Here is a 72,089-nt window from a genome sequence, read left to right on the forward strand (position 1 = left end):
ACGTAATTACAGTTCTTCATCTAATACTTAACAGCAGGGCCCATTCATGTGCCCACCAAGAGTAACTGTGAGGACTTACAGTGTTGTGGCACCAGCGTCAGCACCAAAGGCCCAATTTGTCTACCACTGTTCAACAATGGCATGTAATTACAATTCTTGATATAATAGTTCAAAACAGGGTGTTCCAGCGCCCACCAAGACTAACTGTGAGGGCTTACAGTGTTTTGGCAACACTAACACCTAGGGCCCAAATTTATGCAGAGAATATACGGCAGGCCCCTACTTTCAAACATCCAACTTATAAACGACTCCTACTTGCAAACGGAAGGAGACAACAGGAAGTGAGAGGAAATCTACCCCTAGGAAGGGAAATTCTCTTCTGCAAGAGGTGGCTCCTGTCCACTGATGCTTTATCACCAATCCTTGTTTCACAAAAAGAAACAAATTTTCAAAAAAAAATTGTCATTGGGACAGAAAGTGAATTGCAATCTTCTGAACAGATGTGCACAGACAGCAAAACAAATGTTACAGGGGTGATAACCTTTAAAAAAGTACCAAATTACAAACAGATTCTACTTAACAACAAACCTACAGTCCCTGTCTTGTTTGCACCACCTGTATATTGCTGTTCAAAGTATATAGGGCCAAAGGGGCTGGTAATGACCTGGGGGGAGGGGGGGAAACCCATGCTATTTTTCTCAATGATTTTCATCCATATTGCAGGGACCAGACATTACATTAAAGCTGCAAGCAGTTTTAAATGACTTTTTTCTTATAGTAATGTCATTTTGTCCAGGGACAGTTCTAAACACGTGCCGCTTCACAGGCATACTATAGACACCGAGCAGGTACGATATTTAAATGAATTTTTAAGCATCATTAAAATCACTGCTCCTGAAAAAACGTCAGTTTTTAAAACTTTTTTTTCCATTGATACTTGTTCCCTGGGGCAAGACCCGGGTCCCCAAACCCGTTTTACGTCAATTACTTGCATATTAGCCTTTAAAATTAGCACTTTTGATTTTGAACGTTTGAGTCCCACAGATTTCAATGGGGTTTTAACGTTCGCACGAACAATTGGTCCGTTCGAAGGTTCTGGTGCGAACCGAACGGGGGGGTCTCCGGCTCATCCCTATTCAATACAAATGTTATTACTGGAATATGAAACTGTTATTGGATAGCAATCAATTAAAATTTGCCACCAAGTCATAAAAAGTCATACCACCCTAAAAAGTGAAGCTAAGTCAGAGAGGCACAAACACACAAATCATTTCTGATTGGAAAATCCAGTTACTTCTAGTGGTGTCTGCTATTTGCCATGACTTTTGTTTAAAGGACCTAAAATGGCATGCAGGTCAACTATAAAATACATACCATCCAAATATTGGATGGATGTATAGATAGTCAGATGGATTCGAACTTAGGGTTTTCCCACTAGCATAACCACAGAACAAAAAAGGAACAAGAAGACAAAGTTAGCCTACGTTCACACTATTGTGGGTGCCGGAGCATGTGCAAATTAATTCTTAAAGTTAGACATGTGCACAACAAAAAATTTCGTATTTTTTGTTCCGTTTCGTCTGCACAACAAAAAAATTCGTATTTTTTTGTTTTGTTTCGTCTCGTTCCATTTGTAAAGATTCGTAATTTCGTAAGACTCAAGTTTTCCTATTCAGACCCATTCGTATTTCGTAAAACGCAAGTTTTCCTATTCGGACCCATTTGTATTTTCGTAACAGTTTTATTTTTATTTATACTGAATGATTCGTAATTCTGTCTAATTTATTTTCGTTGATTCGAAATTTGTAATTTTGTTAGATAATAATTTTCGTTTAATGGATTCGTAATTTTGTACTTTCGTAAATACATAGCAACACGCGCGGCTAATCCATATTAAGATATACTTTCTCTTAAGTCCCGTACACACGGTCCGACCGTGTGTACACTTTATCGGACAAACTTTTTCAAAAGTCCGGCCAACTCCCTTCAGACAAAAATCCATGGAAAAGTTTGTTTCAGCACAAAAGAGATAAGCTGATTGGCTAAGATATTAAGTAATCACTCACTAACTACACTGCCCAGTGCCCATTCGAAAGAAAACGATACAAGTAAACAAATTTACGAACAAAGAAACTGATTTACAAAACCCACAAATGAAAATACGAACATACGAATGAAAATACGAACAGACAAAGGATTTAAAATACGGAATGCAAATCGTTCGTTATAGATGTCATTTTCGTTCTTTTGCTTTTTAGGTGTTTCGTATTTTAGTAAGATTGTCCAATCATACGGTCGCATTTTCGCTTGTTCGTTATTTTGCTTATTCGTAATTCCGCAATGTTCGTATTTTGGTTCTTTCAGCTTTTTGGATGTTCGAATTGATACGAATCTACGAAAACTAACAAATTCGTACGAAAATCCATTCGTTACGAACGGGAACGCACATGTCTACTTAAAGTGTTACTAAACCCACAACAGTAAAATCAGCCTGTAAATGCAGTAAATCATGCTTGTTATACTCACTGTGGAACTTAAGGGGTTTATTATCTGCATTGTGTAAAAAGGCTGTTTGATCAAGCCTTCTCTGATCCTCCATTTGTTCCACAGTCCCCGATCCATCTGCTGATAGAACAGAGCCTTGAGGGCACTCCGCACATGCTAAGTTTGATGTGTATTGCTAGAAAGATTTTTTTATTTTCTTGGGAGGGTGCATGTGATTAGCACATGACCAATCAGCACTGTCTAGACAGAGGGTTAGGGGTCCTGCAGCCTTATAGGACAGTCAGAGGAGAATGGAAACTCCTCCTACACACTTTAACCAGACACTGATAGAAGTCACAAGACTGCTAAAAACTGCTGAAGAGAAAAGATATTTAACAGTTTATATTTACTAAAATAATTGCATTTCTATTTTCTGTGTACTGTGGGAGACCAGATATAGTGAATGCAGGGTCCCGGGTTTAGCAACACTAATGACGTCCCAATTCTTTGAAAAACACAGTTTTTTCGGGTGCAGGAAACTGCATTCAGCTGCCGTGCGGCCGTGTTTTTAAAAAAGGGCAAGGGACCTTTTCGCTGTGGGAAATTCAGGCATACAGGACCCGTGATGGTGTGACAACTATGGTGGCAGGTAAAGACGAGTGGCGCATAAAAGAAGAGATAATAGCTGCACTCGTGCTCTAATTTAAATAACAAACGTTCACTCCTGAATAGAATATACCTTTAAAACAGCACACTGTGTAACTGAAAAAAAAAAAAAAAAACTATAAAGAAAGAAAAGATCTATATTCCTGGTAGCAAGCAGACAGCTAATTCTATTCTGACACAGGTTATAGTCTTTTATTTCTTTAGTACATCAGTTCTATTGATGTAGTGTTTTAAATATACGGATCGAGTATATGCAGAGAGGACAAGCTGTTAAATAGGTCCAGCATCTCAGGTTTCTGTTTAGTTACACCAATTGGCCAGGCATTGTTATATTGGGTGGGAAGAACAGTTGATGCATTTATGTAGCAATCTCCTGGGCAGAAATCATTAACATGGATAAAGGGATTTCCTAGGAGTATAAATACCTGCACACGCCAAGCACTTACCAAGCTGCCCATTAATGCATACATGCAAGCTCAGGAAAAGTTTTATTTTAACAATTCATTCTAGGCTCACAGAAGACTCAGAGGGGACTTTTAAAATTCATCTTGCTTTTATCCGTCCTATCTGGGGGAATGAGTTTCCAGGCATTTGTAACGGCGGATACTTTTGTACCTTTAAATTCAGAATCTTCAGCTACGTTTCCCCTTAGGATGCATCACAGCACTGCTGAATACCTGCCTGTCACCAATCACACAACTAATGTGGTCTCCACAGGTACTTTTGTATTATGAGTGATGTATTTCTCTTTTATATGGCTACATAATTATGCAGCAAAAAAAAAAGCTTAGATATTCTACTTTATTCCTTAACCATTAGAAAACTATTTGACTAATTTAGGGAGTCTGTGCAAGTGTAAAATGCGGGAAAGAATAGTAACCAACAACATTTATCATTTAATGTTTACTGAACTTTCTTCTGGGCTTTTGGCCTTTTTAAATAACCTACAAAAGTGACAAGAACATTTTGATATTGACATGAAAATGAAAGTATTTGTAAAAAAAAATGATAATAAGATATAAGGAATATTGTTAACTTTACTATCATGAGGATATAAAATGTAATGTAAAAAGGGAAAAGTGTAGAATACACAAAAATATAATCAATACTGTATGTAAAAATGTATTGTTGAAATGTAAGAATATTTGATTTCAGGTGTACCATTTACGTACTATTCAAAACTAAATTGTGCGTGGATTTATTATCTGTATGTGTAATTTTTTCAATAAATTATTTCGAAAAAAAACAACTAATATTTACTCTTTATATATAAATTAGTTATTTACCATAAATAATAATATAATTAATAACTGTATACAAGTTTATAAAAAAATAAAAAAATATTTATTATTATTAGGATTATTATTTATTTCTTTATTAAAGGTACAGGCATACCCCACTTTTAAGTACACAATGGGGTTTATTTACTAATGCTGGAAAGTGCAAAATCAAGCTCACTTCTGCATAGAAACCAATGAGCTTCTAACCCCATTTAGTTCAATTAAGCCTGGTAATAAAACCTGGAGTCTCATTGGTTTCTGTGCAGAAGTGAGCCTGATTTTGCACTTTCCAGCTATAGTAAATAAACCCCATTGTGTACTTAAAAGTGGGGTATGGCTGTACTTATATAGTGCCGTCAATTTACACAGCTTTTTATTATTGTTGCTACTTTATTACTTTTTAATATGAAATCACTTTTAATCTATGAGATTTTGTGATCTGACATAGCTTCTTATGTATGCAGATGTTTTGTTTTGATGAAAGATGTTCCTAATGTTGTAGGGTTCCCTGTAAGCCTTATACAGGGACAGGTCATACAATATGGGGTCCATATGTTGGGCACAAATGATCGTACTTGGAGACAAGTGCTGATTTCACTAGCATTCTTCCAAGGTGTAATTTTTTTTTTTTATATCTTATTATTATTTCTTTTGGGTTGAACATGCATAACCTCTTGCCCCTTTTACAAGTGTTGATAATGCAGGAAGTTGCATATGAATGAGTTGTTGTATTGTGGCCTTTAGTCACTTTATTTCACAATTTCTATCATGTGGTTTCCTTTCAAATTATTTATTATTTCATTTTTAAATTCATCTTAATTCTGTAAAACACTTGAGAAATAATGAACATATTTGAAGGGCACATGCACATTTTTTTATCCCCATTGACTTGCCTAGGGAAAAGAGTAGTTGTGACATGAGCAAATATTTGCATAAGTCTGTAATAACCATTGTGCACCAAGTGTCTGCCACTGGAGGTTGACCTTAGGGTGAGCTTAGTCTTAGACATACTGTAGATCCCCTAAAGACACATTTTGGAAGACACAGCTCCAGATTCTGTAGCATACTGTTATAAAGTGCAGAAGATGCCATTGTTGGATAAATCATAGTGTAGTCTAATAACTTTACTTCACTCTCAGGCCCCGTACACACGGCCGAGGAACTCGACGTGCCAAACACATCGAGTTCCTCGGCCAGTTCAGTCCTGGAGCCGCCGAGGACCTCGGCGGGCCGAGTTCTCCCATAGAACAACGAGGAAATAGAGAACATGTTCTCTATTTCCTCGCCGAGGTCCTCGTCGGCTTCCTCGGCCGAAAGTGTACACGCGGCCGGGTTTCTCGGCAGAATTCAGCCAGAAACTCGGTCGGAAGCTGAATTCTGCCGAGGAAACTGGTCGTGTGTACGGGGCCTAACTCATAGATGCCTGAAATGTATACTTGCAGATGCTTTCTTATTCCTATATGACATTATGTAGAAGCTCCATTTTACGTTATGTACATACAATCAACAGATGCATAGCCTCCCAACGCTTGAGTTTAATTGCCAACTCTTCTTCTAGAGAATTCTGATGTGAAGATATTGAGGGGGGGATTCAGTAGTTTAGCAAAAGACAATTGGACAGGGCTGACATCATTTTCTGTGACTTTAATCCACAAAACATTGTGTATTGTTGGCCCATAACAGAAAAATTAAGACCTGAATGTATTTCTGGTACAGTAAAACCTTGGTTTGCAAGCATAATTAGTTTCAGAAACATGCTTGTAATCCAAAGCACTTGTATGTAAAGGAGAAGAGAGGCGCCTCTAAGTGTAGCAATATGTTGGTAAATGTTTTACCTTCATTAAATGTAACCATATTGCTACACTTAGAGGCTCCTCTCTTCTCTTTTATACTCAGTTGTGACATGATGCTACTCTTATATCAAGACATCGCTTGTATATCAAGGCAAAATGTATTAAAACATTTTGCTTGTCTTGCAAAACGCTCTCAAACCAAGTTACTCTCAACCAAGGTTTTACTGTATTCAGGATCCATGCAAATAGATACTCCCTGTGATTTCACTAGAGCCCTTTTTTGCCATTTATTGTAAAGATAGGTCTACCTTTGGGTACATTTCAGGTGTGTCCTAGGATGGCTTATTGCAATTTTAATAAGACAACATTGTTCTTTTTATATTGCTTTTGTTGGGATTGGCACATATGTTGGTTGTTTAGCACTTTGGACACTCATGGTTGTTACTGTAAATATTTAGCTAAAATTGTGACTGTTATGAAAAAAAAATACTAATTATAAAAAAGTGATAGATACCCCATCTTCTGTTTTGTTTACAATCCTATGTTTGCACCCGGTAACCCTTACTAAGCCTCGTGCCATATTTAGACTGAAAAAGTCTATCCAAAAGTGTATTATATACGTAGAATAATTGATAACATTAGAAAAAATGAAGTAAAGCTTATTCTACGAATGAATCTTGAATATTTTCTTACCAGTCCCGTCTGTTTTGTCTTTGGTCCAATATCCTAAATTCTCTCATATACACTTCTCTGTGCCTAATGTGGAACATATACCGGCAGGGCTGCATTATCCAAACCCATCATGTCACTATGGAAGCCAACAATCTACTTATGGGGTGATGACAGGTAAGTGTTTTTTTTTATTTGATAAATATTTATTTATTTTGATTTCATGCTTCTGAATGATATGCTTTGTTTAAATAGTACTATCATAATTGAGGAACCCCTGAAGCGTAAAGCCTCGTACACACAACCGAGGAACTTGACGGGCGAAACACATCGTTTTCCTCGTTGAGTTCCTTGTTAGGCTGTCGAGGAGCTCGACAAGGCAAGTTTCTCCATTCCTGTCGAGGAAAAAGAAGACATGCTCTCTTTTTGGCTCGACGGGATCCTCGACAGTTTCCTTGTCGAAAAATGTACACACGACCGGTTTCCAGTTTCTTGCTGGTTTTTGCCGAGAAACTCGGTCGTGTGTACGAGGCCTAAGGCCGGTTTTCTCGGCAAGAACCAGCAAGAAAACTGCTGGCAGAGAAAACCGTTGGTGTGTATGAGGCCCCGTACACACGACAGAGTTTCTCGGCAGAATTCAGCGAGAAACTCGGTCAGAGCCGGATTCTGCCGAGAAACTCTGTCGTGTGTACACTTTCGGCCCGATGGAGCCGCCGAGGAACTCGTCGAGAAAATAGAGAACATGTTCTCTATTTTCTCGTTGTTCTATGGGAGAACTCGGCCCGCCGAGCTCCTCGGCGGCTTCAGGGCTGAACTCGCCGAGGAACTCGATGTGTTTGGCACGTCGAGTTCCTCGGCCATGTGTACGGGGCCTGAGGCTTTCAGGTTTCTCGTCGGGAAATCTAGCCAGAATCTCGACGAGAAAAATAGAGAACCTGCGCTCTATTTTCTTGTCGAGATTCTTGTCGGCCTGTTTCCCGACGAGAAACCCGAGAGTGTGTATACTTACCTGTCGCCGTGGAAATCTCGTCGGGAAAAACAACGTTTTTTTCCTGACGAGATTCTTGCCTGTGTATGAGGCCTAACAGTTTCTGCTCTGTTGACTGCGTGACCTCAAGTCTATAATACATGCTATCTTACAGCTCCAGAGTGTGTTTAACACATAGAAATCAAATATCCCTGTATGTAAGAGAAATGTAAACAATTACAGAACTGAGAAATAATGACATTTTATACTTATATAGACACTCAGGAACTGGGAGGCAGGGTTTGTTCTCAGCAGTCAAGAAGGTTGTGATTTTATTTGACAATACAAGTCATTGTAATGCCATTTATGAATTGGTAATGTATGGCAGTGTTTCTCAACTCCAGTCCTCGAGGCGCCCCAACAGGTCATGTTTTCAGGCTTTCCATCATTTTGCACAGGTGATTTGATCAGTTTCACTGCCTTAGTAATTAACACAGCCATTTCATCTGAGGGAAATCCTGAAAACATGACCTGTTGGGGCGCCTTGAGGACTGGAGTTGAGAAACACTGATGTATGGCAACTGTGACAGATAAAAAAAAAAAACAGTTTGAAAACGTTTTAAAAAGGAATATATAAAAATATGCTATACAGGCAGTCTCCAACTTACAAACATCCAACTTACGAACGACTCCTACTTACGAACGGCCTCAATGCCGGCCGCTTGTGCTCCACGCTGGTCCTGGGTGCCTCCGGGCAGCTATCTTACCACATTCCACACTGCAGTACTACATGTACTGCATGGCAAGAAGAGCCCCAGAAGCGCCCGGAAACATCCCACATCCCTGCACAGGCCGACGCTGGAACATCCCACATCCCTGCGCAGGCGGACGCTGGAACATCCCACATCCCTGCACAGGCCGAAGTTACACTTACAAGTATACTGTATATTTAGAACATATTTTTAGGCTAAACATCATTTAATTTGTCAGTGTGCATTGAACAGTTTAAAACAAACTTACATTTTATATTTTGTAGCGCAGAATGAGCTGACCACGCACTCCTGGCTGGTCTTTTTTTGACTCGATGTCCTTAGATTGCAAAATCTCTTTGTAGCATTCCTGTTTGGTTCGCACCAGAACTCTTGAACAGAAAAAAAGTTCGGACCCGAACGGTCTACACCATTAAAGTCTATAGGACCCAAACTTGAAAAAGTCAAATGCCCCCATTTTGAAAGCTTATATGCAAGTTACTGGCTATAAAAAAAAGGGCATTGGGGTCCGGGTACTGCCCTGGGGGACATGTAGACATTCGGTTGGAGGAAAATCATCGGACCTTCAGAAAAAAATTAAGACCCATCTTTTCTGAAGCTTGGTTGGACGATCATATTGGCTACAGCGCCTTGAGGCGATTTAGTTTGCATTTGTAGCGCTATACAAGTTACTCACTCACTCCCTCACTCACTCATAAATGCAAAACATTTTTTTTTAAAAGATCGTTTTTACAGGAGCAGTGATTTTAATGATGCTTTAAGTGCAACAATAAAAATGAAAAATTCCTTTAAAAATAGTGCCTGCGGTGTCCCCTTAGTCTGCCTGTAAAGTGGCACATCTGAACCTACTGTAGCAAAGCTGAAATTTCGAAAGAAAAAAAAAGTAAAATCACATTTAAATTCCCGGCAATACAATACCATTTCTGGTAATAAACAAATGTTTAAAGAGATGGCGTGGGGTCCCCCCAATCCATACCAGGCCCTTCAGTGGGAAAGCCTATTGTCAGCTGATAACTCATCGGTTGCTAAGGATGCAAAACTATGCCCAATCAAGGCGTAGAATACAATGTGCAGCATGCAACTGTTGATCAACTGTTTGCTAGAGTTGGCTGAACCATTCGCCCAACCTTAATTCCTAACTAGCAGGTTAGCAGGACATAAATGCTCCGATTGGAAGGTATGGAGAGTTGTATGAACACTAAAATAACAGGCACAAATTAGTAACGCTGTATCCAGCGTTAAGCCACGTTTAGCAGCCTCAAACCTTTTTACAGCTGTAACGCTGCTGCTCCAGAATGCATTGGCCCTGGGTATGTTTTGCAGCTTAAAAACTCCTATGCCACTTACCATAGAAAAACATTGACAGGGGTTTTTAAAAGCGGAGTCCCCCCCCCCCCCCCATATTTTTTTTATATTAGGACACCTTCTTGTCCAGGGTTCCCACGATGTCGGCCCCCCAGACGATTTTCGAATCGGCTCTTGGGTGCTGCCACCACCATTCGTGGTAAGGGAAACTGGCAATGAAGCCTTTCGGCCTCACAGCCGGATTCCTAATTGGCCTGGTGGTGGAAGAAGGAGGAGGGGGGCCGAACGTCTGAGGGACGGCGCCGTGGCACAGTCTCTCGGAAGTGGGGAAGGGTACCTGTTGAAATCAGGGACAGTTGGGAGCTATGATTTATATTTGATCACCATGACTGAGATTATATTGTACCAATTCTTTGCAGGGATTAAACCCACATCTCAAGAGATGCTTTCTGCAAGTATTTCTCAAACAAGAATTTTACAAACATGCAGCATGCCTCTATCCAATGTTGTAAATGGAGTAAGTACCTTACAAGGTAAGTTGTTTTATAAATGTACTAAAGTGTATCTCTAGGCAAAACCTTTTTTTAAGTTTTAAATAAAGTGTGGAAGGGTTAGACAATCTATTACAATCTATTACTGTCCCCAGTAGGGAGATTAAAGGGCCATACATAAGGCCAAATATCGGGCGGCATCAGCTGCTTCAATAGAAAACGTTCGGCTTGCTTCTGTTGAAGGGGCATGACCAAAAAAAAATGTGTCGATTGGCACCCAATCAGCACTGTCAGCCAATGGCTGAGAACGCTGACTAGTGTGTTCGGGATTTGGGGGCAGTCCTCCTGTCAAAAATCAATAGCTCAGTGGGGGAGGTCACTGTACTAACATCAGATTGTTAGTACAGTGTCTCTTTCTGAGCTCTTCTGAGTTTTTTTTTCATTCAGCCATCTGGATGGAACAAAAAAACTTATAGTGTGTACTAGGCTTAACTTCTATTTTTTTTTTACTGGTGACCATTGTCAGTAAATGAAAAAAGAAGGGAAATCCTACATTTTACAGTTGTTCCCAAAGCATAAGGGGGGGGGGGGGGGAGATTTCCAATGGGGACACCTCTTCAAAAGACAACTGTATGCAAGAGGAGTTCTTCTAACTTCCTGTTGCATTATTGGGACAGGAATTGAAGAGAAATTTCCCCAATGGTAAACAGACAGCAAAAAATAACCTGGTAAGGATTTTAGCTCTTCCCTACTTTATCCAAAACTAAAAAGTTTTGACTACAGATACACTTTAATTCATGGTTTTATGAGGACTGGGGCCCAGATTCACATAGAACTGCGGCGGCAAAACGTATCGTAGATACGTTACACCGCCGCAAGTTTTCATCGCAAGTGCCTGATTCACCAAGCACTTGCATGAAAACTTACGCTGGCGGCCTCCGGCGTAAGCCCGCGTAATTCAAAGGGGCGTGTGCCATTTAAATTAGGCGCGCTCCCGCGCTGGACCTACTGCGCATGCTCCGTTTTGAAATTCCCGCTGTGCTTTGCGCGAAGTGACGTCATTTTTTCGAACGGCGACGTGCGTAGCGTACTTTCGTATTCCCGGACGTCTTACGCAAGAACAAAACATTTTTAAATTTCGACGCGGGAACGACGGCCATACTTTATACAGCACATACGTGTGCTGTGTAAACTTAGGGCAGCTAAAACGACGACTAACTTTGCGACGGGAAACTAGACTAGCAGCGACGTAGCGAAAAACCGTTGTGGATCGCTGTAACTACTAATTTGCATACCCGACGCTGGTTTACGACGCGAACTCCCCCCAGCCGCGGCCGAGGTATTGCATCCTAAGATCCGACAGTGTAATTCAATTACACCTGTCGGATCTTAGGGCTATCTATGCGTAACTGATTCTATGAATCAGTCGCATAGTTAGGAAGACCCTAAAACAGAGATACGACGGCGTATCAGGAGATATGCCGTTGTATCTCTTTTGTGTATCTGGGCCATTGAACCTAAATTTCACATTATATGCATAGGTTTACACTTGCTTTAAGCCAGGCCATGCTTAATTAGTCCACACACTATGGGCTAGATTCAGAAAGGAGTTACGACGGCGTATCTCCAGATAAGCCGTCGTATCTCTGAGTGTGAGGCGTCGTATCTTGGCGCCTGATTCAAAGAATCAGATACGCCAGAATTTGTCTAAGATACGACCGGCGTAAGTCTCTTACGCCGTCATATCTTAGTTGCATATTTACGCTGGCCGCTAGGGGCGCTTCCGTAGATTTATGCGTCGAATATGCAAATGACCTAGATACGCGCATTCAGAAACGTACGTGCGCCCGGCACATTTATTTACGTCGTTTACGTAAGGCTTTTTCCGGCGTAAAGTTACCCCTGCTCTATGAGGCGTAGCCAATGTTAATTATGGACTTCGGGACAGCGTCAAATTTTGCGTCGTTTACGACATTTGCGTAAGTCGTACGCGAATAGGGCTGTGCGTAAGTTACGTTCACGTCTAAAGCATTGACTATTTGTGGCGTAATTTGGAGCATGCGCACTGTGATACTTTCACAGACGGCGCATGCGCCGTTCATTAGAAGCATCAAATACGTGGGGTCACGAGTAATTAGCATACAATACGCCCCCTACCAGCCTATTTTGAATTAGGCGGGCTTACGCCGGCCCATATACGATACGCCGCCGTAACTTTGGGCGCAAATTCTTTCTGAATACAGGACTTGCCTGTCAAAGTTACGGCGGCGTAGCGTATATGACATACGCTACGCCCGCCTAAAGATAGGCATTTCTCTCTGAATCTAGCCCTATGCCACTAAAACCTTCATTCCAAATCAACAATGATCTGGAATAAAAATGTACAAAAATTTTAATGGACATAGTGTGAGGTCTTCCCCCTTTCTTCAAAAGTGCACATTACTTTATGCAAAATTGCTAAGAATAACATTCACAAGTATGATACCAAGAGACGTATATCTACACAATATTGTGAATCAGTATTTTTTTTTTCAGAGAACCTTTATTTTGCCCATACTATGGGATCAAGTTAAAAGAGGGTCCAAGAGGGTCCATAACGTTAGTACTGTACTAACAATTTCCAAACTCTCCCACTGCCCCAATCTACTGCCAGGCCTCCTGAAACATATCCACTACTTATTACTATGGGAGAACATGTGGCATTCTCCCATCCCCATACCTCTGAAGAACTTATGGTCTCAGGCCCGGTTCACACTGATGCGAGTTCATACCGAATGTGTTGCGTCAAAACCATTCTAAATTCACATGTCATCCATAAAGTCAGTGGCCCAGATTCAAAGAGATCTGCGCTACATTTGCGGAGGCGATGGGCAACGATTTTGCCCTGCGCCCACGCAAATATTTTGCGCTGCCCTCGATTCACGGAGCAGTAGCTCCGTAAATTGCGAGGGCGCGCCGGCAAAATTGCCCGGCGTAAGCGCGCGCAATGTAAATGATCCCGCCGGGGGCAGGAATCATCTAAATTAGGCGCGCTCCCGCGCCGAGCGTAGAGCGCATGCTCCGTCGGGAAACTTTCCCGACGTGCATTGCGGCAAATGACGTCGCAAGGACGTCATTTGCTTCAAAGTGAACGTGAATGGCGTCCAGCGCCATTCACGAATCACTTACGCAAACGACGTGAAATTCAAATTTCACGTCGCGGGAACGGCGGCTATACTTTAGCATTGGCTGCCCCTACTATTAGAAGGGGCAGCCTTACGCTAAAGATGCCGTACGGAAACTCCGTACCTTGCGTACGCAGGGCCCGCGCAACATTGTGAATCGGCGTAAGTATGCAATTTGCATACTATACGCTGACCACAATGGGAGCGCCCCCTAGCGGTCAACGCAAGAATGCAGCCTAAAATCTGCGTGGCATAAGAGCCTTATGCCACGCAGATTTTAGGCTGCAGTCGGCGTAACGAGTTCTCTGAATCAGGAGAACTCGTTACGCCGTCGCAAGTCAGCAATTGCGCTGCGTAACCTATGGTTACGCAGGCGCAATTGCTTACTGAATCTGGGCCAGTGTTTTCAATGACGGTCATTCACATACATGCGTTGCGATTTCTCTACGAATACAATGCGATAAAAAAGGGTCTTGTGCGAGTTTACTGCTAATGCGTTGCGTTGCGAATTTAGTTTCCATAGACATCAATGTAAATCGTTCTGGAATCGCATTGATGGTTCACATATGTGCGAATTTTACCACACTACTCTCCACAAAAACCAGGAAGTACACAGGAAGTTAACAATTTTTTTTTTACATTATGATTTCATTGGCTAGAACATTAATCACAGCTATGTCCAACCCCTTAAATTTGCGGTAATATCGCGGTAAATTCACACCTCACAAAGGACAAAAAAAAAAAGGAACAAATTCACAGAGCAGCAGTGTGAACGGGCCTTAGTGGTCAATAGCCAGGTGTAAGCCCAGAGGTCAGTTATGTAATAGTAGGGGAAGCATGCATAGTCCTCTGCAAGTTTAGATTTTTCCCAACAAGTCAATATGTATACAGGAAGCCTGTGTGGCTTGTAGGCAATCTGCAAAAGCAATGCACAAAAAAGGTAAATGCAACAATCTAAATTTTTTCCTAAAAATCTAACCTACTTTGCTGAGTATGAACAAACTATAGATTCACATTAACCACTTGCTGATCGGCTAACACCAATATATGTCGGCAGAATGGCACGTACTTGTACGTTGCTTTGAATTTGCCACTGTGCGCGCCTGCCGCAAGCTCCGTGACCATGCCCGCGGGACCCGCGGACTCAATGTCCGTTGGTGTCCCGCGATTGTGTCACGGAGCTGCAGAACAGGGGGTGCGTGTGTAAACAAGGCATTTTCCTGTTCTGCCTTGTGACAGGACACTAATCTACTGCTCCCTGTCATCGGGAGCAGTGATCACTGGCGTGTCACTTGTAGCACAGCTCCCCCACAGTTAGAATCATTCCCTAGGACACACTTAGCCCCTTCACCGCCCCCTAGTATTTAATCCCTTCACTGCCAGTGTCATTTACACAGTAATCAGTGCATTTTTATAGCGCAGATCGGTCCCAAAATGGTGTCAAAAGTGTCCAATGTGTCCGCCATAATGTCGCAGTCACGATAAAAATCGCTGATCGTCGCCATTACTAATAAAAAAAAATGAATAATAAAAATGCCATAAAACTATCCCCTATTTTGTAGACGCTATAACTTTTGGGTAAACCAATCAATAAACGCTTATTGCATATTTTTTTTAACAAAAATATGTAGAAGAATACATATCGGCCTAAACTGAGAAAGAAATTCTTTTTTTTATATATATTTATGGGGGATATTTATTATAGCAAAAAATAAAAAATATTGCTTTTTTTTTTTTAAATTGATGCTATATTTTTGTTAATAGCGCAAAAAATAAAAACCGCAGAGGTGATCAAATACCACCAAAAGAAAGCTCTATTTGTGGGGGGAAAAAAGGATGTCAATTTTGTTTGGGTCCAGCGTCGCCGCCATGATACCCGGAATGACTTCCGGGCATCGCTGCTCCGGTGCTGTGACTGGCTGGAGCAGCGATGACGTCACTCCCGCGCATGCGCGCTGGTGCCACCACTAACGCCATGATTGCTGTTAGAAGCAGCACGCTCAGTGTGCCTGCGCCCGATGTCTACGGAGCATGCACCGTAGACATCGGTGCCGCTATTTCTGCAAATATCTCCTAAACCTTTTAGGTTTGGGAGATATTTGTTGCACCTACAGGTAAGCCTTAATCTAGGCTTACCTGTAGGTTAAAGTGGTTGTAATGGGTTTACAACCACTTTAAAGGTCAACTGTACTTTATTGTAATTTTTGTTGGGCTATAATTAGTTCCTCTGACCTACCTGAGTGCTGCACGCATAATCTTGTACTTGAGCTAGATACGCCGATTCACGAACGTACTTGCACCCGCAGTTTACGTAAGGTGTACGACCGGCGTAACTTTACCCCTCATAAAGCAGGGGTAAGTCATGTTAAGGTATGGACGTCGGAAACGTCGGAACAGCGTCGTATTTTACGTCGTTTGCGTAAGTCGTCCGTGAATGGGGATGGGCGTAGGTTACGTTTACGTCGACTAAACATTGAGCCGGCGTAACTTAGGGAGAAAATTCGACGTGATACTGAGCATGCGCGCGCATGCCCCGTTCGTTAGGCGCGTCATTTACGTGGGGTCACGATTAATTTCCATACAACACGCCCCCTACCAGCCTACTTGGAATTACGCGGACTTACGCCGGCCCATTTACGCTACGCCGCCGCAACTTACGGAGCAAGTGCTTTGTGAATACTGCACTTGCCTGTCTAAGTTGCGGCGGTGTAGCGTAAATAGGATACGCTACGCCCGCACAAAGATATGCCCAGATACGTGAATCTGGCCCTAGGTGAGCAGCATTCTGGGGGTTAGGTTAGATGAACAAAAAAAAAAAGATAACCACAATACCGTTGTCCTTTAAATTTGCTATGAGGATAAGTACAGCCAACTGTTCTATTATATAAACCATTTTAGGCAATAGAAGGAACAAAAAAGTCAGTTGCTAAAAGAATTGCTTATAAAAGGAAAACTTCCCCCTGTCTGCGCCCCCATGATAGTCTTAATGAGATAACGAAGACATATGCTTGCTTTTTTGTGGACCTTAAATGAAAATTGATTGTTATTTAAAATATGGCAACGCTATAAGAACCTTGTGTCCTTCCACATTCCACAGGAGTCCATACAGGCAGTTTACCTCCATGTCTCATGAGTGCCAGCTCTTGCACATTGGGTCATGGTTTTGCCCCAGTACATCAGGCTCTCCTGGGAGAGGAGATCACCGCCTCAGATTTCAAGCAGGAGTTCAGAAGAAAGAGTAAACCCATCGAGGAGCCTATTGATATGGATTCCCCGGAGATCCGAGAGCTGGAAAAGTTTGCTAATGAATTCAAAGTGAGAAGAATTAAGCTGGGTATGGATCTTCAGATTTAATATTGTGTTCTTGTTTCTAATATTCCATTCAGTAGGACAGTACAATTATTATATTTATTCTTTTGTGACCACAGGTCATTGATGCCTAGATGTCCAGGCCAAATGTAGTAGCATCTAGGGTGACCACGTGTCCCGGATTGCTTTGCTTTACTCACTGACTGTACTTGTCCTGGCCGGGAATGACAGGAGGAGCACAATCCCCGCCCCCTGTTTGTGATTGGAGAAATCATAAATCCCGCCTCTTGTGTCCAATCACTGTGCTGTGATTCTTTACAGCACAAGCTGATTTTTGGGAAGGGGGGGGTGGATTGGTGGGTGTCCCTGAATTGTAGTTTGGAAATCTGGTCACCCTTATAGCATCATCATCAGGGCTGTGGAGTCCGACTCTGACTCCCCGACTCCGACTCCTCTGTATTAATATGCGAATGTATTTTATACATTCCTTGAGGGAAAGAAACGCAACCTACCACAGGACTACTGGCTGGGAAGCCAACAGTCTACTGTATTGCACAGTTTAAGCAAAAGACAAACACAATGAAAACAAAGTTTTATAAAAAAAAAAAATATTAATCAATCAAGTGGCTGGATAGTAGCAGCAGGCATAAACATCAGGAACAGGATCTTTACCAGTTCAAAAATACAAACCACATTATTTGGTTGTTTTAGAACAAAACAAAGCTTATCTATAATGAACCAAAAACAAAATCTGTAAAACCTAGAAATGGTTTATATTAATCTTGAAATGTAGTTATAGGCTTAGCAAATGCAAATCAATTCAATGTAGAGTTCTAAGGAAGAGAATTGCCTCTGCCAGATCCTCTTTCATAGAGGCTCTTAAGTAAGACTTTATTATTTTATTCATGCATTGGTCTTTATTCTTACAGTAGAGAAGTCATTAATTATAACTTTTTGTGAATTGGGACATTTAAAAACTTGCTTTTTTTTTTAATTCCAATCTAAATTTAGTAGGAGTCGGAGTCGGTGCATTGTTTGCCGACCCCGACTCCGACTCCAGGTACCCAAAATTTCCCCCGACTCCGACTCCTCGACTCCGACTCCACAGCCCTGATCATCATTATCATTAATACGGGCACCTGGCCATATATATACACAACGTCAATGAACGTTAGCTCGTCACCACTGTTTAACAGCTTAGAAAAACCTGCTGGTTGTTTACATTAGAGGGCTGGCAAGCTGCCAAGATTCTGTTCTCATTAATAAATATTACTGTGTCTGTATTGTGAATTGTGGAAATGTATTTCTCCTCAATGCCTATAGATACAGCGATGAATGAGGGAATGTTTTTAAATGCTTGTTCAGAATATGTAAATACTGATCTGGGCAAGTATTATTAATAAAATTTATAAGAAGCCTTGCTGACACATACATCTGTTTATTAATCTCAAGCAGGTTATACTCAGACAAATGTTGGTGAAGCTCTTGCTGCTGTACATGGTTCCGAATTCAGCCAAACAACCATTTGCCGCTTTGAAAACTTACAGCTGAGTTTTAAGAATGCCTGCAAATTAAAATCGATTTTATCAAAATGGCTGGAAGAAGCAGAGCAAGTTGGAGGTATGAACACATTTTCCTGTGAATAGTGATAATGGCTAAAGGAAAGCCACACTGCTATATCCCTCTCCTGTATGGTGCTTGCTTTTCTTATTCATTGTACTGGATTGATAGTATCCCGACCAGATATTAGGCTTCTGTTAGCATGTGTAACCATGGAAAGGGCTGTTACTGCACAGTCAGTGATCACTGAAGAAGCTGTATGACTATGTTATGGATTTTTTAAAGCTTTCTTCCAGCTTTAAATTGAAAACATGTCTTGTAAATGAATACAGCACAGTTATAAGTCTCTTAAACCGATGCCCAGAGTCCAGGGTACTAGACAGATGACTGGAGCAATGATGGATGTAAGCAGCAGTAACAGGCACATAATCAGGTTAACCACAGACAAGTACAGTGCAAATGTGGTTCAAATGATACATAGGAACAGGGATTTCTTCTCAGAGAATAAGTGCAAGATCTCCTCCCCTCCGAGTTACTCCTTGGCTCCGCCTCTACCCACCTCTGAGCACCCTCCCTTGGTTCCGCCCCCTACCCACCTCCCAGTACCGCTCCTTTAAGAGAATACAGAACCAAGTATCATTTTGAAAAAGAAAATAATGGTCTGGTGTGACCTCTCTGAGTATCATTATGTGGTGCTAAATAAGTTGTATGGAATTTGTAAATGATTAATTTTGTTAAGCGCTGCACAAACTGGTGGCGCTATAAAAATCCTGTATAATAATAATAATAACAACAAAAAAAGCAGTAAAATAGATCCCTTGCAGCCAGCAACAATAGATCACCCACACAGCAATAGACTCCACCAGCAACAATGGACTCCACTCCAACAACAATAGATCCCCTACAGCAGCACCCCAGCAACCATAAATGCCCATAATAACAATAGACCCGAGGCAGCAAAAATGGACCACCCATAACAAAATGCCACACCCAGCAACAAAATATCCACCCCAACAACATTAGACCCCCCCATCAACAACAACAGAATTCCCAGCAGTCAGAATCAATGGACCTTCCAGCAGCCAGCAACAATAGACCTCTACCTCAACAGTAGATCCTTACAGGCAAGATAAGACCACTCCCACACAGAGACACACAGCCGACGTCTCTCGGAGGCTTATCGAGGCTTCAGCTGTTGCTGACATACAACGCTCGTGGACTCCTCCATAGAGACATCTTGTGGTTCTCCTGTAATGCTGTATATGGAAGCTCCTATTGTTCACACAAGTTTGAGTGTTTTTAACTGAATATTCTGAATACATTTTATGCTGCTTAAGGACTGGCTTGGCACTTCTCTCTCCTCTCTTTAGTTTTAATTCTTCCCACAGTGATCGGGTCCCCCAGCTTGCGCCTGAAGCAGCCTCGCTCCCCCTGCAGCACCCATTCAGAGACTTTACTTAGAGACTACAATTTTAGGGGTTCATCCCCACAGAACTTTTTATTTCACTTAATATTCATTTATTTACATCGTATTTATTATTTCTTTTATTTATTTTTTTCACATTTTATTTTTAATTTTTAATTTTTATTTTTACTGAAATTTTTTCATGGTGGCACTTTCATGTACTAAATCTTAATCATCAGATGGTTTAGCATTGAACATTCCACCAATCTTGTGTATGTGTTTCTTCTAATGTATAAACTTATATGTTTTCCACACATGTAAACTGTTGATTTAACCCTAACCCATAGTACAAGGTCATAAAGAATGATTGCTTAGCTCCAAACAGCTAACACTAAGTATAATATGTTTGTGTTGTCTTTAAACAGCATTGTACAATGAAAAAATTGGAGGAAATGAGCGTAAAAGAAAACGCAGAACAACTATAAGGTAACATTGACTGCCTTGGTTGGCTCTTGTAAGCATTTTATTAAATCAGTACAGATATGTTCACTGCAAATTGAAATGCATATAATTGAAATATAAAATTATTGTTAACTTTGCACATTTATTTTTAGGTTGTGGTTTATTGAGGTATTTTAGCACAACACCCATCACATTGATTTTCATATGCACTGGTGATCCCACTATTAAGGGGGTTCACACAGTTTGGTGCCAGCAGCTTTGTAATTTGGGAGAAAAACCTCCACTTACGACAAGCACAGGGAGGGTTATCCACAAAAGGGATACGCCGGCGTATCTACTGATACGCCGTCATATCCCTGTTTCTATCTATGGAACTGATCCACAGAATCAGTTTACCATAGATAGGCAGAAGATCTGACATGTGTAATTGAATTACACTGTCGGATCTTAAGGATGCAATTCTAGGCCGGCCGCTAGGTGGCGAGGCCATTGCGGCCAGCCTAGAATATGCAAATGAACACTTACGGCGATCCACGAACGTTCCGACAGGGCCCGTCGCGCTAAATCTACGTCGTTTACGTTGCGTAAAAATAGGGCTGAGTCCTATTTGACTAAGCCCTATTAAGTATGGCCGTCGTTCCCGCGTCAAAATTTTCAACTCTACGTCGTTTGCGTAAGACGTTCGTGAATGGCGCTGGACGCCATTTACGTTAACGTCTAAGCAAATGACGTCGGAGCGACGTCAGTTAGCGCAATGCACGTGGGGTAAGTTACCCGACGGAGCATGCGCAGTACGTCCGGCGCGGAGCACGCCTAATTTAAATGGGAATCGCCCATTTGTATTAGGAACGCCTTGCGCCGGACGGAGTTAAGTTACACCGCCGCAAATTTCCAGGTAAGTGCTTTGTGGATCGGCACCTAACTTGGGAGATTTGCGGCAGTGTAACTTAACTCTGAAAAGTTAACTTGCGCTCGGCGGCTGTGGATCTGGCCCAGGATCTTTATTTTATTTAAAGCAGAGTTCCAGGCTATTTTTAGTTTATTAAAAGTCAGCAGCTACAAAAAGTATAGCTGCTGACTTCAAATAAACAGCCACTCACCTGTCCCACGGTCCAGCCATGGGGCCTGCACGGAGCCTCGCTCCTCTCCCACATCTTTTTGCAGCGCGGACTGTGGGCACCCGGCGGTGACAGCTTGTGGCTTCATGGCCGGGCGCACACTGTGCATGCATGAGTCACGCTGCGCTCTCGGACTGGACAGGCAATCTTCTGGGACCTATCACGTGTCCCAGAAGATCGCCTAGAGGGAGGGGCCGCCTAGGGGTAGAGGAAGAGTTGCCTAGGTGGCCTGAAGACTGAAAGAGGAAGTGGGACAGGAATTCCCTCTCTAAAGTAAGTACCCACCCCCCCCCCCCCCCCTAAAAAATGACATGCCAAATGTGGTATGTAAGGTGGTAAGGAGTATTTAAAGCGGAAGTTCCACGTTTGGGTGGAACTCCGCTTTAAAGCTCACATAAGGCTCTAATGATAATACAGACATTTACCGTATAAAAAAGGCTTTCTTGTGATGTGAGCATGTTTTATTAAGCATTATTATTCATATAATATATTGTGACAAATTAATTACAAACAGAATTATGCCAAATAAAAAATACAGAAAATCATTATTTTACTCAAAGGGTAGTTGATGTTTGGAATTGACGTCCAGCAGAGGTAGTGAGTCGGTCAACAGTAATGCCGCGTACACACGATCATTTTTCAGCATGAAAAAAAACAGTTTTCCCAATTTCATCATTAAAACGACGTTACCTACACACCATCGTTGTTAAAAAATGATCTAGCAAAGCGCGGTGACGTACGACGGCACTATAAAGGGGAAGTTCCATTCGCCTTTGGCCTGCTTTAGCTGATTCCGTGTTAGTAAAAGACGATTTGCGCTTTTCTGTCTGTTACAGCGTGATGAATGTGCTTACTCCATTATGAATGGTAGTTTTACCTGAAAGAGCGCTCCTGTCTCATAACTTGCTTCTGAGCATTCGCGGGTTTTTTACATCGTTTTAGCCCACACACGATCATTTTTTACAACCCGAAAAACGACATCGTTTAAAACGACGTTTAAACGTGCAGCATGTTCGAATTTGTTTTTTGTCGCTTTTCAGAACCTGAAAAATTATGTGTAGCCCACACACGATCATTTTAAATGACGTTTTTGAAAAATAAAGTTTTTTTCATGCCGAAAAATTATTGTGTGTACGTGGCATAAGTGATTTCAAACATGCATGGGACAAACAGATCTATACTCAGACAAAAAATATATTTTACCTTTTGTGCCGGTCTTTTTGCATGTGCATCCTCTGTTTTTCCTTTCTATGAGTACTGGGAGTTGTCCTGGTTCACAAGTCTATCTGAACCTTCAACGGCCTTGAGCAAAAGCTCCTGGTCCCTGCACCCCAGTTAGAACTAATCTTCGTCGGCTTACAAAACAGTTTGGCAATCCAGAACCTATACCTGTTATCTTGCTATGTACAGGATTTCCATTATGGGCCTATCATCAGACTTCCCAGAGCCACTAGATACAGTAAGTCCAGTAGTCTTCTGCTAGCAGTGATACTCTGCACTTGGGATCATCAACAATTATCACCAAATAAGTAGCTCTAGGGCCCGTTTTGCTTGCAGTAACTCAGTTTTCTTAGGTGCAAGAGTAGTCTGGCTGAGGCACATATTGATGGTATGCTACACACCTGAAGGGCTATTTAGCATTGTTTTTTTTTACAGTTTCTGATTGCACATCTTTTGGTTATTGGTTATTTATATGGTTATATATGGTTATTCATATACAAAAACTGGGAAAGAAAGCAGATGTGTTGAATATATCAACCAGTTCAATCACATGTGAGATGTTCTTGTGTTGTTTAGATCATGAAATCAAGTATCTGATTGGTTGCCATTGGCAATACAGGCGATCACCTAGTTACAAACATCCGACTTACAAACGACTCCTACTTACAAACTAAGGGAGACAACAGGAAGTGAGAGGAAATCTACCCCTAGGGAGGGAAATTCACTCCTGTAGGAGTTATTATGTGGAAAGGGTACCTCCACTGATGCTTTATCACAAAGGTTTTTTCCATAACAACCCAAAATATTTAAAATCCAATTGTCACTGGGACAGAAAGTGAGGTGAAATCTTCTGAACAGGGGCACAGACAGCAAAACTAATGTTACAGGGGTGATATCCCTTCCCTATAAAAAGAAATTAAATCAGCGCAAAAACTATAAACCCTTTTACAGCAGCTGAACACCAGGGTCAATAATCACAAAATCCCTATAGTAAAACAAATGCAGATGATGCAGCGCTAAAAAAAAAAAAAAAATGATGACAGACAGGTAGCAGTGTAACTGACTTCACAGGTGCTTGACTCAACCCCACCACCACACAAAATGGCCTCTCACCTAACCAAATGGACCCTTTGATTATGGAGGGTCACATGCGCTTTTCTTATGGATGACAGGAAATCCAGGAGTAATCAGATGCCAAAAAGAGAACGTACAAGGCAATCCCAGGTCATGTAATAAACCAAATACAAGGCATAGTGCTCTCCGTTTGGATTAATAATTTAAATATGCTATCCAAAAAGCTATAACAATGGCCCGGATTCAGAGAGCAATTGCGCCTGCGTAACCATAGTTACGCAGCGCAATTGCTTACTTGCGACTGCGTAACGAATGCTCCTGATTCAGGAACCTCGTTACGCCGACTGCAGCCTAAGATATGCGTGGCATAAGGCTCTTATGCCCGCATATCTTAGGCTGCATTCTTGCGATAGCCGCTAGGTGGCGTTCCCGTTGTGCTCTGCGTATAGTATGCAAAATTGCATACTAACGCCGATTCACAACGTTACATGAGCCCTGCGTACGCAGGGCGTACGCAGTTTACGTTGTTTGCGTACGGCGGTTTTTGCGTAAGACTGCCCCTGCTATTAGCAGGGGCAGCCAATGTTACGTATACCCGTCATTCCCGCGTCGCAAAATTTTAAATTTACGTAGTTTGCAGGACGCCATTCACGTTCACTTTGAAGCAAATGACGTCCTTGCGACGTCATTTACCGCAATGCACGTCGGGAAAGTTTCCCGATGGAGCATGCGCTCTACGCTTGGCGCGGGAACGCTCCTAATTTAAATGATTCCCGCCCCCTACGGGATCATTTAAATTGCGCGCGCTTACACCGGGCATTTTGCCGGAGCGCACATGCAATTTACGGAGCTACTGCTCTGTGAATCGCGGGTAGCGTAGAAAATTTGCGGCAAGAACGTTGCCGTGCGCCTCTGTAAAAAAAGCGCAAAAGGTACCTGAATCTAGCCCATTGTTTTTTTGGCTGGAGCTACACTTAAAAAATTGACCTGTTCCGACTTACAAACAGATTCAATTTAAAGCGGAGCTCCACCCTAAAGTGGAACTCCCACTGATCAGAACCCTCCCCCCCTCCGGTGTCACATTGGACACCTTTCAGGGGGGAGGGGGTTGCAGATACCTGTCTAAAGACAGGTGATTGCACCCACTTCCGGCCACATAGTCTCGGGCAGACTGCGGGCATGACGTCACCTCCCGCCCCCCCCACCCCCCCGTTGTGTTCTGGGAACACTCGGCTCCCAGTACACAGCGGGAGCCAATCGGCAGGAGTAGCGCGACTCGTGCATGCGCCGCAGGGAACCGGGTAGTGAAGCCGGAGTGCTTCACTTCCTGGTTCCCTCACGAGGATGGCGGGGGGGGGCAGCAGAGTGAGGAGGGATCGTTTGTCCTCTGCTGTGGACGGCGCTGGACTCCAGGACAGGTAAGTGTCCTAATATTAAAAGTAGCTGCTGGCTTTTAATATTTTTTTTTTTCAGCGGACATCCGCTTTAAGAAAAAACCTACAAACCCTGTCTTGTTTGTAACCCGGGGACCGCCTGTACCTCAACATTTTCTTTATTACATTATTTGTGTGTGAAGTCTGTTATTACTTACTTTCTGTGGTTTCCCAAAGAGCTCATGCATTGATTTTACCATGAACAGCATAGCTGCGAAAGAGGCCCTGGAATCACATTTTGGTGAACAAAGCAAACCTTCATCCCAAGAGATCATGAGGATGGCTGAAAGTCTCAATCTTGAGAAGGAAGTTGTCCGGGTCTGGTTCTGCAATAGAAGACAGAGAGAAAAGAGAGTGAAAACCAGCCTACACCAGAATAGCTACAGCTCTTTCACAAAAGATCATCATGAATGCAGATGAAGAGGACACCTGTAAAGAAATGCACCTTATAATTATTTCATGTCTACAACTGTGCCACTTTTAAGCTATGATGACTCGATTCGAGAATGGAGATCTCTATTTTAGTGCATTTACTATTCAGTGACTAGCTGAATTGACAGGGTCGATTCACTACACTTTACCGCATGTGATAAGGGTATCATATTACTAATTTGCATAAATGATTGCATGTGGTAAATAAGGTCCAATTCATAAAAATTAAAAATAAATGATTATGCGGTATTTACAGCAAAAAATTAAAAAACCCAATTCACAAACAGACCAGAGAGTAAAAAAGCATGCAATATTTACCACCAGGGTTTTGCTGGCAGCATCACATACTGTATTTGTAAAAAAAAAAAACATTGTGGGGATAAAGGGGACCTCCACTATGTTTTTTGACCAATAGCTGGTTGCTAAGGAGCGGGCCGTGAAGTCGGCCGCCAAGTCCTTAACAACGGATGACTCATAAGCTGTCAGCGGGTTTCCCAGCTGAATGTAAAAAAAAAGCCGATCATGAAAATGATGAAAAAAGAAAAACAACATGTGGTCTCCCCCAGCCCATACCAGGCCCTTTGGGTCAACATTAAAAAAAAAACGGCGTGGGGTCCCCCCAAAATTCATACCAGGCCCTTATTTGAGCATGTAGCTCAGCAAGTCAGGAAAAGGGAGAAGGAAAAAGGGAGAAGGGAGGAGGGGGGGGGGGCGAGCAAGCGGCACTTTAGTCATGATGGAACTTTAATACTTCACCGAGAAGATCACCGATAATGAACTGTTTTGGACGTTTGATTAATTGAAGATATGAGTTTAATAATTTGTTTTCCTTACACATATGCACATCATTTTTAATTGTCTGCATTTTTTTTACATTCAGCTGTCAGCAGGGAACCCGTTGTCAGCTGATGAGTCATCCGTTGTTAAGGACTCGGACGCTCCTTAGCAACCAGCTCAATCTGTGTAAATTACTGCATTTAAAAATGCGGTAAATGCCGCTAAATTGAACAAATATCGCATTCGGTATTTAACGCAAAATGCTTAATGAATTGAACACTTGCACAATTGTTAACGCATGTGGTATTTTACCCCATTTTATTAGCCGGTATTTAACTCTTAGTGAATCGACCCTATTATTACTAAAGACTGTTGATGATAGGTGTAGAGTATGTATGGATAGGACCATTTCTCTCATAGGTGAAGGTGAGTCAAGGCAGAAAGGTGTGCTTAGCTTAGAATATCCCCCCCCCCCCCGCCCCTCCTGAAGACTCCTGGGATGTATGACATAATTTGCCTAGGCATGGAAACCAGAAAGTAATTTAAGATTTAAAAAAAAGTTTAAAACAAGTACAAAAGATATACCTTCCTATCTATTTACTAATGTTAGCAGCATAAGGATTCAAAATAGTCCATGTTGATTGGCAGAGTGAAGTTCCACTTTAAATAAGCACAGCCTATTTAAGTACATGCACCTGAAGCCACTTTTTAATCCATATGAAAACTGCAGACACATTTCTAAGAAATACTGGAATCATGGAAGATCTTTTTAGAATATTCTATAGACCAGTAGTGAACAAATGTAAATTTCATGCTAGTTAGTCCAGTCTAGAAGCTATAATAAAAACTGAAGTTGCAGTCCAGGAAAACAATATAACATACAAATGAAATTACTTATCTACCAAAGGATCTATAATTATGTTCTCCCAGTCTTGTGACCCAGGCTCACCTACCAACCAATAAGGGCAACTATCATAAAGAGCCAAGAAGAAACAGTTAATACCCCAATAGGAAAAAATACCAGTTACACTTACGGTAGCTGTTTTTCTGTAAGTCTTACAGGACGGCACCTTGAGAGTAGACTGGCTCCACCTGACAGGAAACACAATCAGAAAGAGGTTTAAAAGCCCCGCCCCTCCCCGTGCAACTCAGTTAGTGATAAAGTAACCACCATTAGAGCACGGGAACCAGTATATAAAAATACAAACCATATAAATTCCTCAGGGTGGGAAATAGGCCTGCCGTCCTGTAAGACTTACAGAAAAACAGCTACCGTAAGTGTAACTGGTATTTTCTCAAGTCGTCTTCCAGGACGGCACCTTGAGAGATAAGCAAGTAACCCTCAGGCCTACTTTAGGGCGGGACAACTGCCTGCAGGATTCTTCTGCCAAACGTCAAGTCTTGGGGTGACAGAAGTTCCACACGGTAGTGTTTGAGAAAGGTGTTCTGGCTTGACCACGTTGCTGATCTACAGATTTGTTCCACTGAAACTTCTGCTCTCTCTGCCCAGGAGGTTGCTATAGATCTCGTGGAATGTGCCTTGACTTTAGGTACTGTTTTGCCAGCCTTAATGTATGCTAATGAAATTGCCTGTCTTATCCACCTAGATATAGAGGCTCTAGATGCTTGGCAACCCTTTTTCTGTCCTGAAAAATTAATTAGCAAGTGAGATGAGCGTCTGAACTCGCTCACCCTTTCCAAATAACTTAACAAACAGCGTCTTACATCCAAACAGTGGAAGGTCTTTTCCCTTTCGTTCTGTGGATTTGCGCAAAATGAAGGAAGAATAATTTCTTGTGACCTATGAAATTTCGTTACCACCTTAGGTAGGTACAGGGGATCCTGACTTAGGACTACCCTGTCTTCAAAAAGACAAAAATAAGGCTCTTTGATTGAGAGCGCCTGCATGTCTCCTATTCTTTTGGCCGTAGTAATAGCCAGAAGAAAGGAGAATTTAAATGTCAACAGCCTAACCGGAATGCTGTCTATCGGTTCAAACGGAGGTTTGGATAAATGGTCTAGTACCAAGGTGAGGTCCCAGGGGGGAACCCTGGAGATCTGAATAGGGGATAACCTATCCCTAGCCGACAGGAACCTCTTGATCAGCGGATCCAGGGCCAGCCTCTTGTCTAAAAAGTAGGACAAGGCGGCTACTTGTACTCTTAAGGTTCTTGTGGCTAGTCCTAGATCAACTCCTTCCTGGAGAAATTCCAGGATGACAGATATTTCAGGTAGTGGGGCTTGCCTGGCTGCACACCAGCGTGAAAACACCCCCCAGGTCTTAGCATAGATCTTTCTAGTGACCTCCTTATGACTAGCCAAAAGGGTATTTATTACCTTCTCCGAACATCCTCTCCGCTGCAGGTTCCACCTCTCAAGTACCAGGCCGTCAGACTGAAAAAGTCGGGCTCTGGGTGAAAGATCGGTCACTGCCGCAGAAGGTCCCCTCGGACCGGAAGAGGAAGGGGGGGGGGAAGAACTGACCAACGTTCTAACATTGGGAACCAAGCTCTTTTGGGCCACTGGGGAGCGATCAGGATCAGCTTCCCTCGTGAGCGACTCAGTTTCTGTAGGACCCTTGGGATCAGACTCAGGGGAGGGAAGGCATAGGCCAGATGAAATGTCCAGGCCTGGGCCAACGCGTCCACACCCTCCGATCCCTGATCCCGGGAGAGGGAGAAGAATCTTTCTACCTTCCTGTTCTTCCTGTTCGCGAAGAGGTCTATTTCTGGGTTGCCGAAACGATGTCGAACCCAGTCGAAGACTTCTCGATTTAATTCCCACTCCCCCTGGAGGATGGGTTGGCGGCTTAGAAAGTCCGCTTCTAGGTTTAAGACTCCCCTGATGTGAATTGCTGAAAGGGAGAGGACTCTCTGTTCTGCCCAACCTAGAATTTCTAAGGACAGCCTTAGGAGAGAACGGGACCTGGTGCCTCCCTGGTGATTTATGAACGCCACCGTGGTTGCGTTGTCGGAGAGAATCTGTATTTCTTGGTTCATGACTCTCTCCTCGAATGCCTCCAAGGCCTTCCCGACCGCTAATAATTTGCGGAAGTTGGAAGAGGACCTGCTTTGTTGTCGATCCCAGGGCCCCTGGGCCTGGAGACCCGACATGTGGGCTCCCCACCCCCAGGAGCTGGCATCCGTGGTTATCCTGAGAGGATTTGTCTGGTTCCATGGGAGGCCTTCCTCCAAATTCTGAGGAATGAGCCACCACCCCAGTGTGCATTTTACAGACTCCGGGATGCTGACCCTGGAGTCTAGGGATGAGTCCTTCCCGTCCCAGGAGGAGAGCAGGAAGGCCTGCAGGGTTCTGTAATGAAGCTGGGCCCATGGGACCGCTGGGATGCATGAGGTCATCAGTCCCAGTAACCTCATGATCTGCCTGAGGGAAATTTCTATTGAACCCATGACGGACCTGACCACTGACCCGAGTCTCCGGATCTTGTCCTCTGGAAGGACCAGCTTTTTCTCTACGGAATCTATCAGGAACCCCAGATACATTTTTCTCTGTTCTGGGAGGAGAGAAGATTTTTCTCTGTTTACAATCCATCCCAAAGATTCCAGAGTAGTCAGGACGGTGGCCAGATTCGAGAGAAGAAGCTCTCGGCTGGGGTTGAAAAGCAGTAGGTTGTCCAGGTAGGGGACAAGGGAGATCCCTTTCAGATGTAGAAAGGCGACCACCTCTGCCAGGACCTTCGTGAAAACCCTTGGGCTGGAGGCCAGACCAAAGGGGAGTGCGGTGAACTGCCAGTGCTGAATCCCCTGAGGGGAGGCAATGGCAAATCGGAGGAACCTTTGATGGTCCCTGAAGATTGGGACATGGAGGTAGGCGTCCCTCAAGTCTATGGTTACCATAAAGACTCCTTCTAACAACAGTCCCTTGAGACTGTAAATGTTTTCCATGCGGAACTTCTTGTAGAGGAGAAAGGTATTTAAAGGTTTTAAATTTATGATCAATCGGAATTTCCCCGAAGGTTTGGGCACCATGAAAATATGTGAGTACACCCCCTGACCCTGTTGTCCTGGCGGAACTGGGATTATGACTCCCTGCTGAGCTAGATCTGTCACATTTCCCAGAAGGGCAGCTGCCTTGAGGGGATCTTGGGGTAGATGAGTGAGGAGAAATATTGGGGGGGGAAGTTGGCGGAATTCCAATCTGTAACCCTCCCTCACTATTTGCAAAGTGTGAGGACTCCGTGTTATACTCTCCCAGGCTGGAAAAAATTGGGAGAGTCTTCCCCCGACTCTTAAATCACTTGGAGTCCTTACCTGCGGGTTTGGGATCGGGGAAAAGGATACCCCCTTTTGGCTTATCCTTTCCCGCGATCCAACGTTTATTAAAGGCCGATCTTCGGTCAGAAGGTCGGTTTTTATTCTGGGGGCCTCGAAAAAATCTTCTCCTGTTAGGTCTAGGTTTTGGGGGGAACCGTTTCCCCTTTTCTGAGGCCCTAGTTAGAGCTTGATCAAGTCCTGTCCCAAAGAGAAGCGTACCTTCAAAGGGCAGGGCACATAGACGGGTCTTGGAGGCAAGATCACCTTCCCACGTCTTGAGCCAAACCGCCCTTCGGGCGGCGTTGACGAGAGCACCCGTCTTAGCAGAGGATCGGACTGTTTCAATCGATGCGTCTGCAAGATAGGCTACCGCACTGCCTATGACTGTAAGAGAATCTCTAATTTCTTTAAACTTGGAGGTCTGAGGTACATGCTCCAGAAGTCTGGTTAACCAGGTATCTGCATTCCTAGCGATGCAGGAAGAGGCCAAGGCGGGTCCAAGGGCGGCCGCATTAGCCTCCCAGGCCCTGCGAAGGGAGGTGTCTGCCCGCCTGTCTAAGGAATCCTTTAAGTTCCCTGCATCCTCAAACGAGAGGTCAGACTGCCTGGAGAGTTGGGCTAGAGATGCATCTAGTTTAGGAGTTTTAAACAAAGTATTTTCTAACTCCTCCTTAAAGGGACAGCGCCTCTTCCAGGTCTTGTACCTTAGTCTTTTCAGGCTCAGCCCATTCCCTCAGAACTATATCTTTAAGTGACTGATGGACTGGGATAACCTTTGGCTGGGGTTTAGCTAGACCCTGGTACATTCTGTCCTGAGGTGACACCAGCTCTGCTGGCTGCTGGATCCCCTCAGAGGCATAGACAGCAGACCCCCCATGTCATCTGCAGAAAAAATATATTTGCCTGATCTGGCATCCTCATCCTCAGAATGACTATCAATTACCCCATCCTCTGGAGCCTCTGAATCTTCGGTGTCAGATAGGAGAGACTCCCTAGCCATGGAAACTCGTGGCACTGGGGTGGATGAGCTCTCTTGAAAAGAGGGGCCGGCTGCTATGGGCTCAGGATCCCTATTTTTTAAGGTGTCCTTAAATCCCTTTAATGTGGAGAGCATTTGGGATTGGACATTTAGGAATTCTTTCATAATAAGGGAAGTTTCCTTTCCTGCCAGCTTTTGTATGCATTTGGCACAAAGAAGTTTGGAGTAATCTGCAGCCAGCTTAATGCTACAGTTACCACACCTCTTGGTTTTGGAAGTGTGTTTTAGGGAGAGATTAGCAGCTTCCCCCTGGGCAGAAACCTCCTCCCCTGTGGGGAGAGAAAAACATATCACAGTCCATACATCAAGTGTGAGAGTAGGGGGGGGGGGGAGGGAGAGGACCCAGTCCAATATGCCCCCCTGACATTCTGAGGCAGACTCACCCTTGGTGGTGTCCTCGGCAGCGGCTGCTAGCGAACGATCCTCGCGCTCCATAGCGAAGTCGTGCAGGCGCCACTCTCCTCCTTGCTGCAGTGAGAACAGCGAGGAACCGACGCCGCTGGCGGCCGCCATTTTGGTGAAGACCGGAAGCTTTGTCATCACCGCGCGCCGCCTGTGACGCGGCGTCGACTGCTGGCTCCATTCGAAAATGTCCCCGGGAGGACAGTACACCGGAGCCACGCTGAGGAAGCCCTCACACCCGCCCAGCAGGTAAGGGGTCCTGGAGGAGAGGGAACATGGCCAAATAGGAGTACTGGGATAGCCACTATCCCAGGGATTCCTATAGAAAGGAAAGAAGGGGGGTATTGTTTGCAATCTTCCTCCCCCCCCCCTATCACACGGGGAAAACCCCCCGGGACAGGCATTACACCTTTAGCTGAGGCAGGGACGGCCTCCCAGGACCCACTGCTCAGTACCCGGAGGGGGACCACCAGCCCCAGGCCTTAGGTCTGACAAAAAATAACAAACTGTTTCGCTGGTGGGAAACACAATCAATAACTGAGTTGCACGGGGAGGGGCGGGGCTTTTAAACCTCTTTCTGATTGTGTTTCCTGTCAGGTGGAGCCAGTCTACTCTCAAGGTGCCGTCCTGGAAGACGACTTGAGAAATTTCCCTTCGACAAATCCTTCATATATAGGGAATTTCATTTCCTAGTATTTCTTTTCACCTAGTACAGATACACTGTCGTCCTCTCGTCAGTCCTTGATACCAGCTCTGCAGACAGCCAAGTAAATTCCTGGCCTTTCATAAAGACTACACTACAGTTAAAGCCAACTCTAGTACATCCCCCATATGTATTTATTTTTTCAGCATATATACTTTTTGCACCTTCAAAATATGCCCCTTCCCAACCAATGAAACCACTAAGCTTCTAATTCGCTCCCTGGTCATCTCTCACCTCAAATACTGTAACTCCATCCTCATTGAATTACCTTACATAGGCCATGGGTGCTCAACCTGTGGCCCTCCAGCTGTTTCTAAACTACAAGTCCCACCATGCCTCAGCCTTTGGGAGTCATGTATGTAACTGTCAGCCTTGCAACGCCTCATGGGACTTGTAGTTCCCCAACAGCTGGAGGGCCACAGGTTGAGCCTCAATGACATAGGCTATACCTCTTCAGTCCATGATGAATGCTGCTGCCAGACTCATCCACCTTACCCACCGTTCAGTGTCTGCTACCCCTCTCTGTACTGGCTTCTGCACACCTAACAAATACAATTCAAAATGCTAATAACTTACAAAGCCATCCACAATTTGGCCCCCAGCTACATCACTAACCCAGTCTCAATATACCAACTTAATCGTTCTCTTCATTTCTCCCAAGACCTCCTGCTCTCTAGCTCCCTCATCACCTCTAGGACTTCTCAAAAGCCTCTCCCATCCTATGGAACTCCCTACCCCTCTGCCTGACTATCTTTTACTCTGTCCACTTTTAGGCGATCCCTGAAAACCCTTCTCTTCAGAGAAGCCTATCCTGACCCCACCTAACTGTACTTTCCCTTTCACTATCGGCTCCCAACCCCCCCACCCTCAGGTACTACCATTTCTATCCCTTGATCTTTCCTTTTAGATTGTAAGCTCTATTAAGCAGGACCCTCTGATCCCAATTTACAATCTAATACGGTGGGGCAGGTGGTACAAAAGGTTGTAACTGTGGGGAATGAGCTGATGGAAGTGGTAAAAGATTAGTTTGAGACGTGATAGGCCTCCCTGAAGAGATGAGTTTTCAGGGATCGCCTGAAGGTAGCAAGAGCAGAGGATAGCCGGACAGGTTGAGGTAGCAAGTTCCAGAGGATGGGAGAGGCTCTGGAGAAATCATGAAGACGAGCATGGGAGGAGGAGGAGACGAGAGAGCTTGACAGTAGAAGGTCTTAAGAAGAGCTGAGAGGACGGTTTGGGATATGTTTGGAGACAAGATTGGTGATGTAAGCATAAAGGTTGAATGAAGGATGGATGGCCGCACTCCAAAAACCGTACAGGTTGTCTTTTATTAAATGAACAGCAAAAGCATTACCAGATCACAGCAACAGAAACAGGGGACAGCCGACGTTTCGCACAAAATCAGTGCTTATTCATGGCTCAGCCATGATTTTGTGTGAAACGTCGGCTGTCCCCTGTTTCTGTTGCTGTGATCTGGTAATGCTTTTGCTGTTCATTTAATAAAAGACAACCTGTACGTTTTTTGGAGTGCAGCCATCCATCCTTCATTCAACCTTTATGCTTGCCTAGTGCACCGCCAGCACCCTTGGAATCCTGTACCAGTGCATGACCATATAGTAGACCCACCTGGAGCGGTGACTTTCTTTCTTCTATAAGATTGGTGATGTAGCTCCGGGCAGAGTTGTGGATGGCTTTGTAAATTGTGGTTAGTATTTTGAATTTAATTTGCTGGGTGATCGGGAGCCAGTGCAGGGATTGGAGGAGAGGGTTGGTAGACACTGAGCGGTTGGTAAGGTGGATAAGTCTGGCAGCAGCATTCATGATAGACTGAAGAGGGGATAGCCTATGGAGAGGCAGGCCAATGAGAAGGGAGTTGCAATAATCATAATCAAGGCGAGAATCTTACTTTTACTTTGTTTCACAATATGGTCTGATCTACTAAACATTTACATCAAAAACTTTTTATCGAACCTGCAATCCCCAGTTGACGGATGAGCTTTTATATTTATATATATATATATATATTTAAAATGACTTAAAAAATATATTTCCACAATAAAGGGAGCTTACCATGTGACAATGAAAATGCTATGTTGCTTTATATTCCATAGCTGGAATGCAAAATACACAGTTGTAGACCTTAGAATTTTTCTGTTAAATGTCAGTTATGCTTATGTATTTATTCTTTAGCTTATACTATTTGTTACCTGCACTGGACTGTTTTTGATTTATTTATTACATTTTAATAAATGTTGGTGTACTCAGCACTGTATTTTTTTGTTCTACATATAGCAAGCTGCAGTTATACAGTATCACCACAAGGTGTCAGCATTATTTCATCAATTTACACTGTAACTACAGTTCTACAATATCACCACAAGAAGTCATCATTGTTTCATCAATTTGCACTATTGCTATTTGCAATAAAAAGTCATGCTTAGTAGAGGAGTGCTAGTACTAAGACACTAATGAAATACCACATGTGCTACCTGGATAATTTGGAACCAGAACCCAAGTTTAATATTCAGACCTGGTCTGCGGAAAAATTTAGATAAAAAATAAATCAAAAATATACCTTGGTTTTTATTTCTAGCGTTTAGGTCAACATGAAACAAGAATTCCGATTTGATTTTCTGTTTGCTATTATTACTGCACACGGTAAAAGTATGCTATCTGATCAGAATCCATCTTGTATTGTTCTAACTTCAAAGACAACTCTACCTTAACCACTTCAGCCCCAGACAATTTTGTTCCTAAATGACCGAGCCACTTTTTGCGATTCGGCACTGCGTTGCTTTAACTGACAATTGCGCGGTTGTGCGACGCGGTTTCCAAACAAAATTGACGTCCTTTTTTTCCCTACAAAATGAGCTTTCTTTTGGAGGTATTTGATCACCTCTGTGTTTTTTTATTTTTGCGCTGTAAACAAAATTAGAGCGACAATTTTGAAAAAAATGCAATACTTTTTGCTATAATAAATATCCCACAAAAATATATAAAAAAAAAGTTTTTCCTCAGTTTAGACCGATACGTATTCTTCTACATATTTTTGGTAAAGAAAATTGCAATAAGCGTTTATTGATTGGTTTGCGCAAAAGTTGTAGTGTCTACAAAATAGGGGATAGTTTTATGGCATTTTTATTAATAATTTTTATTTACTAGTAATGGCGGCGATCATCGATTTTTATCGTGACTGCGACATTATGGCGGACACATCAGACACTTTTGATAAATCTTTGGGACCATTGTAATTTTTAGAGCGATCAGTGCTATAAAAATGCACTGATTACTGTGAAAATGACTGGCAGTGAAGGGGTTAACCACTAGGTGGCACTGTAGGGGTTAATTTTTCCCTAGTGAGTGTTTCTTACTGTAGGGGGGATGGGCTGTGTGTGACATGACACTGATTACACGGAGCTGAGATCAGTGTCAGTCACTAGGCAGAGTGTGGAGATGCCTGTTTACATTAGCATCTCCCCGCTCTATCTCTCCGTGAGACGACTGCGGGTACCCCCGTGGAGATCGAGTCCGCGGGACCCGCGTCAGGTTCACGCAGCTTGCGGTGGGCGCGTGTGCACAATGGCGCTTCCTTAACCACTTGCCTACTGTGCACATACACCCCCTTCCTGCCCAGACGAGATTTTAGCTTCCGGCACTGCGTCGCTTTAACTGACAATTGCGCGGTCGTGTGACGTGGCTCCCAAACAAAATTTACGTCCTTTTTTTTTCCACAAATAGAGCTTTCTTTTGGTGGTATTTGATCGCCTGTGCGGTTTTTATTTTTTGGGCTATAAACAAAAAAAGAGCATCGATTTTGAAAAAAAAAACACAATATTTTTTACTTTTTGCTATAATAAATAGCCCATTTTTTTAAAAAAATATATATTTTTTTTCTCAGTTTAGACCGATACATATTCTTTTACATATTTTTGGTAAAAAAAAAAAAAATCGAAATAACCTGGTTTGCGCAAAAGTTATATTGCCTACAAAATAGGGGACATAATGATTTTTATTTTTACTAGGAATGGCGGCGATCTGCGTTTTTTTTCGGGACTGCGACATTATAGCGGACACATCGGACACTTTTGACACATTTTTACAGTGAACAGTGCTATAAATATGCATTGATTACTGTATAAATGTGACTGGCAGGGAAGGGGTTAACCACTAGGGGGCGGAGAAGGGTTTAAATGTGTATCCTGGGTGTGTTCTAACTGTAGGGGGAGGGGGGTGACTGGGGGAGGTGACCGATCTGTGTCCCTATGTAGAAGGGACACAGATCAGTCTCCTCTCTCCCTGACATGACGTGGAGCTCTGTGTTTACACACAGAGCTCCACGTCCCTGCTCAGTTACTGGGCAATCGCGGTTGCCTGGCGGCCATTGCGGCCGCCTGGCACGCGCACTGTGTTCCCAGTGACACGACGGGTGCGAGCGCGCCCTAGAGGCTTTAAATGACAGGACGTCATATGACGTCCTGTCGGAACAATAGAGCATTCCGCCCGCCTTCATTTGACGGCGGGCGGATGTTAAGTGGTTAAAGGGGACGTGTATATATACGTCCTTCTGCCCAGGAGTGCCATTACGTCGACGTATATGTGCGTGTGACGGTCAGGAAGCAGTTAATGTAGATTTTCCCTCATAGCTCCGTTGTCCTATAGATACCCCCCTTCTACTTACCTCAGGTCAACTGATGACTTCCTTCAACTGATTTTGGGACACATTTATGCAAAACAAGAAATGTCATTTCAGTCAAGTAAATTCTGTTTTGATGTGAATTAAATAAGTATAAGTAAAATATAACTAAAGAAATGTATTGCTAAAAATGAAAAGAAAAATATTAAAAATAATTAATACAAAAAAAATGTATGCTTGAAACACATACATGCGTAGCATGCTTCCCAGTGCACACATTTTCTCCAATAACCACTATAGGCCTTATTTATTAAACACAAGTGGAAATATACAAGGTGCAGTATCCCATATCAAACAGATTTCAGATCATTATTATTACAAGGAGCCTCACTGACTACAGAATTATGTACTTTGTATAGTACATGTCTGTATAGCAAGGTAACTAGAAGTTTGTTTCTGTTGTGTAGAGTAAATACCTTTATGTGTGGTGCAGTCCTGCCTCTTCCCGATTCCTCACCTATGAGAGGATGGCATGGGGCTCACCCACCCTCTGCTTTCTGGGGGTGCGTGATGAAGGGGCAGCGTAATGTGGACACAATGTGGCAGCATTTCAGTGATGGGCTAGATTGCTCTATTTTCATCCAGTGTGATTCAAGTATTTAGGGAGACCTGAAACATGTGTACCCCTGTATATTAGGAAAGAAATGTAAAAACAATAGGAGACACCCCGGGGACAGGAGCTTCAACTGGCAGTATGAAAGAAGATCAGAGCAGCACTAAAACGTTGGCTGCATGGACAATCATATATATATATATATTAATTAAAGTGGATGTAAACCCACATTTTTTTTTGCTGTCACAATGTACAGTATAACATTTCCCATCATCTGTGCCCAGTCTTGCCACAAAGAGTTAATCCAGCTCTGAGCAATCCTCTTTTCTTGTTTTCAGTGAGATAAACAGACAAACAGGAGAAAACTTTTGTCAGTTTTTCCCCCTTGCTGGGAATGACAGGTTATTTACATATCTCATGCACTAGCCTGAGACAGGCATTATTTTTTAATTCCCACCCCCACTCCTTTTCTGAAGTCATGTGGTTACTTTTCTGGATTTTGACTGGATGTTAGTGATCATAGCATCATTTAATGTAAGGAATACACAGGAGAAAGTTCATGTTAACAAGGGGAGTGTAGAGGTGGGCGGGGAGTCTACTGACATATACATATCTCATGCACTAGCCTGAGACAAGAATTATTTTTTAATTCCCACCCCCACTCCTTTTCTGAAGTCATGTGGTTACTTTTCTGGATTTTGACTGGATGTTAGTGATCATAGCAGAATTTAATGTAAGGAATACACAGGAGAAAGTGCATGTTAACAAGGGGAGTGTAGAGGTGGGCGGGGAGTCTACTGACATCACACCGAGTATACGCCACCCACCGAGCTCCAGACAACAGACCCACCCACAGAATCTGCAGTTTTTCAGTTCTTATAACAGACAGAGGGGAGACATTTGACAGGTAAGGATACATGCAGGAGACATGTGGAAGGCTCACCGCAGGTCAGCCTGAGTTTGTAGGAGGAGTCGGGAGGTATTTATACCCGCCCTCTATCCTCCTTCCTGTCGACGGTTTCTCTCGTGTTGACAGGCGTCATTTGCGGTGCAACCTTTCTGACGTCACTTCCGCTTTTTCGTTCTAGTGGGTGGACGTATGGCTGCATGGCTCCGCTTCTCCCCGCTCTCACGTGCGTGGTTTAGGTTTTCGTTCGGGAAGGGGGGGTGGGCGGCAATCTGGTTACCACTGGCCGCTGGGGGGCAGAGCCAGGCAGCGAAGTTGGGCTTCAGGGGCATGGGTGGCTGGCCGCGTGTGTTTGCATTGGGGGGCCTGCTTCATCCCCCCCAGTACAGTAGATAGATGCGGTAGTAACTCCTTCTTTCCCCGTAGTAAGTGCTGGCAGTGTTCGGACTCACCCCCTGGTCAGCAGAGCAGGTCGGAATCCCGGTGTGGGGGGTCGGGAGTGTGTGTTTTCACTGGCCACACGCCAGGCTCAGTACCCTCGCCAGGTGTGATCTGGGGAGGGATGGAGGCGATCAGCTGTCACCGGGCACATTGCACTCACATTGCTTCCTTCCAGCCGTGCTGTGTGATGTTGCCGAGCTCTGATTGGCTGTAGGAGCATCTCCCTCAGTGGTTGGTCATACTCATACTGGGTACCTGTTGTTGCACCTCTTTTCTCTGGACTCCATGTGGGCTTCCTCTCAGGCTGGGGTAGTGTATCAGTAACCGTAATTTGTGTGTGTGGTGGAAGTCATACAAGCAGCTTCTACGTTCAATCTCCCCTGTCTCAGGTACTCTTATCTTAGTGAGTTTCACCATCTTGCTAAGACTGCCTCTCGCACATTTACTTTGTTTGTTTTTCAGGATTCTGGTTGGAGTGTGTATGTGATCAGTGTTCAGTCAGATACAGTAGGCTATTCAATTCATTTTTCTCATGTTTTATGTTTCCCATGCGTTGCGTTTCTCAGGATAGTTATGTTCTCATGTGTTACGTTTCTCATGCGATTATGTCTCTTGTGCCAGGTATGTGTTGCATTTCTCATGCAATTACGTTTCTCAGGTGATTATGTTCTCATGCGGTTACATTTCTCAGGCGATTTCTCATGTGTTACTGTTCTCACGCGATTACTGTTCTCAGGCTAGTTATGTTCTCATGTGTTACGTTTCTCATGCGATTCATGTTCTCATGCATGCAGCATCATGGCAGTTATGGATTAAACAGCGGCAAAGATGGCAGCTTCCTTGGCTGAAAACAATAGGCGGGGGGGGGGGGCGTTTACTTACACTTTAATGTCCTTGATTGGCCCCTCCTCGAATAAGTCTTACAGGGTAATTGCGCAATGTCTGGCAACATTACAGGCTACTCCCATTTCTTCTATCTGGTGAGGTCTACCAAGGCTCAGCCAAGAAGCCAACTGGCAAGCTGCAGAAGGAGCCATTAGTAGCTATGGTGCCCCAAGGAATCTTGGTAAAAGAATCTTGAGATTTATTTTGCTAGTGACCAAGTTAATTTCTCCAAACGATTATGAAATTCTTATCGTCACATGGAATTATCAAAATAACAAAACGCAACACAAGCATTAAAAAGATGGTTATGATAAGGCTTTAATTTACAAAGGCACAAAATTAGAAGCTGACAGCACAAGGAAATGGAAAAAAACATGATTCCCAGTTCCCGAAAACTTATCAACAAGCTATCAGTAAAGCAAATGGCAAAGTAGTAAATGCAGAAACACAATTAGGAGTCTTTCAGCTTCCAAACTGCGACAGTGTTGGGGCCGTGTCACACAAGCAGCATTATAGCAGAGATCTGTGCCGATGTGGTGTAGCAATTCAGCAAGTTGCTGCTACAGCTGGCTATAATACTTCTCCATGTAGCTACAAATCACTGGTGTCCCATGATAACTAGCAACTGCATTAGATAATATAGATGTATACTTAAACCAGCGATTCTGTATGTAGCACCTGTCAGAATACAATGACACATTAGGAGCATTCCCCCATCCACCTCCAATGTGTGGATGGGGGAAATCGGGTCAGTTTTTCCCCCGTAATAACCAGCAGGTTGGAAGGAAAGAAGGAAAGAAAAAAAAAAAACCCCGACCCACCTACGGCCAGCTTAGCCTAATACCAAACAGAACAGTTATAGTCATGTTAGAGTGTCCATAGCAGGACATTCAGGCCAGAGGTAGCAAAAGCTATTGGCTCATTGAGATACACTCAGAATTGAAATATCACTTTCAAATGGACTTTGCATTTAAAATACAATTTCTACCTTAAAGTAGATTTCCACTTTTGCAGTTCAGTTTGAGAAACCCCCACTTTTCACAAAGCACGCCTTAAAAATTCTCACAGTCCTGCTTCATTTGGAGTAGGATTATGCATAGGGGTTATATTGCTTTGAATAAATGACAAATGGGAAGATAAAAGGGACACTTTTTTTTTTTTTTAAGTGCATCAACATGCAATTAACCACCCAAGCCCTAAAATCTTTAACCCTTTGTGAGGAGAACCAGTGTTTGTATCACTCTCCGTTCCACTCATACATTAGAAAGTGAGAACCAAGTAGAAAAGGAGTATGTGAAGAGACAAGCAGATTTTTCATCTTTTTTTTAATTAAGCTATATGAAAGAATAAATATAAAAGCAAATTAACAAATATAAAAGTAGGTGTTATCCCAATTTGACTGCAAACCTGGAAATACACTTTACAATTCTCAGTTATAAATATAGTATGAATACACTGAACCAATACATTTTCCTTATTCCCTTTTTCTTCCGCTTTGATAGATTTTCACACTTGCTGCTGAAAATGTGTCTCATGAATAACCCACGGACAGCTTTCCCTCCAATAGCTTTATTAGTGGTGCTTAACCCTTCCTTGTGACTGCACCACCACTTTCTCTTCTCTTGTATGGAAAAAAAACGTATCATAAATGTTACTGCAACTTCAAAATAGATCATCAAATGTGCAAACTCCTGTCCATTGATAAAACAAACACATGTCGTCATATTAGGATCTCTAAAGAGGCAGAAGATGCATGGCTTGTGACCACAGATGTGCAAACGTAGGGGAATCGCACCACGTAGACCAAAATCTTTAGTACATTTATTTTGGGCAGGGTGGCAGAGTTTTAGATCAACGAGCAACCTATTGTTCGTTAACAAGTTTTCTGAAAATAAAACGAATGAACAATGCTCTCAACTCCAGCAGCATTAAAAGTACACTACAAAATCCTCAAATTTAAAATAAGCCATGGAGGAGAATGGCAAAAAGCTAAAGCATCAATGGAAACTGCAAGTCACTGACATGCGTGCTTACCATGGAAATGACTGAAAATTCATTACAATAACATTACAATGTTTTAGGTTATTCCTACAAACCAATGGAGTATAGTAGGCTTATAATTTCTTGACAATTTATAGACCGGTTATAATATGGGAAATCTTTTAAATAACTGTTCATTGCAGATGATCCAACATAAATCTGTTTTAAGGTGGAAAAAAAAAGGAAAGTCTGTACATTAAGGAATTCTTGTCCTATATACAGTTTTTACTAATATACAGCTAACTGTAATGTCCGTTAGGTTAAAAAAAAAAAAAAAGTTATCCCTTCAAGTCCTTTAAAAATAAGTCACTCTTCTCCAGAACAGATGTTGTGTAGTTCCAGGTAGCCAGAATACAAGTCCACACAGGGCAAAGGTCTTGGTATTACCAGCTTGTTAATCTACTCCTAAAGCTTTGAGTTGGCGCTCAATCTCTTCATCAGATATGGTTGATTTTTTGGATGAGGCTGTTGAGGGAAGACCTTTGTCAGCTGATGGAGCATGTGCCATCTAAATAAAAAAAATAAGATCAGAGATTTCATAAATTACAGATAATGCCTAATTTCTAGAAAAGCCCACAGACATCTTCTCCGCTAGATGTATGTGAACTTAAAGAGACTTGTTACTTTGCCAATTCCATCATAGGCAGGAAAGGTTATTATACATGGGTCAGAAAGGTAGGCTTAAGGCTGCTTTCAAACTGAGCAACGCCAGTCGGTAAAGTGGCACTATTTTTAGCGGCGCTTTACCGTCGTTTTTGCTGTGCTTTTCGGGCCGCTTTTAACCACCCGCAAAGCATCGCTGCAGCGGCGCTGCCCATTGATTTCACAGCTCCCACAGTGCTGCAATGATGCGGCTGGCAGGACTTTTACCGTCCTGCCAGCGCACCACTCCAGTGTACATACAAGCAGTTTTACCTACCAGTCTTGAGAGTGACACAGCTTTGCTACACAACTGGCTTTCTCTCTGTATCATTTTTACTTTCACTCCCCAAGTTTCCTCCCCATCGTCACTCTGACTAGATAGTGAAGGAGTAGCAACGCACTGATAAGCTCTTTGCTCTCTCTCCTCCCATTACTTGCACTGAAGTGCAAGTTACTGCTTCCTTGTGCCGATTCTTCCTCCCCTTCTCCAAACTCTGCTGTCCAGACTGTACACCATGGGCTAAAAAAGGCTACCAGCAATTTAAACCACTTGGCGCCCGCGCTATAGCCGAATGACGACTATGGCGCAGACCCCAAATGCCAGGAGGACTTCAATAGACATCCTCCCCTTCACGTGCTGTGATCACCTGAGTCACTGAGACTCAGCTCAGGTTATCACAGATCCGAGTAAGAGGCCGATCCCGGCCCCTTACCACATGATCAGCTGTGAGCCAATGACAGCTGATCACATGATGTAAACAAAAGCCGGTAATTGTTTTTTCTTCTCACGCATTTTCTGTATTTAATTTTTTAATTTATTTTTTTTACAAAAAAAATAAACAGCAAAAGGTGATCAAATAACACCAAAAGAAAGCTCTGATTGTAAGAAAAATTGGGGTACACCGTTTTATGACTGCGCAATTGTCATTTAAAGTGTGTAAGCGCTGAAAATTGGTCTGGGCAGGAGGGGAGTTTAAGTGTCCAGTAAGCAAGTGATTAATTAAAGCCCAAAAACTTCATAAAAAAACTTGAAAATGTATTTTACAGTGGGGCAGCACCCACGCTGCAAGGGTCAACTGCCCATTTATGTCAAGGGGGCATAGAAGTTAGTCAACCTGTTACTTTGCAGTAAACAGCAAAAATCTAAGGTCAATTTTAAAGTACACAATAGTTGGAGAATTATTATAACCAGTATTTAACAATTACAAAACAAAAAGAATAAGTTCTAAAAATACCACATACTTTTCCTGAGATTTCAATTCCTATTTCATCCAAAACCTGATTCACAATGTCCTGGCTTTCTTCTTCATCGTCTGAGGCATCAAAAATATCATCCAAAGTGTCATTTACTGTGAAAAATAAATACAGAGGTCAAATGAAAGGTGACAGACTCTTGCCAAAGGCCAATAACTCATAACATCCTAAATCCCTCTATTCCAATATCTTAGCCTCAATGGTATATTAAGATAAATGATCCTTCCATGAAAATTAGGTCAGTATATGTAAAAAAAAAAAAAAAAAAAAAAAAAAAAGACACACACTTTACTTATATCAAACAAACCATTCACAGTACAGATCCTCTACAGCAGTGGTTCTCAACCTTTCTAGTGCCGTGACCCCTTGATAAAATTCCCCAAGTTGCAGGGACCCCTAACGGTAAAATTATTTTCGTAGCTTGAGTTGTCTGCGTCCAAGGCAAGCCATTTGTGCCCCTAACCCACGGACATTTAACGCTCCCTTAGTCCCTTCCACTCATACAGTATTAAAACCCCTTATAGTACATTTGAGAATTTACCCCTCTTTCTTTATTTCCCCCTTTTTTCCCCCCATCCCTCTATCTAGCCCTTTTTCTTTGTTCCTTCCCCTCTGTTTCTCTCCCTTCCATGTCGTCCCTATTTTTATTCCTTCTCTTATTTTTTGGTGGGGGGAAGGGGGGTTAAAAGGATCAGTGGCAATGCTGGGGGGGCAACTATAACCATAGGTAGTGTTACTCACGGTGTCTCAGACTTTGTGGTGTCCCGTAGCAGTGACACCTATGCTGAAATCAGGAGATGGGGTCTCCTTCAGCCCCTCCCACTTCACATTCCTCACCAGTCAGCTGACTTCTAGTCTCTGCCCCCCAGCCATGCCGTGAACTGAATGGGTGGCTGCGGGCTCCAGGAACAGCCCAGGATTTGGTGACCCCCTGGCAAATCATCATTTGACCCCCAAGGGGGTCCCGACCCTCAGGTTGAGAACCACTGCTCTACAGAGTTCCAGAAGGATGGGAATAGAGAGCATGCAGGAGGTATCGATTAGGAAATGTATTATAGGGAGCAATTGAGCTTTAAAGGATAAGTTCACCTTTCTATTAAAAAAAAAAAAAAAAAAAAAAAAAAAAATATATATCTCTATCTATCTATCTATCTATCTATCTATCTATATTGCACAACTTTTTGCAGGTAACACTTTTTTTTTATATTTACTTGGAACCTGTAAAGCATTGCACCAACGATCAGCAGATCACTGGTATCATGCAGGACTCCTGCAGACCTGTCCGCTTTTACCTCATACGGGGAGGCAGATACACACCAACAGGATGAGACAATGAACTACCAGAGCGCCAAACTTTGCAATGGTGGTTCATTGAGGACTAAAAGCCATCAGCTGCAAAGGCTGTCAGTACTTGTAGCTTCCCATTCACAGAACTCTGAATAAGTGATGCAGCCGGAGCCCTGCGCGGCCACGCTGTTTTCAGACAGTGACAGCAGGCACCTGGAGAAGATGCCGGCTCATTGTCACTGGGAGAGGGTGAAGCGGACGTGTTGAACAAATTCTTAATTTTGGAGCACAAGAGAAAAAACTAAAAACTTGATCTAGGATACACACACTTTTTTTTTTTTTTTTTAACAGCGAAGGCATTATCTAACCATGTACTGTGAAACCTTGGTTTACGAGCGTTTTGAAAGACGAGCAACTTTAAAAAAAATAAAATAAAAATTGCCTTGATATATATGAGCGATGTCTCGATATGAGATTTTTTTTATGTAAAATAAAATAATTACGCTCACAATGTGAAGGAGTCCGCTGCTCATTCATGTAAAGCCGCTGTGTATATGTATAGTGAAGCCGCTGATGTACAGTTTTATATGTGGCTAGAGATTTGCGGGCGATGGCAGGGAGTCACCGCTCCAGGTGGGTCTTGTAATAAATTTAGGAACTTCTCAGGAAACCGAGGTGCTGGCAATGCACAAGGCAAATGTTGGATTTTTAAGAGAGATGGACAGCCGCACTCCTAAGGAACTTCAAAAGTTGTCTTTATTGGTAAAAATGGACATGCATCACAAATACAGCAAAAGAAAGTGACAGCCGAAGCGTTTCACACTGGTTCAGTGCTTAGTCATGGCTAAGCACTGAACCCTTTCTTTGGCTGCATTTGTGATGCATGTCCATTTTTACCAATAAAGACAACTTTTGAAGTTCCTTAGGAGTGCGGCTGTCCATCTCTCTTGAAATTCTACATTTGCGGGCGATGGTGGCTCCCATCGCTTCCTGGAGACACTCCTAACAGGTGCGAGCATACCCAGAAGTGATGTCGGTTCCCGAATTCTCTAGGAAGTAGTGTGAGCTGAACCTGTGGCCACATACATCGTTGTACTGTACACCAGAGGCTTTACTGAACATAAAGTACGGCTTTAAATAGATAAGCACCATCCTCTGGCCACAAACAGAGCTGTATACTGTACACCAGCGGCTTTACTCTACATACAGTATTCGAGCAGCTATAAATAGGCGAGCACCAGACTCCTTAACATTGTGAGTGTGCACATTTTTTCTTTACCTTAAGACCCCTTTCACACTGGGTCGCTTTGCAGGCGCTATAAGGCTAAATATAGCACCTGAAAAGCGACCTGAAACAGCCGCTGCTGTCTTTCCAGTGTGAAAGCCCGAGGGCTTTCTCACTGGAGCGGTGCGCTAGCAGAACGGTTAAAAAAAAAAAAATTTATATTTATATATATATATATATATATATATATATATATATATATATATATATATCGCTCCTGCCCAAAGACATCAATGGGCACCGCATTGCTTTTTAACCCTCTCTCGGCCCCCGCTAGCAACTGAATAGCGCCGCTAAATTGACGGTAAAGCCCTGCTAAAAATAGCGGAGCTTCACCGCCGACGCTGCCCCAGTGTGGAAGGGGGTCTAAAACTTTTGCAACACAGAGGTACAGTACAGTACTTTGAAGTGCAGTTTAAATTTGTTTTATGTTTACAGTACACTTTATACTGTATTTAGTTTTGCCGTAAAAATTTAATTACATAATTTTTATATGAATAGGTGTTGAACGAATCTGAGTTTCCATTATTTCCTATGGGGAAATTCGCTTTGGATTATAAGCATGCTTCTGGAATGAATTTTGCTCGCAAACCAAGGTTTCACTGTATTTGCACGTTCAACCCTGCTGAGTGAACAGCAGAGCACACTGCAGAGTGTTGTAAAAACTGCAGCCCAAAGTTACCCAGCTGTATTAATGACATTTTCATCTTAAAATCTGTGCTAAAAAATAAAAACTTCATAGAGGTGAATATAGAGAGATTTCACAGCTCCGTGGTATAACCATCATATTTATGATCAATTGACAAACACCTTTATAAATACAGCTCACAGAAGCTCGGCTGGACCCAAATATAATAGTACTGATGTACCAAGTCTCCATTGTGGAGCCTGGCAAAGATGTGCAACAGAAAAAAAAAAAAAAAAAAGTCTTACTCATTTCTTCTGTCATTTCCATTTTCATATTTTCTTTCTGGAAATTTTGCATCGTTTGAAGGGTTTTCTGTGGATCCATCTTCTTGTTTACTGCTTGCATGGTCTAAAAACAAAAAGATTACAAAGTTAGAAAAGTTTTATTATTCCCAACTGATCGCAGGATTTGATATGTACCCTTTCTATTGGCCATCCAGCAGATGTAGGGTGCTCTCAGGATCCAGAATGACATGAGGGGGAAACAGGGGACTAGCCAGCAAGGGCCATCTGCAGCGCTGGGTTACCAGTTCATCGCACCCAGGAACAAGCCCCAGCAAAGAACCTGAAAAGCATATTTAGGCATGCATACCTTGCTTCACCAGGTAAGAACAGTAAAAACAAAAAAATAAAAAAAACTTGCAGGATAGGTTAGAGGGTGGTAGGGAGTTCATACTTTGGCCGGGATCAGGCTTTAAACTCGACAGTGAAAGAAAGCATCCTGTGCTTTTTGGTGAAGGAGAACTTACAGCAGTAACATGAAGGTAACCATATACATGTGAAAGATGTAAAGCGATGCGTAAACTGTTGGCGCTATATAAATCCTGTATAATAATTATACAAATAAAGAACACTTACATAACATTAGGCCACGCATACTGGATTCTATTTTACATGCTGAACATTGCACATCAGTTCCTAATTTGTGCACACATTTCCAGGTACAGTTTTGCATGAATGTGGGGTGTGACCAATGTTGAAAAGAACTACATTATATGCCAGGAGCTTTTTGTTAAAGCCTTTGTAAAGTTTTCCTCTTTTTTTCTTAATTAACAAACATGTTATATTTACCTGCTCGGTGCAATGGATTTGCACAGAGCAGTCGATTCGCTTCTCCTTAGGTCCCAGTCAGTTCTCCTTGCCACCCCCCAGCTGAGTGACCGCATAGCAAGCTGCTTGCGCTGGGAGTACTCGTGTGTGCTCGCCCCAGAACCGCCTGTGTTTTTATGGGGCCCTCGCCCCCTCCTCACTGGCTGCGATTGACAGCAGCTGGAGCCAATGGCTCCCATTTCAGGTGTCTCAGCCAATGAGTAGGGAGAGAGTCTGCTCATGTGCTGGATCGGGCTCAGGTGGGTATAAGGGGGGCTGAGCTGCACACATAAAATGCATGAAGGTTAAAAAAAAAAAAAAAAAAACACACAAACACACACACACACACACACACACACACACACACGTACTTTAAGTAGCAACTGCATGGTCTCACCTTAGCTGTGGTAGACATTGCACCGGCCATCTTCATCTGGGAGCTCATGACTTTGGTCTGCGTAGACATGGATGTGACTTTGGAACTCACAGCATAGGTTCGAGTTTTCTGTTTACGAAGCTGAACCAATTGCTTTGCCAGTATCCGGCAGGCATCTTTGTTTCCTGTCTTCGCCATCTTTTTTATTTCCATTTCCTGACAAGATTGAGAAAACGTAAACTCATAAAAAAGGAGAAAGACACGCACAGCACTGCTTATATTATACATACTGCAATGAAACACATGGTAACAAACAGATACCTCCTTACTAAACACACAAAAGAACTTCAGAACAGAGAGAGAGAGAGAAAAAAAAAAAAAAAAAAAAAAAAAAGACAAAAGATATTTCCAATACAAAAACAACTCTTCATGTGCCTCATAATCACTTGTAGAAGCATCCTCCCCCCAAACAGTGCAAGAGTAAAATGCTAAGTGCAGTAACCTATACCAATCAATCAGAGGTCACTTTACCAAACTCAGGACTAGTTAGTACATGATGAATTCCAATTACCTGGTAAGATGCGGAACTGCACTTCAAACTACACACTCTGCTCTTTGTCCTGTTTTTAATGCCATCTGATATCACTGCTAAAGTACATCTGTCTGATAAATGCTTGCCAAGCTGGCTAGAACATGCAAGTATGAAGAGGTTCCTTCACATACTCTCAGATGTGCACTTTGGGTGCCCTAAATCCTGTCAAGCTCTAACAGGTGAATCACAATATTCACTGACACTCCTAGCTTGCCTTTCCTGTACCCTCTATTCAGCCTTAAGCAAACAATAAGCAGGTAGGCAGGCCAGCTGAGGACCAAACCAGGAAGTGTATAGGGGAGGTCCCATGAAAAAAAAATTAAAAATTAAAAGCCAGCAGCTACAAATACTGCAGCTGCTAACTTTTAATAAATGGGCACTTACCTGTACAGGGTGCCCACGATGTCGGCAAACTAAGCCAAGCAATCACTCATCTCTCAGGTGCCCCCACTGCCATGCTCGGTGAGGGAATCAGGAAGTCAAGCGTTGCGGACTCACTGCCCGGCTCCCTACTGCGCATGCGCGATTTACCCCCTCATTGGTCCCCCGCTGTCTCTTTGGACCAGTGCGTTTCCCAGAAGACAGAGGGGGGGGGGGTTTGAAGTGAAGGGGTGTCAATACCTTTTTACAGGTATCTGCACCACCCTCCCCCCCTGAAAGGTGCCAAAAAGCGAAGGTTCACTTTCTGTGTGGACCTCCGCTTGTAGATTTTAAAGGGTAAAAGTTTGTCGGCATTCCACGAGCGGACGCAATTTTGAAGCGTGACACGTTAGGTATGAATTTACTCGGCGTAACTTTATCTTTCATAATATTAAAAAAAAAAAAAAAAAAAAAAAAAAAAAAAAATGGGGATAACTTTACTGTTGTCTTATTTTTTTATTAAAAAAGTGTAATTTTTTCCCAAAAAAGTACGCTTGTAAGACCGCTGTGCAAATACGGCATGACAGAAAGTATTGCAACGATTGCCATTTTATTCTCTAGGGTGTTAGGATAAAAAATATATATAATGTTTGGGGGTTCTAATTAGAGGGAAGAAGATGGCAGTGAAAAATTACATTAGAATTGCTGTTTAACTTGTAATGCTTAACTTGTAATACCAACGGCCACCACCAGATGGCGCCAGCTCACAAAAAAAAAACCTTCCAAACCAGGTCGCCAGGACACTATTTCTAGTCGCCATGGCGACCTGGATTTGTCGAGCCCTGGTTTAGACTGTGAACAATTTTCAAGTTACAAATCTAGATGCAACATAAAACATGGTCACAAAAGGTGGATTAGCCCTGATAGAAGCCAAATGTGTCCAACATACCTAAAATGTATTTTTTTTGTGCAACGTTTTCCCAACAGACGGTTCACCGATACATCAATCTGCTCTTTTGCACTATACAACCGAATGAAAACGACTTTTCTGTAACCGGGATGCTCAGTATAGGACACAAAGAACATCCATGACCAATCTGTCACACTTTAATGTGGAAGTTGGCTATAGGACTGCAGTATATTTAGATTCTAAGCAGTTAACATACCGCATTAGAGATAAATGGAAAATAATGCAGCATATATAAAAAAAAAGTAATTCCCCTCCACTGAAGAGATTTGCACTATATCATGATGAACATAAACAAAGACACTAAAAGGTTTAGGAGTGTTTAGTTCACTTACCAGCTGTTTCTCCTGTTTCTCCAAAGCTGCTCGATCTCGGGTTATTGCCCTCTGAGTGCCTCTTAACTCCTTATTCTGCTCCTTTATTATGTCTGCAAGGAGAACAAACAAGTTTACACATAAAAAAGCTGTCCACATAAATGTGTGAGAACATTTCTTATAACCTGTGCGCCCTTCTTCCTCGCACTCTGTAGTGTTAATAATGTGCGAGGTCAGCTATGCGATTGCTGATGAGAACAGCAATAACCAGCTGATGCTAAAGGAAGACTTGTACATATGAATATTTCATAGCAGATCTTTTATCTCACATCTAGTGGCTGATGAAGCGGGTTACCTAGAGGTATAGGGGGGGGTCTGACGGTATACAGTGGTGGGGTGAAGTAAATACAAGTAACAGCCTCATAGAAATGCTGGAGTACCAATATAATGACAGCTACAAGTCAATGCAGTTTCCTAACATTGATTTTGTTTCTACTTTTCAAAACTATTATCCATTTCCATAGGATCCAGTTCCAGACAGCGCTGTAGACCACTTCACCTCCCATACCTATGGACAAAGCAAATGTTTACATTTCTGCTATGAACCCATTTATTCAGCGATTAACTTTGTCATTACAGTGGAACCTCGGATTGCGAGTAACGAGCATTTCGCAATACGAGCACTGCATTTAAAAAAAATTCTAACTGGGTTTGCGAGTGTTGTCTCACAAAACAAGCAGGATTCAGGCCAAAGCAGTGTGCAGTACCGCGTTTGGCCTGATATGGGGGGGGGGGGGGCGGAGACAAACGGCGCCAATGGCAGCCGTTTGGAAATGCACGGAAAGGCCAGAGGACAACTCGGCTGACCTCGGTAACGGAGTCTTTCCAGCCATTTCTGAGGCTCACCAGCGCCCCCCACCTCTGGCCACATGCGGTATTGCATGCCATTGAAGTCAACGTGGAACAAATTATTTTCGGTTCCATCGACTTCATTATGCTCGTAATCCGAGGTTCCACTGTACTTAAAGCGGACTTTCACCTGTTTCTCCCCCCCCCCCCCCCCCCCCATTTATTAAAAGTCAGCAGCTACAAAAATTATAGCTGCTGACTTTTAATAAACAGACACTTACCTGTCCCGTGGTCCAGCGATGCCCATGGAGCCCCGCTCCGCTCCTCTCCGTCATATCTACTGTGGGCACCTGGCCGTGACAGCTTACGGCTTCACAGCTGGGCACACACTGCACATGCACAAGCCACGCTTTGCCATTGGCCACCAATCTTCTGGGACCTGTGTTGGGTCCCAGAAGATCTCTGGCAGGGAGGGGCCGCCTAGGGCAAGAGGAGGAGTCACCAAGGTGGCCGAGGACAGGTAGGACGACGGGAAGTCCCACTAAAAACGAGGACACACACTTGGCATGTAGGGGAGCCATTAAACCTGCAGCTGGGAGGGCACATAGGCGTACCCTACCTGATAATGCAGAATCACAAATTGCTCACAGTGAATAGGCTGACAAAAGCCCAGGTGCAAGGTTGCAATTTCTAGTCGTGTCACATGGGATTTACCCTTGACTTAAATTGCAATTTCCATATTCCTACGAGCCATTTCTCAATTACATTTCTGTTTTAATATATTCAAATTAAACTCATATTAAAGAAAAAATAAATAAAATAAATAAAAAGAAGAAGGGGGGGGGGGGTGGAGCAGCAACCACTGTATTGTCCTACACAGTTAAAGAACTTTACACAAATACTTTTGGAAGAATTCACTGAAAACAAAGTACAGACACTTCTCTTTCCATCTTCCACAATGCAAAGTTATTTGACAAGCTTATAGTGTCCCCTGGCACTGCCAGTCTAATAAAATGCAGTATGGCACTACAGGGACCTTCTCTAGCCATAACATCGCAAACAGGGAACACAGCCTGTGCTACTAATTAGCTTTGTCACCCTGTCATGACAAATATGTCACGAAGTATAGAGTGACTTATTCTTCCCAAGTCACCTAGATGCATCTGTATCAACTTATTGTGTTACTGTGTGCCTGGCGCTGTAGCACACACTCATGTGACCTGTATAGCAGTCAGCGGTGTTTGATTTTCATGTTTATATCTATCTATAGGCTGCAGTAAGAAGACAAAGCAGACACAGAGATTTGATGCAATGCAACACAGAAACGCTGTAAGATCCAGACATTCCACAAGAGGGAGCAATGAGGAGAACGTCACTATTACTATTCCACAGAACTAACACTGTATGCCAGGGACTGTTATCAGGACAGTGCATACAGAACATGTCATCACTCACAATGTCTGCCAATTACATTACCACCTAGAAGACATTTCTAAACTCCTTTTCTCTAATCTGTACACGTATGGTATGTTCCAATGACAAACTGATCTGCACAGATGAAATTGCACAAATCTATTTTATGCCGTTTAAAGAATATAAAAGTCAAAATTTATTAAATTAGTAATTTAGTCGAATTCACACCTAGACATTTCTTCCCTCTGATTGATTCCAATGGAAAAACAATGAAAGCACATCAAGATGCAAGTCAGTGCGCATTAACACATCACATATTTTGAACATGCATTGCAACACATTGTTTTGGATGTGAGCGCACTTTATAATGCACATCACACGCCGCCATGTGCCATGGTCCCCTATGTGTATTATGAAATGTCAACCTGCGTCATCACTTGCATCTTAAGGCATGCGTTTTGATAACTTTGCATGGATTTCAATGAAACGGCATTAAACTGCATGTCAATGTGCGTTGTAATGCAAAGTCATGGATGTCAATGCACATCAGCTCAGGTTCACACACATCACAGTGCAATTATTTGTTATTAAACATTTCACGTGTGCCATGCCATGATTCTTAAGGTATGTGCCAAGATGTGTTTTGATGCATTTCTACTGAATTCGGTGGCAGTGCATCAAGACACGTTAGAGCATCTATAATGTACGGTGCAACTAATTGTATTGGATCTCAATGTGTATCATAAAGGGGCAGCAGAGTGGCTAAGTGGTTAGCACTTCCACCTAGCGGCATTAAAGGGGTTGTAAAGGTACATGTTTTTTCACCTCAATGCATTCTATGCATTAAGGTGAAAAAATATCTGAGGATTAGCGGCCTCCCCCAGCCCGCTGTTAACTTACCTGACCCCTCGAAAGTCCCACACCGTGAACGCGCTTGGCTTCTCTGCTCATTCGTTGGTTGATTGATAGCAGTGCAGCCATTGGCTCCCGCTACTGTCAATCAAATCAATGACACGGCGAGCTGGGGCGGAGGCGAGTGATACAGTTGGTGGCTATATCACGGGGGCGCGCCCACAAGCTAACCCCCTTGGTAGAGATCTTCCCATGAAGGGGGTTAGCTGATGCAGGGAAGAGCCGAGACAGCCGCTGAGGGACCCCAGAAGATCAGGATCAGGGCCACAGTGTGCAAAACGAGTTGCACAGCGGAGGCAAGTATGACATGTTTGTTATTTTTTTAAAAAAGGAACCTTTAGTGTCCCTTTAAGGATGTCGGTTCGAAGCCCAACCATGGCACATACTTACCTGGAGTTTGCACGTTCTCCCTGTGCCTGCACCGATTTCTTCCAGGTACTCTGGTTTGCTCCCACACTCCAATGACAATCTGGTAGGAGAATATGCCCCACTATATGTCCGATTGTGAATTGGGGACCTCAGATTGTAAGCTTCTTGAGGGCAAGGACTGATGTGAATGTACAACAAATATGTGTAAAGTGCTGCGCAACTTGACAGCGCAATATAAGAACGTGCAATAAATAAATACTGCACATCAATGTGGGTAGATGCATGTCATGGTGCATTTACGTACGTTTCAATGTGCATTATGACGTGAATCTGAAGGCATGCGCTGAGCTGCGGTTCTATTCATTTCAATGAAGGATGCATCAATCCAAAATGTAGGATGAAAATTCAGCCATAATAAACTGGTATGAAAGTAACATCAAAACTGCGTGCATTTCCAGAGTTTATATCTCAGCAGTAGAAAGCAGCGACAGCGAAGCACTAAGGCTTCTCGGGGCAGTGACCCTTCGCTGTTACAATAAACGGCTCAATGGTTTTCTTTGTGTATGAAGATTTTTTTTTGCAATTTATAAATATGTATATAAAATATATTCTAGTAAACTCAGAAAAAAAAATCCAAAGACTTCAGCATTTATAACGACTATAATGTTTACAAGTGGAGAGATTAGCACGTCCAACAATGAATGTGAAGATAAGGGAACCCAAATAAAAAAAAGGGAAAGAGGAGAGGACGATGCTCTGTGACTCAGTCCATGAATCAGCTTCTCTGAGCCCCAACCCCTTGTGATCACCTGATACGCCATGACATCAGTTTCGAGTCATACGCCGTGTCACGTGAGTAAATAATCATTGGGAGCTTCCATGGGAACTTTTCTAAACATAGAAACTAGCTCAACGTAACAAGAGGCATGAAGATTTGCATTGGAGGAAAAAAAAAACATAAGCAAGCCATTAATTGCATTATGCAAAGTACAGTCAAGTTTAATATTTAATTCACTTCCCACTAAATCAAACATCTCCTCCAGGAGGGAAATCCTCTCTGATGAGAACTGTCACCATCCCACCAGGCAATACATGCACAGCATGGCAGATCTAGCACATCTCCAGCATAAAATCCTAAACTTGAAAAAGACATTTATAGGACAAAGTCAGAATATTCATGTCACATATATTCTATTCTCACAGAAAGTAATGAAGACATATGATTTTCTGTGTACAAAACATCCAACAGTTCAATGGGAAAGGTACATTAGGAAATAAAGTGTAGCAGACGTATAGACACTGCAGCAATAGGAGGAGAGGACGGCTGAGCAGACACACAGAAAAAGTGAGATACACAATGACATCTATAGAAAAGGGGGGAGGACACTGTCCAGGCAAAACATGTGTACTGTGACACTGACAGTATAGAAAGAAAAGGGGGGGGGGGGATAAAGGGCCTGAACATTATGTATACAATTATGATGCATTAGCCAAGTTATATATGAGTGGAGTTTTATTATTCAAAGTAGTGAAAGGTAATGGGGGACCATAACATTGTGAAGGGTTAAAGAGAGATGTCCAGAAGAAAGGACAACCGAGAGAACAGGACATACAAAGAGGGGGGAACAAGGGGTACACACAGAGGGGGGGGGGGACAAGGGGTACACACAGAGGGGGGGGACAAGGTACACACAGAGGGGGGGGACAAGGGGTACACACACAGGGGGGGGGGGGAACCAAGGGGTACAGTTACAGAGAGGCACACAACATAACAGAGAGACAGAGGGGGGGGGGGGGAGACAGAGAGCAATAAAGAAAGACACACACAACAAAAGGTGAGGATGCAATGTTGTGGACATCAGGGAAGGTATAAGGAAAGATGTCTAGGAGAAGAAAGGACACCTTAGAAGAGGAAACAGAGATGAGAACAGGACATAAAAATAGAGGGCACAGGGGGGGCACAGAAAGAGACACCAGGAACCAGGACAGACCAAGAAATAGACACAAATCAGGAGAGAAAGAACAAAACAGAACATAAAAACAAGAGAGAAAACAGGGCAGAAAGAGGAGGATGGGTGAAGGAGAAGAGGATGGGGAATGAGTCCCAGGTAAGCCTGCCATCCAGCTGTGACAGTGGGGTCCAGGTATAGGCATGCAGACAAGTGACAGCCCCCCAGAGAAGAATGGATGGATGGAGGGGGGGGCACTGTACAGGGAATACAGTGGGCTGCACAGGTGACCTGGGGCTGTCCCATTGTTGTGAATGGGGGGGGGGGGGTGACAACTCAGAAGAGAAGAACAGATGTGAAGTCACCAGGAAAGAAATAAGGAGATGATCAGAAAAAGCAATGTACAGAGAGAAGGGGGGGGGGATAGGGGACAGGTAAGGCTCCATCCAGGTGAGTAAGCTTCAGGTATGGGGGGGGGGGGGGTGAGTAGGGTACAAGGGCTGTCCTGCTGTGGAACTACAAGTCCAGGCAGACCATGATCCCAAAGCTCCAGGGTGGGTAGGAGGAAAGTGACAACAAGGGCAGATAAAGGTCCAGGTATGTGGAGGGGTCACCTGAAGATCCCAGGATTGGGGCGAGAAGATCCTGGAATGGGGGGGGGGTGTCAGTGATGATGACACAGCACAACACCAGAGGCAGTGAAAGGCCCAGACAGGCAGAATCTGGGGGTTGGGTGGTCTGTATAGATTTGGGGTGACACAGTTGATGTAAACACTGATCACACACAGGCAGAGGTTTCCATAGAACTACAAGGCCCAGCACGTCCTATACGTCAAGCAGTGAGGCCTAGCCTGACCTACACCCCAGAGACCAGCACAGTATTAGTCCGGTGCCCCCCCTGTGCCCAGACCAATGTCCTCTGGAGAGAAGGCCGCCACCCAGGAGCTGGTCCGCTGAGTGTCCACTCCAGACCCCCCCGGAGGTATGACACGACATAACCTCTCACTCACCGTCCACCGTCTTCTTCTTGAACAGGGAGGCCATGGCTGCGGCCGCTCGCTCTATTTCCTCATTCACTCTGCAACCAGGAACCGGTTACACTACTTCGCCTCACCACGTGACCACCCCTCCGTCCCGCAAACGCCCCTCCCATCCCGTGACGTGTCTGTCACCCTGGAGATTCCGCCCACTGCTCCTCCGGAGTCACATGACTGGCTGCACTGTCACCTCACCTGTCCTATTGCGTACGGTTGTGTCATGTGTCCGAAGACCTACGTCCTCCTGACGTGTAATACTCAGAGAGCCAATCACTTCCCTCCCACACAGTGTTACCTCAGAATAAAGGAGTGTACACAGGTCACAGAATACACGTCACAGGGACTTACCTCAGAGGAGGGTCTGTACACTTACATGAAAATGCTTGAAAAAGTAAAGCTTTTTTTTCTCCCAATAGTTTTGCATTGTGTTGTTTTAAAATACACTATATTACCAAAAGTATTGGGACACCTGCCTTTACACACACACATGAACTTTAATGGCATGCCAGTCATAGTCCGTAGGGTTCAATATTGAGTTGGCCATTTGCAGCTATAACAGCTTCACCTCTTCTGGGAAGGCTGTCCACAAGGTTTAGGAGTGTGTCCATGGGAATGTTTGCCCATTCTTCCAGAAGTGCATTTGTGAGGTCAGGCACTGATGTGGATGAGAAGGTCTGGTCCGCAGTCTTTATTCTAATTCGTCACAAAGGTGTTCTATTGCTTTGAGGTCAGGACTCTGTGCAGGCCAGTCAAGTTCCTCCACACCGCACTACGCCGACGTAACATAGTGAGGCAAGTACTGTGGGGTAGATTCAGAGAGCAGTTACGCCTGCGTATCCATAGATACGCAGCGTAATTGCTAAGTAGCGCCGGCGTATCGACTTTCTGTATTCAGAAAGCTCGATACGCCGACTGTAGCCTAAGATACGACTGGCATAAGTCTCTTATGCCGTCGTATCTTAGGGTGCATTCTGACGCTGGACGCTAGGTGGCGCACCCGTAGTTGTCAGCAAATTGCATACTTATGCTGATTCACAAACGTATGCGCGGCCGGCGCTCGGTTTTAACGTCGTTTGCGTACGTCGTTTTCGCCGTAAGGCTGCTCCTGCTATTAGGAGGCGCAGCCAATGGTAAGTATGGACGTCGTTCCCGCGTCGCGATTTTCAAATGTTGCGTCGTTTGCGTAACTCGTTCGTGAATGGCGCTGGACGCCATTTACGTTCACGTCGAAGCCAATGACGTCCTTGCGACGTCATTTACCGCAATGCACGTCGGGAAATTTTCCCGACGGAGCATGCGCAGTACGTTCGGCGCGGGAACGCGCCTAATTTAAATGATCAACGCCCGCTACGGGATCATTTAAATTACACACGCTTACGCCGGCCCCTTTTACGATACGCCGCCGCAAATTACGGAGCAAATGCTTTGTGAATGCAGCGTAGCTCCAGTAATTTACGGAGGCGTAGCGTAAAAACTATACGCTGCGCCGCCGTATCAGTGCGCGCCCCTACCTGAATCTGGGCCTGTATTCACAAAGCACTTGCCTCCTAAGTTACGTCGGCGTAGCGCAAATGGCCCGGCGTAACCCCGCCTAATTCAAAATAGGCAGGTAGGGGGCGTGTTGTATGGTAATGAATCGTGACCCCATGTAAATGAGGGCCGTTGGTACGGCGCATGCGCCCGCATGCTCAGAATCACGTCGCAAATACTCTTTTCTTTCGACGTGAACATAACCTACACCCAGCCCCATTCACATACGCTTACGCAAACGACGTAAAATACGACGGCTGTTCCATCGTCTATACCTTGCATGGGCTGCGCCTCTTTTTGGTGGTTTATCTTTACGCCGGAAAAACGCCTTACGTAAACAGCGTATCGGGGCGCAAGTATGTTCGTGAATAGGCGTATCTTGCTCATTTGCATATTCTTGGCATAAATCAGCGTACACGCCCCTAGCGGCCAGCGTAAATATGCAGCTAAGATACGACGGCGTAGGAGACTTACGCCGGTCGTATCTTAGCAACATTTAAGCGTATCTGGTTTCCAGAAGACGCTTAAAGATACAACGGCGCAGATTCGGACTTACGACGGCGTATCTACGGATACGCCGTCGTAAGTCTTACTGAATGACTTGAGAGGCTGTGAGGTGTGCGGCGACGGGCAGAGAGTCGCTGATTGTTGCCATTACTAGTAAAGAAAAAATATGTCCCCGGATTTCATTTTAAAAATCTGGTCACCTTAGCTTGTACGCTTGGACAATTGTTGTCAGATTTTCCACGGACAAATGTTGGATGGCAGGCTTTAAAATTTTCCGTGGACAATGATTCGTTGTCAGATTTTCTGAGCATGTGTACACAAGTCTGTCGGACGAAAGTCCAAAGTACAAACATGCATGCTCGGAACCAATGCTTACCAAACACAACATTAGCAGAAGGTGCCCAAAGGGTGGTGCTAAAGAGCTGAAAAACCACCTAGTATGTCACTACGTTCGTGTTTGTTGTCCGACAATTGTGTGCCGTTTGTATGCAAGACAAATTCCTGCCCAACGCCCTTCGGACAAAAGTCTGACGCTTTGCGGAATATCCGATCGTGTGTACGAGGCTATAGGGGACAAGCCCAACCCCTGAGGAGTGACCCCACGCCAAAATCACCCGTCCACCAAATGATTTGGACCAGTGCACAAAGCAAGGTCCATGAAGACCTTGGTGTGAGAGTTTGGGGTGGAGGAACTTGACTGGCCTGCACAGAGTCCTGACCTCAACCCGACAGATCACTTTTGGGATAAATTAGAGCGGAAACTGCAAGCTAGACTGCCAACGGCGGCTGGTCGGCAAACGGTTAAAGAAAGGGAGCCTTGACTTCTAGAAGCATGGCAGTTCCATGGGTGTTAACCTAACCAGTGGTGTTGCTATGGGGGTGCGAGTGCTGCGGCCCTCACCGGGTGACACACGCCAGAGGGGTGACACTGGGACCGCCGCTACACAGTGCAATATATTGCTTGCAATACAGAGCTGCAGCGAGCAGAACATGTAGCCGTGCGGGGGAGGCGGCCTATAACTCTCCCCAGTCAGTGAAGCTAACCCTCAGGGATCTCAACTATCTCCTTTAGTCTGGGTTGGTGGGCGGAGCTAGGGGTGTGGCTATCTCCTCCCACAGACTTTTTTACTCTGGCTGATCCTGCTGCTATGCTGTAAGTTACTGTACACTGTCCCTGCATAGATCCCTAACCTGCCCTATACCACCCCAAACTGCCCTATATCACCCCAAACTGCCCTATACCACCCCAAACTCCCCTATATCACCCCAAACTGCCCTATATCACCCCAAACTCCCCTATACCTCCCCAAACTGCCCTATACCACCACAAACTGCCCTATACCTCATTAACCTGCCATATACCACCCGAAACTGCCCTATATCACCCCAAACTCCCCTATACCACCCTAAACTGCCCTATACCACCCCAAACTCCCCTATACCTCCCCAAACTCCCCTATACCACCCCAAACTGCCCTATACCACCCCAAACTCCCCTATACCACCCTACACTGCCCTATATTACCCCAAACTCCCCTATACCACCCCAAACTGCCCTATACCACCCCAAACCCCCCTATACCTCCCCAAACTGTCCTATACCACCACAAACTCCCCTATTCCACCCCAAACTGCCCTATACCACCCCAAACTCCCCTATACCACCACAAACTGCCCTATACCTCACTAACCTGCCATATACCACCACAAACTCCCCTTTACCTCCCCAAACTGCCCTATATCACCCCAAACTCCCCTATACCACCCCAAACTGCCATATACCACCCCAAACTGCCCAATACCACCCCAAAATCCCCTATACCACCCCCCAAAACTGCCCTATATCACCCCAAACTCCCCTATACCACCCCAAACACCCCTATACCTCCCCAAACACCCCTATACCTCCCCAAACTGCCCTATACCACCCCAAACACCCCTATACCACCCCAAACTCCCCTATACCACCCCCAAACTCCCCTATACCACCACAAACAGGGGAAGTCAGTTTCTGTCCCGGTTCTGGCGAGCCTTTTGTGCACAGTTGGGAGTTCAGCTTGCCTTCTCCTCTGCGTATCACCCGCATTCTAATGGGGCTGCAGAACAAGCCAATCAGTCCTTGGAGCAATTCCTGCATTGCAATATTTCTGACCATCACAACAACTGGTCAGACCTCTTACCTTGAACAGAGTTTGCTCACAATAGCGCTCTGAATTCTGCTTCCTGTTTGTCCGCCTTTTATGGCAAACTATGTTTTCCAACCTTCCATGTTGCCTGACTTGTTTGTTCCTCAGAGTATTCCTGCGTTAGAGGAACATCTCCGCGGTCCTCATTCCACTTGGGTACGAGTCCAGGAGGCTTTGCGACAGGTTGACAAGAGGTACAGACTCCATGCTGACCGCAGACGCCTGCCTGCGCCTTCCTACCAGGTCGGCGACAGGATCTGGCTGTCATCTCGCAACCTCCGACTTCATGTTCCTTCTCTGAAGTTCGCACCTCGGTTTATTGGCCTTTCTGTATCCTTCGCAGGATAAACCCAGTGGCTTAAGTGTTGGATCTTCATTCCAGTATGCGTATCTCTAATGTGTTTCATGTCCCCTTATTGAAACCTTTGGTCTGCAACCGTTTTACCACCTCGGTGCCACGTCCTCACCCTATACAGGTTGAGAACCATAAAGGGTATGAAGTACAGTCCATTGTTGACTCCTGTAGGTTCCGTGGGCGCATACAGTACCTGGTGCATTGGAAGGGGTACGGTCCAGAGGAACGCTCTTGGGTCCAATCCTCGGACGTACATGCCCCTGTCCTCCTCTGTGATTTCCATAGACGTTTTCCCCTCAAGCCCGGTGGTCCTTGAGGGGGAGGGGTCGTTGAGGAGGGGGTACTGTCAGGGCTGGGCTCAGCCCTTCCTTCTCTGTGCTGGCAGCTCAGCTGTCAGCTAATTGCCAGCTTCCATCTCTCCACAGTGATCCACCTGTTGATGATCCTGCTCATCAGCACTGCCTACTTAAAGCCTTTCAGTTCATTTACTCTTTGCCTTCACCTGTGTTAACATCACAAGAGACTTTCTCCTGCATTCCTGTTGAAGACCTGCTTGACTGATGTTCCCTCTGGCTACAGATCCTGCTTGCTGTACTACTACCTTTATCGCCGACTCTGGCTATGTTTTGACTACGTTTACTCTGTTTACCTTTTTATTTTAAGGCTTAATTTCCACTGGCGTTTTTACAGCCACTTGTGTTAGCCTTTTTTACAGCTTAAAAACGCCTGTCCATGTTTATTTTGTAAAAATGCTGCGGTAGCGTTTTTGAGCGTTTTCGCAAGTTTTTGAGCGTTTTTGAGCGTTTTTTAATGTCTGGCGTTTTTACAGCTCTACTCTGGAGCTTCAGAACGCCCTGGTCCTGCGTTTTTTTTACAGCTCAAAAACGCCCATGCCATTTGCAGCTCAAAAACGCCTATGTGGGCATGATGCCATAGAATAACATGGACAGGCTTTTTTAAGCTGTAAAAAATGTTTAGAAAAGTGGCTGTAAAAACGTCAGTGGAAATGAAGCCTTATTATTAAACAAGTATGATTTAACTGTACTTCTGTCTCGGTCTGATTCATGGTTTCTGACACGTTCCTAATGGAGATAGCACATTGGTCATGCTGTAATGGACTGAAAAGCGCAAAGCTGAAAAGCGAGAATCGCCTCTCACAAAACTTCTATTAACACGACTGGTATTGAACTTCCCTTTTCTAGTGCCATCGTACGTGTTGTACGTCACCACATTCTTGGCAATCGGAATTTCCGACAACACCGTGTGTATGCCAGACAAGTTTGAGCCAACATCCGTCGGAAAAAAAATCCACGGTTTTGTTGTCGGAATGTCCGATCGTCTGTATGCGGCATTAAACTATGTGAGTTTATGTCATATGGGTGCTCATGGTATAACTTTTGTTTATAAATTCAACAATGGGGCCCAATAGGTTGCCAATCCCAAAATGAGTATGAAAGAGCAAATACAACGCCTCCCCCCCACCGCCAAGGTAAGTATTAGGGACTTTCTAGGCAACAAGGGAAAAAATATATATAAACAAAAATTATGTAAATGGTATTTATTTGTAGAAAATATAAAATTATTCAGGTGCAAACATCACCAAGAATAAAGTTCATAAAACAACAAGATACAATAATAAATCATTAGTGCGTGGTAATTGTAGATATTTAGCCTGATGCGTTTCAGGACGACTGTAGGTTCCCTTCATCAGGGACGTTCAAGGCAAGATGAAACTACCATAGCACATTCTAATACAAAGAAAAAAATAATAATAAAAATAGAAAACAGACAGGATGAAAAACAAAAAAACAGCACATGCCCATCATGGACAAGGGTAAAGAGAAAGGAGCATTGTTGAGGCCAGGATTGGGATGACTTGGACTGGCATCGTTACTTGGTATGTTTGGAAAGTTGTTACATTTGGAAAGTTCAGTAAAGCTGTGGCTTTGCCCTCTTTTCAATTTATTAACAGCTTCAGTGTCTTTTTGGGGGGCAAGGTTTTGGTTTATTAGTTGGGCATGAATGAGCCTATGCTTCTCAGCAGTCATGACTGAGGTTACAGGGTTCTGCTGACTGACCCGGAAAGATTGAGAAATGATGGCATCATGGTACTAATGCCACATACACCCGATCATTTTTAGGGTTGTAAAAAACTAAGTTTTTTAAAAATGTCATTTAAAACGATCGTGTGTGGGCTTCAGGACATATTTCGGGTTCTGAAAAACGACAAAAAAAAAAATTCGAACATGCTCTATTTTTTTCACAACGTTTTAAACAATGTCATTTTTCGTGTTGTAAAAAATTATTGTGTGTGGGCTTTAACGACGTGAAAACAACGAGCATGCTCAGAAGCAAGTTAGGAGACGGGAGCACTCGTTCTGGTAAAACTAGCGTTCATAATGGAGTAAGCACATTCATCACGCTGTAACAGACAGAAAAGCGCCAATCGTCTTTTACTAACACGAAATCAGCTAAAGCAGCCCAAAGGTTGGCGCCATTCGAATGGAACTTCCCCTTTATAGTGCCGTCGTACGTGTTGTACGTCACCGCACTTTGCTAGTGCATTTTTTTTTCTCTATCGTGTGTAGGCAATGTCGTTTTAATGATGAAGTTGAAAAAAACGTTGTTTTTTCTAGAGGCTGAAAAACGTAGTTTTTTACAACCCGAAAAATGATCGCGTGTACGCGGCATAAGACTGCATTCACACTATAGTGTTTCATGAACATGTGAAAAAGCATGCCACTTATGTGTACGCCATTCATTTTAAAGCACAACAAAGTAGCTCAGGCAGGGGTCAAGTCCTGGGGAAAAAAGTGTGGGAACCCCCACCCAAGATCCACTCCCCCACCAAAAAAAAAAAAAAATGATACGCTCATATGCATAATTACTAAACCGCATGTTTGTTTGTTTTTCGAAAAAAGAAGCAAGTTCTTTCTAAATCCGCGATAACTTGCGGCAGACTTCCGCGATGTCTCCTGGGAACAATAACAAAAGCTCCCAGGGGACATTGCGGCATCGAGGAAGTGATGGAATACCCGCACACTACCCGATGAATCCATATACAGGAAGCGGCCAGTAACATAAAGGATTACTAAGGTTCACCTGCCCCTGACAGTGACTCGAGCTGGGCATCGCTGCTTAGTGAAGGATTGGATCGGGCGGCTCGGCTGCTCTAGTCCTGCAAAGGGAACTGGGTTCCTGCTGTGAAAAAAGTGCAGGAACTCTGTTCCCACGCGTTCCCGCAGGACTTGAGCCCTGAGCTCAGGTGCCTTTTTGAGCTTCATAAATTTTTTTGTTATGTGTTTGTGAATGAATGAATGAGAAACTTATATAGCGCGACACATGCAAACTTTATCGCCTCTGGGCGCTTGTTGTTCCAGTCTCTTTTGATATCAAAAGAGATGAGTCTTGATCTTTCTCCTGAAGGCTAAGTGGTTCTCCTCCAACCGAATGCTGGTTGGTAAAGCGTTCCATAGTCTGGGACCTTGGACCGCGAATCTTCTATCTCCTTTGGACTTGTAGTTGGCTTTCGGTATCTGAAGAAGATTTTGATTGGTGGATCGCAGAACGCGATTGGGATTTTGAGCTTCTATTTTTTCGCATAGATAATGGGGAGCATTCCCATGGATACATCTATGGGTTAGACAGAGTGCTTTAAAAGTAATTCTGTCTTTTACTGGCAACCAATGAAGGGTTCTTAGTGAAGGTGAGATTGATTCCCAGGGCTTATTCCCAGTGACAAGTCTGGCGGCCGTATTTTGAACGACTTGCAGACGAGCGATTTGGTACTTTGGGAGTCCGAGGTAAAGGGCATTCGCATAGTCCAGTCTGGAGTTCACAATTGATCCCACAACGACCGCTATGTCTTCTTTGGGAATAAAAAGAATAAGTCTGCGTAGTAGGCGCAGCAGATGTCATGGCAAAGTATCTCAGGCTATGTTTGCATGTGTTCTCTAAACACTATAGTGTAAATGAAGCCTAATGTTTCATGCACAAAGGCAGTCTGGCTTGTCAGCATCAAATCCCGGCGTTTTCGGGAGCCACAGGTGCTGCATACAGCTGCCCATAGAAATCAATTGCTGTACACGGGTATGTGCACCCTGTCTGCATTTGTGGTCACTCACTTACACCTGAGCACCTGTCACATCAGGACCAGTGGTCATGTGCGCGTAGTTGCTATGTCCTAATAGACTTCAATGGGCTGTATGTACACAACACTTGGAAGTTGAGATACTGCAAAATCACTCATTCACACTAGACAGGCATCATCACCTGTGTAAATGAGGCCTTAGGACATCACATATTACAAGCAACATTTTTCCAGACTCTGACCACACTTGTGTTATCACAGTAAGGAGAACATGGACCACAGTGTAGTGCAAAAAATAGGACTATTAGGCAAATTCTCTCAGTGTCTAACTAATTTCTCTCTAGGAGGACATCGTCCCCCGGCTCTCCACCTCGGATGCTGCAGATGTCAGTAAGAATGAATGGTCTTGTATGGCAAATAAGCATTACCATGTGCTGCAGTAATGTGAGCATTACTGCAATACAATAGTGTGAATCCTACCTAAAGGGCCGATCTAGAAAAAAGTGGTATGCCTATGGGTTCCATTTAGCAGAGGATACACTTTTGTCCATTTACACAACGCTACCTCCCATCCATCATGTTTAGTTCTGGAAAAATTGAAAATTACTCCCTTCCCTTTTCTTTTTTTTTTATCTGGACGGACAGGTAGGCAGATGTAAATGGACACAAGTCTGTTTACATCCGGACACCCATAGAGCTGAATGGAGCTTCTGGGAAGGTCCGCCTGAAAAATTGAGTCAGTGGCAGCCTGTCCATTAGGGGTGCCTAAATTAGATTTACGTTTTTGGTTGTAACATAAACAAAATTGGAAAATTTCAAGGGGTATGAATTTCAAGGCACTGAACTTAAGCATTCAGACCCTTTACTCATATGTTGAAGCACCGTTGGCAACAATTACAGCCTCAAGTCTTTTTTGGTATGCAGTGATAATCTTAGCATACATGGATTGGGGGATTTTCTGCCATTCTTCTTTGCAAATCCTCTCAGTCAGGTTAAATGGGGACCGTCAGTGGACAGCCATTTTCAGGTTTCTCCAGAGATGTTCAATAGGGTTCCAGTCAGTTCCCAGGCCTGACCACTCTAGGACATTCACATGGTTGTCCCTCCTGTGTTGTCTTGGCAGTGTGCTTAGAATCATTGTCATGTTGGAAGGTGAACCTTCGGCCCAGTCTTAGGTTCTGAGGTCCTGAGGACTGTGGAACAGGTTTTCATTGATGATATCTCTGTACTTTGCTCTATTCAGCTTTCTCTCAACCTTGACATGTCTCCCAGTCCCTATTATTGAAAAGCACCCCCACAGCATGATGCTGCCACCACCATGTTTCACTGTTGGGATGGTATTTGGCAGGTGATGAGCAATTCCTGCTTTCCTCTAGACATAATTTTTAGATTTGAGGCCAAACAGTTCATTTTTTGTTCCATCAGACCAAAGAATCTTGTTATTTATTTACAATCTGAGAGTTCTTCAGGTGCTTTTTTTGAAACTCCAAGCTGGCTTTCATGTGTTTTGCACTAAGGATAGGCTTCCATCTAGCCACTCTGTCATAAAGCCCAGATCCTTGGAGGGCTGCAGTGATGGTAGTCCTTCTGGAACTTTACCCCATCTTCACACAGGATCTCTGGAGATCAGTCAGAGTGACCATCTGGTTCTTGGTCATCTCTCTTACTAAGGCCCTTTCCCCCTATTGCTCAGTTTGGCTGGTCTACCACAACTGTAATATCAGGCTGCTACATAGCAAAATTGAAAAAGTGAAGGGGGTCTGAATACTTTATGATTGCACTGTAACTGAAATAAAATTTGGAAATGAATATATGATTTTACATTTTGACCATAGAAACAGTTTAAATACATTAACTTGTAGCGCCTGTGTACTTTATAGTACCGGTGCTAGTTAAATTTAGAGGGAGATCAGAGTGTAGTTAAACTCTGATCCAAATTACTATGTGTAAATAGGATCTCTGTCTCAGCTTGGCTGTGCTGCAGGCTAATTCTGTTGTACTGGGGTGTTCTTCCAGCCCTGGTGCTGCAGGTGGCATCAGTGCAGTCAAGGTTTGGGTGCTCTTTCCCAGCAGCCAATCAGGAGGGTTTGACCTCGCTGTGCATGCTGGGGAGGGTTATTTATGGGGCAGACGCCATTGGTTCTGGGTCTTCTTCTTCTTCGAGTGTGGCACCCACCTTTAGGGTGACTACATCACGGCGCCCCCGGCTTTATGGTCTACCTGGCCGGGGCGTGTTCTTGGTTCCGGGACCATGTTGGCCCGGAGCATCTGAACAGCGACGGGGACCCAATGTGCGACTGGGTTACCACCTTTGAGGATCCCAAGCTGTATTGCTGTTCGGTGGAGAGTCCATCTGAGAAGCGCCATTGAGAGGCTGGCGGTCCAAAAGGGCCTCGACAAACCACCGGGGATCAAGTTAGCCGGACACTGAGAGATTGATCACCTGTCAGTCGGTACCTGGGCGACAAATTGAAGGAGATTCAGGTGTAATTCATATAAGGAGGATTAGCTCCGTAACTACAAATCAGAGAGGGCCTGTGGCAGAGGTGTCTCCCTGACGTTCACCGAGAAGGGTCTGTGGCAGAGACTTTTTCCACAAGTTCAAGTTCACCAAGGAGGGTCTGTGGCAGGGACTTTATACTACAAATGTTCGAGTGATACTCCAGCTGCCAGGTCAGTGAGAGAGGTCTGTCCGAGTACACTAAACCCACTCACACAGGAGTGGCACAAAAAAGAGTTACGCTTGGGAGCAGGACTGTTTCCCTATCATCACGCCTGAATCTGCAGTTCTCCTTTCTTCTTTAACTTTACTTTCCTCACCACAAGTTTATTGCTTTTACCCGGCTGGATAATAAAGAGCATAGCAAAGAGCACCTGTTGCGGATATTTCTTTACTTCTACTAAATGCAATACGCATCATCCACCCCTAGGAATTCAGAGGAGCCATGAGGTAAATGTGCCACCCAAACATCCAGCAGCTCCTCCGGGGGTAATGCTACAAACTTATAACCAAAAGTGGTGGCATACGACTGTATAAAAGTTAACGACCCTTTAAATGACTGTACAGAAATAAGTTTATGGATATTGATTAGTATATAAGCCTCTGGGTTATAATGGGTGCGTCCCATATTTCCCTTCTTCCTTGTGTTTTACCGGGTTAATTGTTGGCAATTTGGATTCCCATAATGCTGTTTCTGCCTTGTATCTGCTTCTGTTGTTGCATTGACTCCCTTGGCTTGACTGTCAGTCCCATCCTTCTCTCTAAATATCCCTGGTAGAATTAAAAAGTGGCTCAGGGTGTTTTTTGGCTCCATTATCCCATCAGGAAGGCTTGCCAAGTTATTCCCAGCCCGTTCTGCAAAATTCTACATTGTTTGATGTCTTCTACAGTAAAACACACTTTCTTGGAGTTGCCTGGTTCATATTTATATTGATTTGAATTGTACTTTAAATTCAGAATTTCTGAATTTTGGAGGATCACATATTGTTAAAACGTTTGGCCAAACCACAGCTGTTTGAACTTTACAGAAGTTGACTTATCATTACTGACCATAGATATCAGTGAACAGTCAGATACATGATTCAACCATCTCACAGTGGGGTTGATTTAAAGACTGTGACCTTTGCAGTGCAATTGTACTAATTTTCATTAGTAAATGTAGATGTGGTAAAGTTTCAATTTGTAAAGTATACCCAATCAGCTGCAATAATCTTAAAATACAGCATTTTGCTTGCACATGATTGGATGATTTGAAATCACCAGACCTTTACCACAAAAAAGTTTTGTGTTGACTCAGGCCTCATGCACACTGGGCGTTAAAATAACGTTATAAAAACACCAGTAGCTTTGCAGTGAGTTTTTCATCTTTTTTCAAAGTTTTTGCAACCCTACGCCGAAAAAAACAGCGTGGGGGTTCCCCCAAAATCCATACCAGACCCTTATTTGAGCACGCAGCCTGGCAGGTCAGGAAAGGGGGTGGGGACGAGCGAGCACCCCCCCCCTCATGAACCGTACCAGGCTGCATGCCCTCAACATGGGGGGTAGGTGCTTCTTCCAATGTTGACTCGACGATCTCTCCCACTGTAATGCCGTGTGCGCGGTGCACAACGATTTATATAGGCCTCTTATGACGTCACAATCTCATCATGCTCCGGGTAGTGACGAAATAAGGAGCGAGGTCACAGAGTGATTTTACCCGATGACCACGTCCCATGCCTATATAAATCGTTGCGCACCGTGCACCCGACATTACAGCGGGAGAATGTGTTGTGTTAACATCGAAGAAGAGAAGAGGGAAGAAGATGACGCAGAACACTGGGCCGCCGCTAGTAAAAGAGCTGGAAGAAGATAGCGGAGGTGCCTGGCAGAAGACAGAAAGAACCAGAGAGCGGGAGAACAGAGCGGAGAAGTTGGAAGAAGACCCCCGAAGTTGGAAGAAGACCCCCGAAGAAGGGAGAAGACCGGGCCACCGTTAGTAAAAGAGCTGAAAGAAGATAGCGGAGGAGCCCGGCAGAAGGCAGAAAGAACGAGAGAGCGGAGAAGTCAGAAGAAGACCCCTGAAGTCGGAATAAAACTCACGGACCTGCCTAATAAATTACATTAAAAACCTGTCTAGTGTGTTTTTTTTCATGACACTTTCCCCCCCAGGTGAATGGGTAGGGGTACAATGTACCCCATACTCATTCACATAGGGTGGGGGGCCGGAAACTGGGGGCCCGTTTATTAAAGGGGGCTCCCGGATTCCGATAAGCCTCCCGCCCGCAGACCCCGACAACCAATGGCCAGGGTTGTTGGGAAGAGGCCCTTGTCCTCATCAACATGGGGACAAGGTGCTTTGGGGTGGGGGTGCCCCCCTGCCCCAAAGCACCCACCACCCCCATGTTGAGGGCATGCGGCCTGGTACAGTTCAGGGGGGGCACTAGCTCATCCACACCCCCCTTCCTGACCGGCAGGGCTGCGTGCTCAGATAAGGGTCTAGTATGGATTTGGGGTTTTTAGGGGCGTAGGGGGTTCCCCTTGAAATCCATACCAGACATAAGGGTTTGGTATGCTCTTAGAGGGGAACCCATGCCGGTTTTTAGTTCAAATTTGGCGAGGAGTTCCCCCTCATGATTCATACCAAATACCGACTCTGTGGGAGGGAGGGGTTTGCCTTAGGCCCCATACACACCATAGAATCTATCCGCAGATAAATCCCATCAAATGGGTTTCTGCGGATAGATCCTATGGTGTGTACACTCCGTCGGATATTTATCTGCAGATAAATCTCCCCTGGGATGGATTTCCAGCAGATGGATATTTGCTGACATGCTCAACAAATCCATCTGCTGGAATCCATTCCAACGGATGGATCCGCTCGTCTGTACAGACTTACCGGATCCATTCGTCCAAAGGGATTCCCCGCACGCGTCGTAATGATTTGACGCATGCGTGGAATTCCTTATGTGACAGCGTCGCGCCCGTCGCCGCGTCATAATAGCGGCGACGGCGCGACACGTCATCGGCAGAGGATTTCAGCGCGGATTTCAATGCGATGGTGTGTACACGCATAGAAATCTTCTGAAATCCTCGAGAGGATTTATCCGCGGATACGGTCCGCTGGACCGTATCTGCGGATAAATCCTCTCGTGTGTATGGGGCCTTAGAGCCGGTTCACACAGGGGCGACTTCCTGTAAAGTTGCCTCACTATGAACAGGGATCCGACTTGGAGGCGACTTCCATTG

The 72,089-nt window shown here is 43.9% G+C and overlaps 2 protein-coding genes across 2 annotated transcripts; one reads left to right on the forward strand and one right to left on the reverse strand.

The window, feature by feature from the left end:
* Positions 1-3,608: 3,608 nt before the first annotated feature.
* Positions 3,609-25,866, forward strand: POU1F1 (POU class 1 homeobox 1). The gene is given in 7 exon segments (XM_040339682.1): positions 3,609-3,867; positions 7,004-7,075; positions 10,375-10,467; positions 16,687-16,923; positions 18,354-18,518; positions 20,289-20,349; positions 25,378-25,866. Coding segments are annotated over 7 exon segments (984 nt in total). The 5' UTR covers positions 3,609-3,725; the 3' UTR covers positions 25,592-25,866.
* Positions 25,867-40,567: 14,701 nt separating this feature from the next.
* CHMP2B (charged multivesicular body protein 2B) lies at positions 40,568-57,793 on the reverse strand. Its single transcript, XM_040338749.1, has 6 exons — positions 57,670-57,793; positions 51,189-51,280; positions 48,956-49,150; positions 47,716-47,818; positions 44,199-44,305; positions 40,568-42,822 (listed from the first exon to the last, which is right to left on the reverse strand). The coding sequence occupies exons 1-6, from the start codon at positions 57,701-57,703 to the stop codon at positions 42,709-42,711; spliced, it is 645 nt and encodes a 214-aa protein (XP_040194683.1). The 5' UTR covers positions 57,704-57,793; the 3' UTR covers positions 40,568-42,708.
* Between the last annotated feature and the right edge of the window lie 14,296 nt (positions 57,794-72,089).

The sequence above is a fragment of the Rana temporaria genome, chromosome 2 (assembly GCF_905171775.1).
Source record: "Rana temporaria chromosome 2, aRanTem1.1, whole genome shotgun sequence".
Lineage (NCBI taxonomy): Eukaryota > Metazoa > Chordata > Amphibia > Anura > Ranidae > Rana > Rana temporaria.

Excerpts from the sequence above, each read along its gene's own strand:
- CHMP2B (XM_040338749.1), bottom strand. The coding sequence starts at position 57,703 with ATGGCCTCCCTGTTCAAGAAGAAGACGGTGGACG. Across the intron at positions 47,819-48,955 it reads CAATGTCTACCACAGCTAAG|ACCATGCAAGCAGTAAACAA; the intron begins GTGAGACCATGC and ends TTTTGTTTTTAG. Across the intron at positions 42,823-44,198 it reads GAATTGAAATCTCAGGAAAA|ATGGCACATGCTCCATCAGC; the intron begins GTATGTGGTATT and ends TTTTTTATTTAG.